This window comes from Natator depressus, chromosome 1 (assembly GCF_965152275.1).
Source record: "Natator depressus isolate rNatDep1 chromosome 1, rNatDep2.hap1, whole genome shotgun sequence".
Classification (NCBI taxonomy): domain Eukaryota; kingdom Metazoa; phylum Chordata; order Testudines; family Cheloniidae; genus Natator; species Natator depressus.
The window spans coordinates 6,295,428-6,366,924 of record NC_134234.1 but is presented as its reverse complement, the minus strand read 5'-3'; the positions used below and the strand labels follow the sequence as shown (position 1 = coordinate 6,366,924).

The following is a 71,497-nucleotide window of genomic DNA, read 5'->3' as shown; positions in this document are numbered from 1 at the left end:
AGGCCAATACCGTCTAATTGCGTCCACAGTACCCCAAATTCGACCCGGCAAGGCCGATCTCAGCACTAATCCCCTTGTCGGGGATGGAGTAAGGAAATCGATTTTAAGAGCCCTTTAAGTAGAAAAAAGGACTTCGTTGTGTGGACGGGTGCAGGGTTAAATCGATTTAATGCAACTAAATTCAACCTCAACTCCTAGTCAGACCAGGGCTTAGAGAGATTTTTAGCTCTCTATGCCTCAAAAGTACGATCTGGGGCACTAGGTGGAGAACCTGAATTCTTCCCAACACCCCTTTGTGATGAGGCCTGTCATTAGCACAGCTCCCTTTGACAAGGGAGTTCTGGGCCTCTCCTGCAGCTCAGCAGCAAGAGGGCAATCAGGATGTTCTTTCAGAGAGCAAAGGACCTGGAAAGCATTACCTGGCTGTACAGAGCCCTGCTGGGCTCTCCCTTGGTCTGATCCTGACCCCGCACCCGGTCCATGAGCACTGAGAGGTGCTCTAGCACTGGAGATAGACCTCACACCCTGCATCCAAATTTCCATCATCAGCAAGTTTGGGGACAGCTGAATCCGTGGGAGGGGGTTGTTTGTGTGCAAGAGAGAGTGAGCAGCAGGCATTTGGACCTGGGCTTCAGTCACGCTCCTTTCTATTTGGAATGTGCATGACCATGCTTAGGCAATGTGTATATATCTCATATCTGGGAAACTGGAGGAGATCCTCTGAGCTGTGCACCAGGTACCCAGTGACTCTGTGAGCCTATCACTGTTATGTCTGGCTGTCTGTGGGGTAACCTAGGTCCTTACCACTGGGGGCTCTGTAGTCCAATGCAGAGGGACACAGTGTCTCTGCCACTGATGGACTATGTGACCAGAAATGTCCACTAAGTAACCCTCAGTGCCTTCGTTTGTGGGTGCCCCTCTTCAGAGATAGGCAGCAATGCCAGCTCCTGCAATTTTATTGGGAGACTCTCACTATTTCCTGTCTGTTTTAAAGCCCCAATTTCTGGGATCAAGAGACAGTGCAGGAACCTCAGCTTTCTGTTTTCTGAAAAATTGAGTTTCAGAAAAGCTAGAAACTCTGAAATAGGTGCACCCCAAAGGCTCAGAAAACTTTGTGATTTTATCCTCACCCACAACTATTTCACATTTGGGGACATTATATACGTTCAAGTTAGTGGCCCACAGTATGCCAACATTTTTATGGCTGACTTAGAACAACACTTCCTTAGGTCTCGTCCCCTAACGCCCCTACTCTACTTGCTCTACATTGATGACATCTTCATCATCTGGACCCATGGAAAAGAAGCCCTTGAGGGATTCCACCATGATTTCAACAATTTCCATCCCATCATCAACCTCAGCCTGGACCAATCCACACAAGCGGTCCATTTCCTGGACACTACAGTGCTAATAAGTGATGGTCACATAAACATTACCCCATACTGGAAACCTACTGACCGCTATACTTACCTACATGCCTCCAGCTTCCATCCCGGACAAACCACATGATCCATTGTCTACAGCCAAGCTCTAAGATACAACTGCATTTGCTCTAATCCCTCAGACACAGATAAACAACTACAAGATCTCTATCGAACATCCTTAAAACTACAATACCCACCTGCTGAAGTGCAAAAGCAGATTGACAGAGCCAGAAGAGTACCCAGAAGTCACCTACTACAGGACAGGCGCAACAAAGAAAATAAAAGAACACCACTAGCTGTCACCTTCAGCCCCCAACTAAAACCTCTCCAGCGCATCATCAAAGATGAACAACCTATCCTGAAAAATGATCCCTCACTCTCACAGATCTTGGGAGTCAGACCAGTCCTCACTTACAGACAGCCCCCATCCTGAAGCAAATACTCTCCAGCAACCACACACCACACAACGAAAACACTAAGCCAGGAACCTATCCTTGCAACAAAGCCTGAGGCCAACTCTGTCCACATATTTATTCAAGTGACACCATCATAGGAGCTAATCACATTAGCCATTCCATCAGGGGCTCATTCACCTGCACATCTACCAATGTGATATATGCCATCATGTGCCAGCAATGCCCCTCTGCTATGTACATTGGCCAAACCAGACAGTCTCTACGCAAAAGAATAAATGGACACAAATCTGACATCAGGAATCATAACATTCAAAAACCGGTAGGAGAACACTTCAACCTCTCTGGCCACTCAGTAAAAGACTTAAGGGTGGCAATTCTGCGACAGAAAAGCTTCAAAAACAGACTCCAACGAGAAACTGCTGAGCTTGAATTGATATGCAAACTAGATACAATTAACTTGGGTTTGAATAGAGACTGGGAGTGGCTTGGTCATTACACATATTGAATCTATTTCCCCATGTTAAGTATCCTCACACCTTCTTGTCAACTGTTTAAATGGGCCATCTTGATTATCACCACAAAAGTATTTTTCTCCCGCTGATAATAGCTCATTTTAATTAATTAGCCTCTTACAGTTTGTATGGCAACTTCCATCTTCTCTGTATATCTTCTTACTATATGTTCCATTGTATGCATCCAATGAAGTGGGATGTAGTCCATGAAAGTTTATGCTCTAATAAATTTGTTAATCTCTAAGGTGCCACAAATACTCCTGTTCTTTTTATGTACTAAAGAGTGAGAGCTCAGAGAAGGAATATTTTCTATACTGATCCCAATGCCTGTTACCACACTGGATACAGGCTACAGACTGACAGAAGAGAACCTGAGGAGATCCAGGAAGCTATTAAATGAGGGACAGAGGAGCTACTGGACTTTTGTTTACTGACAAGCAACTGAATGAGGGCTGCAATCTTTTCAGGTTCTGAAGAAATCCAGATAACAAATGTAGTCCCACTCTAACCTGAGAAATCATCTCTGAAAGAAGATCAAAAGCTAAAGAATGGGTTGACATGTGTATACTAAAGTACAGATGTGTAAAAATTATGCCAAAACTTTTCATTGTAATACAAATATTACACATCAATCTTTCATGACATGCATGTGTATCAAAAACCAGCAGCAGAGTTGTTCTACAGGAAGGAGTAGTGGTAAAGTTACTGCTTAATGGCTTTTACTTTAGTAATTATTCCAGAAGTGCACCACATACTCTTAGCGATGGGTTTGTGCTATTAACTCTTCATTCAGTGAACAGTTGTATGATTCTGTCCCCTGGAAACTGCCAAGAAGCTGTGTCTAAAACTGACATTCAGGGCCATAAACACAACCCCTCTGAAATACCTGTGCAAGACTTCCAAAAAGTCATGCGAGCACAGAACCCCTGGTCTCCCTTTCAGCAGAGTAGAGCTGAGTTGCAGGGAAGGGGAATGTAATAGTGGTTGTATGTAATTTACGCCCATCACCTGTTACACGAGCCTGGCTGAAGTAACATGCAAACTCAAGTGGATAGTAGTGGAAACCTAGTGTTTGCACTATTCACCCATTTGTGATGTCAACCCCTCACCCGGACAACTGAATTAACTGCCTTGTAACTTGCCAGATATCTACAGACCCTTGCACGGTGACAAGATGCTGGTCCTGTGAGGATGAAGAGAAGTCTGTACAGTGATCAAACTCTCTGGATTCAGTCAACATTGGCCAGACAAAGCACTTCAGCTCCTCTTGGTGGGATTCTTGGGGGTCAGAGTGTATCGGGGGAGCATTTGGTAAGGGAAAGTTAATAGATCCCAGTTCTGATTGAATTTACCATATAAATCTGGCGGCACCTTAAAGACTAACAGATTTATTTGGGCATAAGCTTTCGTTGGTAAAAACCCCATTTCTTCAGATGCATCAGATTCATTTGCCTTTGAAGAAGTGGTTTTTTTTTAACCCATGAAAGCTTATGCCCAAAGAAATCTCTAAGTCTTTAAGGTACCACCGCACTCCTCATTGTTTTTGTGGATACAGACTAACATGGCTACCCCTCTGATACATGTAAATCTAGAGTGATGCAGTTCAAGTCAGTGTTACTGAATTAAGAGATAGTGGTAGAACAGATAAATACAATGCACTTTCCATGTTTTTATACACATAGAATCATAGAATCATAGAATATCAGGGTTGGAAGGGACCCCAGAAGGTCATCTAGTCCAACCCCCTGCTCGAAGCAGGACCAATTCCCAGTTAAGTCATCCCAGCCTGGGCTTTGTCAAGCCTGACCTTAAAAACCTCTAAGGAAGGAGATTCTACCACCTCCCTAGGTAACGCATTCCAGTGTTTCACCACCCTCTTAGTGAAAAAGTTTTTCCTAATATCCAATCTAAACCTCCCCCATTGCAACTTGAGACCATTACTCCTCGTTCTGTCATCTGCTACCATTGAGAACAGTCTAGAGCCATCCTCTTTGGAACCCCCTTTCAGGTAGTTGAAAGCAGCTATCAAATCCCCCCTCATTCTTCTCTTCTGCAGACTAAACAATCCCAGCTCCCTCAGCCTCTCTTCATAAGTCATGTGCTCTAGACCCCTAATCATTTTTGTTGCCCTTCGCTGGACTCTCTCCAATTTATCCACATCCTTCTTGTAGTGTGGGGCCCAAAACTGGACACAGTACTCCAGATGAGGCCTCACCAGTGTCGAATAGAGGGGAACGACCACATCCCTCGATCTGCTCGCTATGCCTCTACTTATACATCCCAAAATGCCATTGGCCTTCTTGGCAACAAGGGCACACTGTTGACTCATATCCAGCTTCTCGTCCACTGTCACCCCTAGGTCCTTTTCCGCAGAACTGCTGCCTAGCCATTCGGTCCCTAGTCTGTAGCGGTGCATTGGATTCTTCCATCCTAAGTGCAGGACCCTGCACTTATCCTTATTGAACCTCATCAGATTTCTTTTGGCCCAATCCTCCAATTTGTCTAGGTCCTTCTGTATCCTATCCCTCCCCTCCAGCGTATCTACCACTCCTCCCAGTTTAGTATCATCTGCAAATTTGCTGAGAGTGCAATCCACACCATCCTCCAGATCATTTATGAAGATATTGAACAAAACCGGCCCCAGGACCGACCCCTGGGGCACTCCACTTGACACCGGCTGCCAACTAGACATGGAGCCATTGATCACTACCCGTTGAGCCCGACAATCTAGCCAGCTTTCTACCCACCTTATAGTGCATTCATCTAGCCCATACTTCCTTAACTTGCTGACAAGAATACTGTGGGAGACCGTGTCAAAAGCTTTGCTAAAGTCAAGAAACAATACATCCACTGCTTTCCCTTCATCCACAGAACCAGTAATCTCATCATAAAAGGCGATTAGATTAGTCAGGCATGACCTTCCCTTGGTGAATCCATGCTGACTGTTCCTGATCACTTTCCTCTCATGTAAGTGCTTCAGGATTGATTCTTTGAGGACCTGCTCATGATACAATGGGCAACACTCAGAAGTGAAGAGCAAGAAAGGGTGTCTTTGGTAAAGTCACAATTGTAAAATCACAAAGTGTTCAAATGGGCTATGGAACTCCCAGCCACAAGATATCAATGGGGCCAAGAGCTTAGAAGAATTCAAAGACGGACTGGATATTTTTATGTGTAATGATAACATTCCATTACAGTAGTGAGGATAGTTTTCAAAACTCTTGGAAGGGCTCTAAACCTTCCAGATTTCCATCACAAAATGTGTCTGATTAATGGGTGTAAAGGGGAAGCTTTCCCTGGGAGCAAGTTATCTCATACCTGTCTATTGTAGGGCTTCTTCCACCTTTCTCTGAAGCATCTGGAACTGGCCATTGCATACTGGGCTAGATGGACTACAGGTCTGCTCCAATCTGGCAGTGTCTATCTTCCTATTTGTGGTGTAAATCCAAGATTATGTTTTTGCTGATATTCCTTGATATCCTGGGAGTCTCTAGACTTGCACTGAGAGCAGAAAGATGTCGTGTTAAATATCATATAGTCTCCTGTTCTTTTTTGTTTCAGGAAGTAAAGTTCAGCACTCCTCGGACCTGCCCAGTATATTATGTCAGCTGTCAATGACACCAAATTCAACTGTGCAGTGTTCCATCTCACAGGGATACCTGGGGAGGAAGATATCCATCTCTGGATATCTATCCCCTTCTGCTTAATGTATGTTATTTCCATAGTAGGAAATTCACTCATTCTGTTCATTATAAAAAAAGATCCAAGCCACCATGGCTTGAGCCCATGTACATTTTCCTTTCCATGTTGGCCGTCACAGACCTTGGCATATCAATAACCACCATGCCGACAACACTGGGTATATTCTTATTTAACTCTATGGAGATCAACCTCAATGCCTGTTTAGCCCAGCTGTTCTTCATCCACTCACTTCAATGCATTGAATCCTCCATGCTCTTGTTGATGGCCTTTGACCGCTTTGTTGCAATCCGTGACCCGCTGAGATATGTCTCCATCTTAACCCTGCCGAGAACAGCCAAGATGGGACTGGTGTTTGTGCTAAGAGGGGTGGCCATAATACCCCACTCCCCTTTCTCCTGAAACAGTTCCAATACTGTCAAGCCAATGTCCTCTCCCATTCCTACTGCCTGCACCAGGACGTCATGAAGATGGCTTGTTCGGATATCTCAATCAACAGCATCTATGGCTTGTTTACTACACTCTTAATGGTGAGGTTAGACTCGCTGCTCATATGCCTCTCTTATGTGATGATCCTCAAAACAGTGCTGAGCATCGCATCCACCGTGGAGTGCCTCAGGGCCCTTAACACCTGTGTCTCCCACCTCTGTGCTGTTCTGCTCTTCTACATGCCAATGCTCGGCTTGTCTGTGTTACACAGATTTGGAAAGGGCTCTCCTCCCTTGATTCAGATTCTCCTGGGCTACATCTACCTGCTGGTTCCACTCCTGATGAACCCAGTGTGAAAAGCAAACACCTCTGTGCGAGAATAATCAGTGTGTTCGTGAAGTGAAGGGTCAGTTCATCACCCAGCTCCAACACTGGTGACATGGTAGCCAAAAAACATGGGCCATCTATTCCATCCTGGACCCTTACCTCCGAGACGACATGAGCTACTGATCTGCACTGTGTAGCTAGACGTTCAGGTGGAGTCTAAGGCCTGGGGCAATGGGAGAGGGGCTGGGGAGAGATGACAGTGCACTGGGGGAAGGAGACCAAGGCAGGCAACAGCATTACAAAGTGACTGTGTTTGTGGAGAACCTGGTGACTGGTGAGATGCTGGCCCATAAAGAGCCATATCGGAGTCTGCTCCGATCTCGGAACTCCTGTTGATACATTCAATGAAGTGAAGGGGGTTGGATGATGTTTCACATTACACCTGGCCTGTCACTGTCCCATCTCTGGCTAAACATCCACGGGCCCTGAGAACAGCTGTTCTGCAGTCACACCCCTAGCCCTTCCTGAGCATTCTGGGTGCTGTGTGATCTATGAGAACTGCATCAGCTGTGGACAGGGATATTCAAGGGGCACAGACACCCACCCTTCCCCTATGCCCTCAGCCACATCCTTGTGACAGAGTCATGTCAGAGACATGGTTAATGCAGGAGCCCTAGGAGAAGCCATTCAGGGAGCCCTATTGATGTCTGTACACATCACATACCTGCTGAGCGCAATCCCCACCAAAGCAGAACAGATCTGCATGTGTGAGTGAGGGTCTGACACACAGAAGACCTGGCAAGAGACTCAAGGCAAAATTCTCTTCTCCTCTCCTTCGTTTGTACTGCCCCAGATGCTTGAGATGGTCCTCAACTCCCCCACAGAGGCACAGCTAGCTCCTTTTCCGGCCCAGCCCATTCAGTGTAGGGTGACTGTTTTTCAAAAGGCAAAAGTGGGACACATACAGGTTTCCCGTCCCCTCTGTAACCCCACTCCTGAAAGGTGGCCCATCCAGTTTTCCAGTTCTAGCTACGCCACTGGTCCCAAGAACTCCTTGGCTTCCCAAAAGAATGTAAGTTGGGCCAGTTCTGTTCCTCTATGTCCAGAGCAAAGTCTGTAGTGATAGCTGAGATAGATAAGTGTAGATGTGTGACAGCTCCCTGTTATTTTAAAACCATTTTCTCTAATGCTTTGTGCTCTTTTCTAATAAACCTACTTGTTTTAAGGAGGCTGGGGGTGACTGTATAGCTCTGGTCACTAGCACCCAAAGGGAAGAAACTGAGGTGTCCACTGGGACCTGCTTGGTGACAAGCACTTAGCGTAGATGGTGTGTTGTTTTCAGCTTGAAGAGTGGGACAATTAAGAACATAAGAATGGGCTTACTGGGTCAGACCAATGTTCCATCTAGCCCAGTATCTTGTCTTCCAACAGTGGCCAATGCCAGATCCCCCACAGGAAATAAACAGAAAGGCAATTATCAGGTCATCCATGTGCTGTCACCTATTCCCAGCATCTGTCAAACAGAGGCTAGGGACACCCTCCCCGTCCAGTCTGGCTAATAGTCATTGATGGACCTATCCTCTATGAATTTATCTAGTTCTTTTTTGAACCCTGTTATAGTCATGCCCTTTACAACATCCTCTGGCAAGGAGTTCCACAGGTTGACTCTGTGTTGTGTGAAGAAATACTTCCTTTTATTTGTTTTAGACCTTCTGCCTATTAATTTCACTTGGTGCCCCCTATTTCCTTTGTTATGCGAATGAGTAAATAACACTTCCTTATTTACTTTTTCCACACCTATCATGATTAAACTGTGACATTCCTCCCAACACAGTAAAGTACCAGATTTAGAGAGTAACGAGACCATATATCCTGGTTTTATTGTGACAATCCTGTTTCTTCTTGGCCAGCGTATATCTTTGTTGAGTGCCTATCAGCATTCAGAGTAGCAACTTGCTGAAGGTGCATCCAAGGTAGTGAGCCACTCAAGACAATTATTCATAAAGTCATAGAATTTAAGGCCACAAGAGAATATTAAATCATCTAGTCTGACTGCCTGCAGAATTTCACCTAGTTACCCTTGTGTTGGGGACACTGGGCACTACACTAGGTAACTCGGGAGGGTGGAAGACCACGAGTGTCGAGGAAGCCCTTCTGCTCTAGGCCCAGATAAACCAAGACCCCTTTGCTTCTTGAACCCTCTGTGATCCTGCATAACTCTGAGGAAGCTAGCATACAAACAGACAGGTTTGCAGACGGCTCGCCAGCCAAGGCCAGCTTCGGCCTGGGAAACAGATAGATAAGGCAGAAATGTTTAGCAAAAACTAGTAACAAATAGGACCAAATAAGGCAAGGCTCGGGCAATGCTACTGAGAAAAAACACAACTGGCTACTTTAGCTGATTGGCTACGGTATTGTACAGGGCAACAGGTAATTGGTTGCATAAGCTTGTGTAGTGAAGTAGGAAAAAGTATAAAATATATATTGGAATCTGCTGCACTGGGGCAGGATTTGAGACAGCTCAGTCTCCCTGCGCCCTATTTGGAGCTCCAAATAAATCTCTCTGCTTCTCCACCCCATTGTGGTCACTGGTGCGATGCACACCGGGCAACGAACCCAGCTGTTGCTTGCCTCGGGCACTGTGTGCCGGCACCACTTGTATTGAGCTCAATGACTTGTGTTTCACTGATGCATAACTTTCTTCATCTAAATTGTATCTTCTAGGAAGGTATCCAGTCTTGATTTTGAGTTATCAGGAGAATCTACCACTTCCCTTGGGAGTTTGTTCCACTGGTTAAGCACCCTCACCATTAAAAATGTGTGCCTCATTTCCAGATTTAATTTGTCTGACTTCAGGTTCCAGCCATTTGTTCCTGTTATACCTTTTTCTGCTAGATTAAAGAGCCAGTTAGTACTCAATGTTTTGTCCTATGCCTGTGCTTGTGCACTATTATCAAGTCAGTTCTCAATCTTCCCTACTTCTGCTCACTACACCCCTGTTTATACAGCCAAGTGTAAGATGGAAATGACAGAGGAGGAGAAAGACCTTTGTGTATTAGTCAGTCCCAGGATGACTGTGAGCCACTGATGTTATGCAGCTGTGAAAAAGGCAAATGAGATCCTAGAATGTGTCAGGCGAGATAGGGAAATATTAATATCCTTTTACCAGACATTGGTGAGACCTCCTCTGGTAAACTCTGTAAAATTCTGGTCACTCATATTCCAGAAAGAAGAATTCAGGCTGGAAAAGGGGCAAAGAAGGTCTCCTTTGGTGATCAGGGCAACGAAGGGCTGGTCTTATGAGGAGACCTAAAAAGTTTGTCTGGTTTAGCATTTCAGAAGGCAGGCTGAGCAGGAATCTGTTTGCTCTATAAATACATTGGGGGTACAAACCAGAGAGGCAGATGAGTTCCTGAAACTAAAGGACAGTGTTGGCACAAGAACAAATGGGGACAAACTGGCCAGGAGTAAACTGAGGCTGGAAAAGAAAAGATTTCTGACCATCAGAGGAGGGAAGTTCTGAAACAACCTCCCAACAGGACCAGTGGGGGGCAAACCACCCAGCTGATTTTAAGATGGAGTTTGGCAAGTTTATGCACCAGACAATATGCCAGGGTCTCCTGCCATAACAGGGGACTGGGCTCATTCACCCAGGAGGTCCCTCCCATTCTTATGTTTCTATGGGTCACATTTGCCCATTTTGCATCACACTGGGAGCTCATGTGGAGTTCCTTGTCCACTGTGACCCTGCTCCGTACCTGGGCCAATGGATTTGTCCGTTAATAGATTCAGGAGAATGCATGACTGTGTGTTTGAGAGTGGTAGCCGTGTTAGTCTGTATCAGCAGAAAGAACAAGGAGTACTTTTGGCACCTTAGAGACTAACACATTTATTTCAGCACAAGTTTTGGTGGGCTAAAGCCCACTTCATCAGATGCATGCAGTGAAAAATACAGTAGGAAGATATATAAATACAGAGAACATGAAAAAATAGGGGTTGCCATACCAACTCAACTAGACCAATCAATTAAGGTGGGCTGTTATCATCAGGAGAGAAAAAAAATTGTAGTGGTAATCAGGATAGACCATTTCAAACAGTTGACAAGAAGGTGTGAGTAACATTATGGGGGAAATTAGCATGGGGAAATAGTTTTCAGTTAGTGTAATGACTCAATCACTCCCAGTCTTTATTCAAGCCTAATTTAATGGTGTCCAATTTACAGTTCTGCTGTTCTGCTGTTTCTTGTTGGAGTCTGTTTTTGAATTTTTTTTGTTGAATAATTGCGACTTTTAGGTCTGTAAATTGAGTGTCCAGGGTGGTTGAAGTGTTCTCTGACTGGTTTTTGAATGTTATAATTCTTGACATCTGATTTGTGTCCCTTTATTCTTTTGCGTAGAGACTGTCCAGTTTGGCCCATGTACATGGCGGAGGGGCATTGCTGGCACATGGGGCTGAAGGTGATGGGTAGTAGAGTTTTGTTACTTTTTATGTTGGGCCTGTCATGTAGTAGGTGACTTCTGGGTACTCTTCTGGCTCTGTCAATCTGTTTCTTCACTTCAGCAGGTGGGGATTGTAGTTGTAAGAACGCTTGATGGAGATCTTGTAGGTGTTTTTCTCTGTCTGAGGGGTTGGAGCAAATGCGGTTGTATCTTAGAGCTTGGCTGTAGACAATGGAGCACACCTTAATCAATTGGTCTCGTTAAGAGTTGGTATGGTGACCCCCGTTTTTTCATGTTATCTATCTATCTATCTATCTATCTATCTATCTATCTATCTATCTATCTATCTATCTATCTATCTATCTTCCTACTGTATTTTCCACTGCATGCATCTGATGAAGTGGGCTTTAGGCTACGAAAGCTTATGCTCAAATAAATTTGTTAGTCTCTAATGTGCCACAAATACTCCTCATTGACTCTGTACTATTATCTGGAAAAGGAATTGTTCTTTGTTTCCAGTTCAGTGATGTCACAGTAGTTTAATTTCCTTAGTTTCAGGTAATCTCAGCATGCTGAGCTGTCAGCTGCCCTGTCCCCAGCCACTAACCCCAGAGAGGAAGGATGGTTCAGTGGTTAAAGTGCTAGCCTGGGACTCAGAAGAACTGGCTTCAGTTCCAGGCTCTTCCACAGACTTCTGCTGTGACCTTGGACAACTCACTTAGTCCCTTTGTGCCTCAGCAATATGTGTTTTAATATGGCTCCATGTAAATGTTTACATCTAGGAACAAGGGACACAGGCCATCCTTACCAGATGCGGGACTCTATCCTTGGAAGCAGTGACTCTGAAAAAGACTTCAGGCTCATTGTGGATAATCAGCTGAACATGATCTCCCAGTGCAAGGCTACAGCCCAGAAAGTTAGTGCAATTCGTGATGTACAATTAGGGGAATGTTGGGTAGGAGTAAAGAGCTTATTTTACCTCTGTATTTGGCACTGGTGTGACCACTGCTGGGATCCTGTGTCCTGTTCTTGTGTTGAAATTGTATGCTGATAAATTGATACATTAGAGAGGCACCAGTGAAGAGCCATGAGAATGATTAAAGGGTTAGAAAACCTGCCTTAGAGTGACAGACACTGCAGTCTTTGGTAACACTTGGAAATTGTACAGAGAAAACCTAAGGAGAATGTTAGACACACTGCCTCCACAGTAGTCAGTGTCTAACCCTCCAGCAGTAAACTAAAGGGGGAGGTGTGATACTTCACCTCATATTCATCACAGTTGTATGGTTATGCAATGTTTATGACACAATTCTGATGCATGTGGTACAAGTTGTGTCTTGTGAGGTGGTTATGATTTGTTGAATATGGTTATCTTATTTCTGTGCATGTATCATTGTTGTAACCCGAAGTTATGAATATTGACAATGTAGCTGTATTTCATATGTGCTTACTCTGGGTAACCCCCACAACTAGCCCTTCAGGTACAACAATGAAGAAGCTAGACAGTACTCCTCACTCATCAGCAAAGAAAATGGACCATGGAAGAGCTTCGCCTTCCTGTGAACATTTAAGCCAGCCTATAAGTAATGGCTGTTATGACTCAGCAGGGTATGCAAGGGCAGGGGACCACACCACATGACACTGGACTCCATTTTGTTACCAGTATTTTTCCACAAAGTGGGCTGGGGAGTTGGCTTGAAACAAAGGGTTCCCACCCTATGGAAAAACTATATAAGGTGGGGAGTGACACAATCTCTTGCCTTCACTTCCCACACAAGAGACCTCCTGGAAACACCTGAGGAACAAAGACTGAACTGGGGGAAGTGCTGGGTCCCATAATAAAGGGATTTCTAGCCTGCGTATGGAAACTTGGTGGACTGCTTGTATCATCAGTCAGGGTGAGAAATTGGTAATTCATATCCAATCTATCTAGAATGTTAGGTTTAGTTTGCATTTTAGTTTATTTGCTAGGTGATCTGTTTGCTATCACTTATAACAGAGGTTCTCAAACTATGGCCTGTGGATCACCAGTGGTCCATGAGCTCCATTCAGGTGGACGGTGGATAGTTCCCTCTAAGGTCCATGCCTGGGCGGCTGCACACAAGAAAATGAAGGGCCACCCGCCTAATTAGTGGAGCTGTGCAGACTTGGCTCCACTAATTAAGTGCCTGGACCCTGGAGAAGATGAACATGTAAGGTGAGGCGGTGGCCTTGGGGGGAATAGGGGGTAGGTGGGAGGGGGCAGTGGGATGAGAAGAGGGGTGGGGGGAATTTGAGATGTTCAAGGCTGCAACAGCCAGAGAAAGAGGCAAATTTCCCCAGCTCCAGAGCTGTGGATGTTGGGGAGAGTTGGCTTTTATTTGTAGAACAAAAACATGTTAATTATTTTTATATAGTACTTTTATACAAAGCGCTTTACAATACTTAGCTAACAGTACAAACAACATCTGGAAAGATCATTAAGTGGTCCAACGAGACCCTCAGTAATTTTCAAGGGGTCCATGAAAAAAACGTTTGAGAACCACTGACTTATATTCACTTAAAATCCATCTTTTTGTAGCTAATGAACTTGTTTTATGCTTTATCTTTACCATCAGGGATCTGTACAATGCAAACTCATTAATAGAGGTCACTTTCCCCTCAATGTGGGAGAGATATGCAACAGCCTTTGTTTACAGAGCTGACATTTTGGGTCCCCAAGAGAAATTGAAGGTGTCTCATCTGCCTTTCCGGAGTAACATAAATGAAGAAGATAGAAAAATAGAAGATTAGAGTTGGAGGAGACCTCAGGAGGTCATCTAGTCCAACCCCCTGCTCAAGGCAGGACCAACACCAACAAAATCATCCCCGACAGGACTTTGTCAAAATGGGCCTTAAAAACCTCTAAGGATGGAGATTACATCACCTTCCTGGGTAACCCATTCCAGTGCTTCACCACCCTCCTAGTGAAATAGTTTTTCTAATAGCCAACCTAGACCTTCCCCACTGCAACTTGAGACCATTGCTCCTTGTTCTGTCATCTGCCACCACTGAGGACAGCTGAGCTCCATCCTCTTTGGAACCCCCCTTCAGGTAGTTGAAGGCTGTTATCAAATCCCCCCTCACGCTTCTCTTTTGCAGACTAAACAACCCCAGTTCCCTCAGCCTCTCCTCATAAGTCATGTGCCCCAGCCCCCTAATCATTTTCTTTGCCCTGTGCTAGACTCTCTCCAATTTGTCCATGTCCTTTCTGTAGTGTGGGGCCCAAAACTGGATGCAATATTCCAGATGTGGCCTCACCAGTGATGAATAGAGGGGAATAATCACTTCCCTTGATCTGCTGGCAATGCTCCTACTAATGCAGCCCAATATACCGTTAACCTTCTTGGCAAGAAGGGAACACTGCTGACTCATATCAAGCGTCTCGTCCATTGTAAGACCCAGGTCATTTCTGCAGAACTGTCGCTTAGCCAGTTGGTCCCTAGTGTGTAGCAGTGCATGGGATTCTTCTGTCCTAAGTGCAGGACTCTGCACTTGTCCTTGTTGAACCTCATCAGATTTCTTTTGGCCCAATCCTCCAATTTGTCTAGGTCACTCTGGACCCTATCCTTACCCTCCAGCACATCTACCTCTCCCCACATCTTCGTATCATCTGCAAACTTGCTGAGGGTGCAATCTATCCCAGTGTTGGATAGATAGGCAAAGAGTGTTTGTTTACAGAGCTGACATTTTGGATCCCCAAGAGAAATTGGAGGCTTTTCATCTTCCTCTCCCTTGCAACATAAATGAAGGTTGCACCAACTGAGTTTATGGCTTCACTCTGTATATGGGAAGGTAGAAACCTCCCACTAAGGTATTGTGCACATCAGATCCTCTAACCAGCCTTCCCATCTCTGTACAGCCCCCTCCACCTTGTAAAACATCCCTTCACCAAATCCTGTGGACAGTGGCTACTGTGACAGGCCCAGGTAGCACATCTCTGATGAACCTGTGCTAACAGGGAGCTGGAGAGGGTCCTAGAGCAGGTGTGGAGGCCCAGAGATTATGGGTGGGGGTCTAGCTTCCAGTGGATCACTGAGATCTGTGCATAACTTTGGGGATCCCTGGATCCTGAGTCCCCCTTTTCATTTCTCAGGGAGAAGGGAAGGGACCTCCCCTCCTGGAATAATCTCAGAGAAATTTCCTTGTACGGAGCCTTGTGGAATCTCCCTTCCCTGGCTGCACCCTGGGTTTGTAATGCAGAAAAGAGGCTGCCGAGAAAAATCTGGTTGTATATTATTATTAATTATTATTATTACTATTGTTATTAATAATTACTATTCCTATTCTATTTTATTTTATTTCAGCAAGATCACAGCTGTGACATAGTGACCGTTAGCACTCGGCGGCCCTCGAGGTAGCCATGTGACTAATCAGAACCATAGGAACAGTGATAACAAGCCCGGATTCCAGGACTAGAGCCTGCAGCAGGGTTTGCACTGCCATCTACTTGGGTAGGATGACCACACGTCCCCTGTTAATTGGCCTCCTAAAATTTGCATTGGAAATGATGGGGTTAAAACTGGTGCAAACGAAGCCAAGCAGCTGAGGTTCCCTGATGGCCAAGTGACCCCCAAGGAAATGTGCAAACATGCTTCATAAAGACACTTGCCTCCCTGTCTCAACAGATACTGCCTGCTGCCCCTGCAACCTCTCCAGTGACTCCTTGTCCTTTAGGGTGAAGACCTCTGGTGTCAGCAGCTCCCCGTCTAGCAGGAACTGGGTATGTTGGCAGGTTTCACTGTCTTTAAAATGTGAAGTGAAGGGGAAAGGCTGGAAGCTGTTTCCAGTTGCAGATGTTCTGTGCAGCGGCAGAGGACTCAGCTGGGATCTCGGGGTCACTCAGTGATGGGGCTGGAGGGCAGGCAGCACTAGGTAGCTTGGAAAACTCCTCTACATCTGCCCAGGGTCAATGGTTGATTATTCAAGCTACACAGAAATCTGAGATTCAAAGCAAGGTCAGAGTGCTAAAACCCCGATGCCCCAAGTCAGGATTTCTCAAGGGCTCCCATTTCTAGAGATGCAGTGTGCTCTGGGCCCGATCCTGCCAGAGGCTGAGCGATAGAAGACCCCACAGAGTATCAGTGACTAGGTCCCAAATTGCCTCAGGTTTATTTGCTACTGGAAATTTAATAATCAAATAAATTTTCACAGGTTTTGTTCTCTGACTTGATTGTGAAGGCAGGAATTCATAGCTATGTTGCTCTGTGGTAATAGGTATGATAGGGCATATTTCTGTTTCCTGACTGGCTGTAGGCTCCAGAATTTCTTCCGTGTAGACCCCTCAGAGTTACAGGGCTACCTGCATCTCTGCCTCCTCTCTGGTCTCCGAGTTTCAGATGTCAGGTCCTGTACCCTTCCCTCTCATGGGGTGGAATCCCAGGATCCTCCCATCCTCCCACCCTTTGCTACAGCACACTGTGTGTCAACTGTTGGTACAGCAGGTCTGAGAGGGTTTGGCACGCATGCTCCTTGTCTCTGGGAGTCTGTGAGCATGGTGAGATGAGTGACCAGTCAGACTTCTTGAACCAAAATACTGTTTAATCTGAACAGCAGGAAAAAAGACTAACATGAGAGAATAAGAGCGTTTTCAGCCAACGTCTGTGCACATCTCTGACCCCAAGCCCTCCCACTCTGATGGGGACCCAGGCAGGCCTAAGGCTGACAGACTTCCCCAGAGGTGTCTGTGTCTGTCAATCAAAAGAACTTCTCAGCAATAGTTGCTCCACCTCTGGACAGACTCCCAGCCCTGACAAAACAAGTTGCATAACGTGGCTGGAACCCAGAAATAGGTTCTTCCCAGCTTGTAGCTCCGGTATTTTCTCTCAATCTCCCTGAAGTGCTGACTGAGCGGTGGCTTTTCTTGAGCTGTTGCTTCTTTTCCTGCTTGTTTTCAAGCAGCCTACGATTAAACTAAGAAGAACCAGACTGGGTTAAACCAATATAGCCATAGCATAAACATCCCAATAGTTAACCAATATAGCTATACAGGAAACATCCCAAGAACAGGGTTTAACATACACATTAATTATGGCAGCTCTGCTCCATGTCTGACCCAATGCCGCTCCCAGGTGCTACGTATTTTACGAATACAGGACATAGGCAGGCAGAGAGAGAGAGAGAGAGGGAGAGAGCAATAGACTACTTTCCTGTGTGAAATGAAGTTCCATTTCCATGAATGCTCATGCATTTGACTTTGAAATCCATTTCCTGCAAACCCTCATGGTACCTGAATAACAGGTGCTGGGGTTACTATGTACTAGAGAGTGAGAGCTCAGGGAATGAATATTTTATATACTGACACCAATGCTTGTTACTACTCCGGATATAGACTACCGTCCTACAGAACAGAACCTGAGGAGAACTGGACACCTTTTGCGTGCTAGACTTTTGTTTGCTGACAAATGATTGAATGAGGGCTGAGACACTGAGATCTTTTTAGGTTCTGAAGAAATCCAGATGACAGATGCTACCCACTCTAACCTGAGAAATCTCTGAAAGAAGATCAGAGGAGAAAGAATGGGTTGACATGTGTATACTAGAGAATAGATTTGTAAAAGCTATGCCAAAACTCTTCATTGTAATTTATATATTACAGACCAAACTTTCATGACATGCATGTATATCAAAAGCTAGCAGCAGAGTTGTTGGAATATCTACAGGAAGGAGCAGTGGTAACTTTACTGCTTAATGACTTTTGCTTTAGAAATTATTTCAGAAATACTCTACATACTGTTTGCAATAGGTTTGTGCTATTTTCTAACAGTTACATTAAGGGTCATGTACACAATAACTCTGCAATATTTGTGCAAGACTTTCCAAATAGTCCTGAGAGACCAGAACCGCTGGTCAATGTTTCATCAAAGAGTAGAGCTGAGGTGCAGGAAAGGGGAGTGTTACAGTGGTTGTAAGTCATTTATGCCCATCACCTCTTACATGAGCATGGCTGAAGTAACTTGCACACTTAACTGTATATTAGTGCAACACCGGTGTTTGCAGTATTCACCCATTTGAATACCCATTTGTGATGGCAACCCCTCCCCTTCCCAGCTGAAGTAACTCTGTTTTAGCTTGTAACTTGTGAGATATCTACAGACCAATGCATGGTGAGAGGATGCAGGTTCTGTGAGGATGAAGAGAAGCCTGTGGGATGGTTGAACTCTCTGGATTCAGTCAACACTGGCCATTCAAAGCACTTCAGCTTCTTTTGGAAGGGTTTTTTTTGGGTCAGAGTGTATAACTGGGAGCATTTGGTAAGGGAAATTTAATAGAGCTCAGTTCTGACTGACGTTACACATGTAAATCTGGAGCGATACTTTTGATGTCAGTGTCACTGAATTAAGAACCTGGCCCTAAAAAATTATCCCATGTACTGCAAAGAGGCAGCGGCATAATTTAAACTCTCAGGAGTGGAGAAAATTATATATATTTAAAATGAGGCATTGTATATGTTTATAAATAGCTTCAGTGCAGGACAGATAAATATAATGACAGCTTTCACCATGCTCTCGCCATATGTTTACACACATGTCAAGATAAAATGGGCCACACTTCAGAAGTGGAGAGCCAGAAAGGGTGTCTCTGTGAAGGTCACAACTTTAAAATCAAACCGCGCTCAAGTAGGCTGGGAATTTAAAGCCACAAGGTGTCAATGGGGACAAGAGCTTAGCAGGATTCAAAGCGGGACTGGATGCATATATGGGTTACCAGAATATTTAATTACAGTAGTGAAGATTTTTTTAAAAAAGTCTTGGAAGGGCTCATAATCTTCCTGATTTACAGCACAAAATATGTCTAACTATTGGGTCTCGGGGCAGGGGTGGGGAATTTTCCCTGGGAGCAGGTTATCACATAGCTGCCTATTGGGTAGCTTCTTCCACCTTCCTCTGCAGGATCTGGTACTGGCCACTGGATAGTGGGCTATATGGATTACAGGTCTGATCCAGTCTGGCAGTGCCTGTCTTTCTCTCGGTGCTGTAAATCCAAGACGATATTTTTACTGATCTGCCTTGTGCTCCTGGGAGTCTCTAGACTTGCACTGAGAGCAGAAAGATGTCTTGTTAAATATCATGTAGTCTCCTGTTCTTTTTTCTTCTCAGGAAGTAAAGTTAAAAATTTCTTGGACCTGCCCAGTATAGTATGTCAGCTGTCAATGACACCAAATTCACACCTGCTGTGTTCCTTCTCACTGGGATACGTGGGCAGGAAGACGTCCATCTCTGGATCTCTATCCCCTTATGCTTAATGTATGTTATTTCCATAGTAGGAAATTCAGTCATCCTGTTCGTTATAAAAACAGATCCAAGCCTCCATGAGCCCACGTACGTTTTCCTTTCCATGTTGGCCGTCACAGACCTTGGCATATCGATATCCACCTTGCCGACAATACTGGGCATATACTTGTTTAACTCTAGGGAGATCAGCTTCGAAGCCTGTTTTGCCCAGCTGTTCTTCATCCACTTGCTTCAATTAATTGAATCCTCCATGCTCTTGCTGATGGCCTTTGACCGCTTCGTCGCAATCTGTGACCCACTGAAACATGCCTCCATCTTAACCCTGCAGACAATAGATAATATGGGACTGGTGTTTGTGCTAAGAAGTGTGGCTGTAATATTCCCACTCCCATTTCTACTGAAAAGGTTCCGATACTGTCGAGACAATGTCCTCTCCCATTCCTACTGCCTGCATCAAGAGGTCATGAAGGCGGCTTGTTCAGATATCACAGTGAACAACATCTATGGCTTGTTTGTTACACTCTTAACAGTGGGGTTGGACTCGCTGCTCATCTTCCTCTCTTATGTGATGATTCTCAAAACAGTGCTGAGCATCGCGTCCAATGCAGAGTGCCTCAGGGCCCTGAACACCTGCGTGTCCCACCTCTGCGCTGTCGTGATGTTCTATTCAGCAGAGATCGGCCTTGCTGTGATACACAGATTTGGAAAGGGCTCATCTCCCTTGCTTAAAACGGTCCTGGGCTACATCTCCCTGCTCGTCCCAGCCCTGATTAATCCAATTGTGTACAGCGTGAAAAGTAGACACTTGCGTGCGGGGATAATCAGGGCATTCATCAAGTGAAGGGTCAGTTCATGAACCAGCTGCAGCAATGCTGATAAGGGAGACGATAAACACGGACCACCTATTCCAACCTGGAGCCTTACATCCAAGATGACTTGAGCTACTGATCTCCACTCTGTAGAGAGAGGTTCAGACAGAGTCTAATACCTGGAGCTATGGGAGAGGGGTTGGTGCGGGAGGACAGCACACTAGGGGAAGGAGACCAAGGCAGGCAGCAGCATTTAAAAAGTGACTGTGTTAGTGGACAGCCAGGGGACTGGTGGGATGTTCGCCCATAAAGAGCCGTATCGATGGCTGCTCCGACAGCAGAATTCCTCTTGATACAGTCAATAAAGAGAAGGGATGTGGATGCTGTTTCCCATTACACCTGGCCTGTCACTGACCCATCTCTGGTTAAACATCCATGGGCCATGAAAAAAGGTGCAGAGCTGTTCTTCTGTCACAGTCCTTGTCCTTCCTGAGTGCGCTGGGAGCTGCGTGATCATAGAATCATAGAATATCAGGGTTGGAAGGGACCTCAGGAGGTCATCTAGTCCAACCCCCTGCTCAAAGCAGGACCAATCCCCAACTAAATCGTCCCAGCCAGAGCTTTGTCAAGCCTGACCTTAAAAACTTCTAAGGAAGGAGATTCCACCACCTCCCAAGGTAACGCATTCCAGTGCTTCACCACCCTCCTAGTGAAAACGTTTTTCCTAATATCCAACCTAAACCTCCCCCACTTCAACTTGAGACCATTACTCCTTGTTCTGTCATCTGCTACCACTGAGAACAGTCTAGCGCCATCCTCTTTGGAACCCTCTTTCAGGCAGTTGAAAGCAGCTATCAAATCCCCCCTCATTCTTCTCTTCCACAGACTAAACAATCCCAGTTCCCTCAGCCTCTCCTCATAAGTTATGTTTTCCAGTCCCCTAATCATTTTTGTTGCCCTCCGCTGGACTCTTTCCATTTTTTCCACATACTTCTTGTGCCCTAAACTGGACACAGTACTCCAGATGAGGCCTCACCAATGTCGAATTGAGGGGAACGATCACATCCCTCACTCTGCTGGCAATGCCCCTACTTATACATCCCAAAATGCCATTGTCCTTGATCCATGGCCGCTGCACCAGCTGTGTTCAGGGGCTATTCAAGGGGCACGGTCACTCACCCTTCCCTTCTGTCCTCAGGCAAGTGCTTATGACTGAGTCATGTCAGAGACATGATTAACACAGGAACCTCAGGAGAAGCCATTCAGAGAGCCCACCCCCTCCACGCCCGTTGACGGCTCTGCATTCCACACACCTACAGAGCGCACCCCCATCTAACCGTAATGCCCCAGATGTGGAGCACAGCTGTGTCTGTGAGAGAGGGTCTGACACACAAGCCCTGGCAAGAGACTCTGGCGCATATTCCCACCCTGTCCCCTCCGTTGGTGCTGCCCCAGCAATGCAAAGGGGTGGAAACAGGCCTCAGCTCCCCAACAGAGGCACAACTCGCTCCTATCCCAGCCCAGCCCATTCAGTGTAGGATGGCCCCCTTTTCTAAAGGTAAAAGCGGGACACAGGCAGGAGCCCCATCCACTCTGTGACCCCGCCCTTCCCCCTCTTCTTCCCCCCAAACCCCATCCACTAGACAGGCCGGAAGCCAGAGCCAAGCCGTGGTAAGAGCTGCCCAGGGAGAAAGGGCCACTATGGGGAACCCCGGACCCTCCAGCTGCCAGTGGGGGAAAGAGGAGCAGGAGCAGGACCTTGTAGTGAGGGGGGCTAAGGACCTCCTCATCCCCCTCCCCACTGAGAAGAGGCTGGTGCCACCCATGAGTTTCAGGTAGGCATAGAGCAGTACCGCAGGGAATTCAGACTTGGCCGGAGTGATCTGTGCTCCTGGAAGCCGTTACCAACGGGCGGAAATCAGCTCAGCCCCCAGGCTGCTCTAAACTCCACTGAGGCAGAGGGAGAACAAGCCAGAGACTCAAACCCCTGTAACTGGCTCCTGGCCATCCCTGCTCTCTGCAGCACAGAGGGAGCTCTGTTGGCACAGCAGATAATCCAGCGGGGCCTGTCAATACTGAAAGGTGAGATTCCCGCGCAGTGTCTTGATTCCAGACAATGGGGCTTTAAGAAAGACAGGAAATAGTGCAAGACTCTTTATAGTGCAAGTGAAATTCCAAGAGCTGGTGCAGCTGGCAGGATCTCATGCGGATCACCCACAAACGCAGGCACTGAGGGTTAGTTAGTGGTCACACAGACCATCAGTTGCAGAGACACTGTTTCCCTCTGCACTTGGCTGCAGAGCCTCCTGTTGTAAGGAACAGGGTTATGCCACAGACAGCCGGACATAACAGTGATGGGCTCGCAGAGTGATTGGGTTCCTGAGGCACAGCTCAGAGGGTCTCCTCCCCTAGTCAGGCATGAGACATGCACACACCGGGTAAGCAAGGTCATTCACATTCTTAATAGACCTAGGAGTGACCCAAGCCAAGCTCCACAATCCTGCTGCTAGCTCTCTATTGGACCCACACAACGCCTCCCCCAATCTAGGTACTCCCAAACTTGATGATCTTGGAAATTTGGATGCAGGGTGTGAGGTCTACCTCTAGCCCTAGAGCGGCTCTCATTGATCATGGAGCAGGTGGGAGTCAGGATCAGACTAAGGGGCAGCCCAGAAGGGCTCTGTTCAGCCAGGCAACACTCTCCAGATCCTTCACTCTCTGAAAGCACGTCCTGATTCCCCCTCTTACTGCTGAGCTTCATGAGGAGCACAGAACTCCCTCATCAAAGGGGCTGTGCTAATGACAGGCCTCATCACCTAGGGGTGTTGGGAAGGGTTCAGGTTCTCCACTCAATGCCCCAAATCGTCCGTATGAGGCACACAGAGCTGAAATCTCTCTAAGGCACTTAGCTCTGGCCCCAATTATTGTAGCTTCCAAGCGCCTCACAATCTCTAACATATTTATCAGTACAACACCCTGTGCGATAGGACAGTGCTACTAACACCACTGGGCAGATCCAAAGGCTAGAAGGCACAACTGGGATCTCCTAGTCTGACCGCCCGCATAGCACAGGCCAGAGACCTCCCCCACAATAAATCCTAGGGCAGAGCTGTTACAACAACTTCCTGCCTTGATTTAACAATTGTCAGTGATGGAGAATCTGCCACGGCCCTTGGTAAATTGTTCCAGTGGTTAAATACCCACCCCCCATCCCTGCACAAGGCTGTCACCCATCACTGGAACCCTGAGGAGAGCCTCCTCAGGAAGCTGTCACCTGTTGGTGTAACCTTGCAGGGGGCCTCATGAGGAGGCTGTCGCCTGTCGCTGGAGCCGTCTTGGGGCCCTGCTGGTTGCCAGCTCTAGTCCCTTGGCCCCTGGGGTTGAAGCGAAGAATGTCATGGAGATCTCTGAAAGTCATGGATTCCGTGACTTCTAGCACCTCCCTGACATAAATGTCTTAATAATGGCCGATGGCTCTGCAATCACATCAGCCAACTGTCTCAGCACCCTCGGATGCATTAGATCCAGCCCCATGGACTTCTGCATGTCCAGCTTTTCTAAATAGTCCTTAACCTGTTCTTTCACCAGTGAGGGCTGCTCACCTCCTCCACATACTCTGCTGCCCAGTGCAGCAGTCTGGGAGCTGACCTTGTCTGTGAAGATGAAGGCAAAAAAAGCATTAAGTACTTTAGCTTTTTCCACATCATTTGTCACTAGCTTGCCTCCCCCATTCAGTAAGGGTCCCACACTTTCCCTGATCTTCTTTTTGTTGCTAACATACCTGTAGAGCCCTTCTTACTATCCTTCACATCCCTTGCTAGCTGCAACTCCAATTGTGCTTTGGCCTTCCTGATTACACCCCTGCATGCGCGAGCAATATTTTTATACTCCTCCCTATTCATCTGTCCAAATTTCCACTTCTTGTAAGCTTCCTTTTTGTGTTTAAGCTCACCAAAGATTGTGCTGTTAAGCCAAGCTGGTCGCCTGCCATCTTTGCTATTCTTTCTGCACATCAGGACGGTTTATTTCTACGCCCTCATTAACGCTTCTTTAAAATACAACCCACTTCCCCACTTACCTCAGGGCTTAGGTCTCCATCCCCATGTGAACCTAATTTAAAGCTGTCCTCACTATGTTAGCCAGCCTTCCCTCTCTCTGGTAGGTGGATCCCATCTCTTCCTGGCAATGCTTCTTCCTGGAACAACATCCCATGGTTGAAGGATCCAAAGCCCTCTCTCTGACACCACATGGGTAACCACACATTTATTTCCACAGTTCAATAGTCCCTACCTGCCCTTTTCCTTGAATAGGGAGGATGGATGAAAACACTGCTTTGCACCGCAAACTCCTTTATCCTTCTTCCTAGAGCCATATAGTCTGCAGTGACCTGCTCAAGGTCATTCTTGACAGTATCATTGGTGCCCATGTGGAGAAGTAGGAAGGGGTAACAATCTGAGGGCTTGATCAGTCTTGGCAGACACTCCATCACATCCTGAATTCTACGTTGTTAAGGAAAAGTTAGCACATGTGACTCCATTTTGGTTTGGGGCCCACCATTGTTTAAATGCCAGCACATCATACACCAGGAGGAGTGATCCTTAGATACTGAATCCCTGTGAAAATCCTCCTCCTTGTCTCCAGCCTGCCTTGACTCCCAGTATCTGGTTTTTGTCAGTCTCTAACTCCCTGTCTCTTGGCCTTGACGTGAGGCCTCCCATCCTGATAATAAAGGTTACTGATGCATGGCTTTAGGACCATGCTGTGTAATTAACATACTGGTATAGCACGAGGAATGCACCAAGCAGGGATAGGTGGTAGATAAGACAAGGGTTTGTTTATTGGCTAAGGTTTCCAATGCACGAGGGCAACATGCTTTGCTAAAAGGTATATAACCTTTGTATAATTTGCAGTCGGGGTCCCCTCCTGGCTAGCAGGGGGGCACCACGCTCGAGCGTAATAAACTTAGTGTCTTTTGGGAACTCTGCAGTTGTGGACTTTGTTTATGTGCCTCAGCCTAGATTCGAACTGTGCGTGACCTATCAGGTATAATTCGCAGCATTGGTGTGCGTGTCCTACCAGGTGTAATTCGTAGCATTTGTGTGCGTGTCCTATCAGGTATAATTCGCAGCATTTGTGTGCGTGTCCTATCAGGTATAATTCGCAGCATTGGTGTGCGTGTCCTATCAGGTGTAATTCGTAGCATTTGTGTGCATGTCCTATCAGGTATAATTCACAGCATTTGTGTGCGTGTCCTATCAGGTATAATTCGCAGCATTTGTGTGCGTGTCCTATCAGGTATAATTCACAGCATTTGTGTGCGTGTCCTATCAGGTATAATTCGCAGCATTGGTGTGCGTGTCCTATCAGGTGTAATTCGTAGCATTTGTGTGCATGTCCTATCAGGTATAATTCACAGCATTTGTGTGCGTGTCCTACCAGGTGTAATTCGTAGCATTTGTGTGCGTGTCCTATCAGGTATAATTCACAGCATTTGTGTGCGTGTCCTACCAGGTGTAATTCGTAGCATTTGTGTGTGTGTCCTACCAGGTATAATTCGCAGGAGTTGTGTGCGTGTCCTCTCAGGTGTAATTCGTAACAACGTCCAGGAAAGCATCACACTACTCTTGTTTCCTGGTCTGGATGGCAGATGGGTGACTACGTCCTCCCTAGAAGGGAGTCCCCGACCACCACCACCTGTCTCCTCCTCTTGGGAGTGGTGGTCATGGAACCCCCATCCGTAGGACAATATAACCCATGCCTTCTGGTTGATGGGGTCTCCTTTTGTTCTCTTCCTTCCAATGACTCTTCCAAACCACTCTCCAATGTAGTACCTGTGCAAAGATCCTGAAAACAGTGTCTTGCCTCTATCTGCAATGGGGGTACATGGGTTCTCCTCTTTCTTCTGGATGTCACATGCTACCAATTTTCTTCCCCATTCTGCACTGCCCTCTCTGATTCTTCTGCATGCTGTGCAGTAACAAAAGCTCACTTCTAGCCATCAAGTAAAACTGGGATATATGATCTCTTTACCCTATAAACCAGGTCCTTTCCTGTCTTGGGGGGGAATCTCACAATTGTCCCTCTCTTTGAGCTGGGAACAAAACCCCCAACTCTGCTAAATGCTTAAAAAAAGGCAGCTGTCACATGTCTATACTAATCTATTTCAAGTATCACTACAAGCTAAGTTCGACAGGCTTTGCTCTGAAGATAGAGAAACAGAACTGGACCAACTTACATTATTTTGGGAGGCCAAGGACCTCTTGGGACCCAGCCTAGTTTCCCTGTGTCTCTGAGACCATCTTCCCATCTGTTTGCCCCTTTCTTGTGGAAGCAGCCTTTGCTGAAACCTGTGTGAGCCTGGGCCCACTCACTGTAGTGCTCAGCTATTTCTGTGTTACAGGATCAAGGTGTGAAGCTGACCTTTGCCCTCAGACTACTTTCTCCCAGACAGATCGTCAAGATGAGGCCCCCATGGCCATTGTATTTATTCTTTTGCCACCTCTGTGAGGCAGGGCAGGGCGATTATACACCCGTGCAGAGGCTCAGAGACAGCCAATGGCTTGCCCATGGTTTCACACAGCAATGGAATCACACCCAGACCTCTTGGGTCACAGAACAGTGCCCAGTCCACAGGACCAGCCTTCCAGTCATCTGAGCAGTGACAGGCCTGGCTGGATTCACTGCAGTGCCAGCATAGCTCCCCCTCACCGTGTGCTGTGTTGCAGTAGTTTCATTCTCTGGTCTGTTCTCCCCCTGCCACAGAAGAGTTTGGAGCATCTTTGGGGCTGAGCTGACCTCTGCCTGGTGGTAACGGCTTCCAAGAGCACAGGGAGCAGCCACCAATACAGATCATTATGGGCCAGAATCCCACTGGTCTCCTGGCTCTCCATGAACACAGTCAATCTGTAAATGCTGCTGCCTGCCTTGGTCTCCTTCCCCCAATGCACTGCCCTCACCCACCAGCCCCTTTCTCATTGCTCCAGGCTTTAGAACCCTTCTGAACCTATCTCTACAGAATGGAAATCAGTAGCTCATGTCTTCTCAGATGTAAGCATCTGGGATGGAATAGGTGGCCTGTGGTTTCATCTCCCGTGTCAGCAGTTCTAGAGCCGGGTGACGTAGTTACCCTTCACTTGATGAACACCCTGATTATCCTCACGTGAAGGTGTTAGCGTTTCACGCTGTACATGATTGGGGCGGGATGAGCAGGCAGACATAGCCCAGGAGAATCTGAAGTAAGGGAGGAGAGCTATTCCCGAATCTGCCTATCACTGACAAGCCAATCTCTGGTGCGTAGAAGAGCAGGACAGTGCAGAGGTGGTAGACACAGGTGTTCAGGGCTCTGACACACTCCACGTGAGACGCAATGCTCAGCACTGTTTTGAGGATCATCACGTAAGAGAGGAGGATCAGCAGCGAGTCCAACCCCACCATGGAGACTATTCTGAACAAGGCATAGATTCTGTTGATTGTGATGTCTGAACAAGCCATCTTCATGACCTCTTGCTGCAGGCAGTAGGAATCATAGAATCATAGAATATCAGGGTTGGAAGGGACCTCAGGAGTTAGTGGTTCTGTTGTGTGGTATGTGGTATGTGGTTGCTGGTGAGTATTTGCTTCAGATTGGGGGGCTGTCTGTAGGCAAGGACTGGCCTGTCTCCCAAGATTTGTGAGAGTGTTGGGTCATCCTTCAGGATAGGCTGTAGATCCTTAATAATGCGTTGGAGGGGTTTTAGTTGGCGGCTGAAGGTGACGGCTAGTGGCGTTCTGTTATTTTCTTTGTTAGGCCTGTCCTGTAGCAGGTGACTTCTGGGAACTCTTCTGGCTCTATCAATCTGTTTCTTCACTTCCGCAGGTGGGTATTGTAGTTGTAAGAATGCTTGATAGAGATCTTGTAGGTGTCTGTCTCTGTAACAGAACCACTAATCCAGGAACCTATTCTTGCAACAAAGCCCGTTGCCAACTGTGCCCACATATCTATTCAGGGGACACCATCACAGGGCCTAATAACATCAGCCACACTATCAGAGGCTCGTTCACCTGCACATCCACCAATGTGATATATGCCATCATGTGCCAGCAATGCCCCTCTGCCATGTACATTGGTCAAACTGGACAGTCTCTACGTAAAAGAGTAAATGGACACAAATCAGATGTCAAGAACTATAACATTCATAAACCAGTCGGAGAACACTTCAATCTCTCTGGTCACGCGATTACAGACATGAAAGTCTCTATTTTACAATAAAAAAACTTCAAATCCAGACTCCAGCGAGAAACTGCTGAATTGGAATTCATTTGCAAATTGGATACAATTAACTTAGGCTTGAATAGAGACTGGGAGTGGCTTAGTCATTATGCAAGGTAGCCTATTTCCCCTTGTTTTTTCCTACCCCTCCCCCCCTCAGACGTTCTTGTTAAACCCTGGATTTGTGCTGGAAATGGCCCACCTTGATTATCATACACAATGTCAGGAGAGTGGTCACTTTGGATAAGCTATTACCAGCAGGAGAGTGAGTTTGTGTGTGTGTAAGGGGAGGGGGGAGTGAGAAAACCTGGATTTGTGTTGGAAATGGCCCAACTTGATTATCATACACATTGTAAGGAGAGTGATCACTTTAGATAAGCTATTACCAGCAGGAGAGTGGGGTGGGAGGATGTATTTTTTCATGCTTTGTGTGTATATAATAAGATCTTCTACACTTTCCACAGTACGCATCCGATGAAGTGAGCTGTAGCTCACGAAAGCTTATGCTCAAATAAATTGGTTAGTCTCTAAGGTGCCACAAGTCCTCCTTTTCTTTTTGCGAATACAGACTAACACGGCTGTTACTCTGAAACCTGTTGTTTGCTGACAAGTGACTGAATGAGGGCTGAGACACTGCGATCTTTTCAGGTTGTGAAGAAATCCGGAAGAGAGATGCTATATTTAGGTCCCACTAAAACCTGAGAAATCATCTCTGAGAAAAGATGAGAGGGGAAAGAATGGGTTGACATGTGTGTACTGAAGTACAGAGGTGTAAATGTTATGGCAAAACTTTTCATTGTAATACAAGTATTAGAAACCAAACTTCCGTGACATGCCTGTATATCGAAAGCCAGCAGCAGAGTTGTTGGAATCTCTCTACAGGAAGGAGCAGTGGTGACTTTACTGCTTAATGGCTTTTGCTTTAGAAAGTATTTCAGAAGTGCTCCACATACTGTTTCCAGTGGGTTTGTGCTAGTATCCTTTTGTTCACTGAACAGTTGTATGATTCCGTCAGCTGGTAACTCATCAGTAGCTGTTTGTAACACTTACATTCTGGGACAAGAACAAAATCCCTCTGCAATACCTGTGCAAGACTTTCCAAAAAGTCATGAGACAACAGAACCACTGGTCTGTGTTTCAGCAGAGTAGAGCTGAGGTGCAGGAAAGCGGAGTGTAATAGTGATTTATGAAATTTACGCACATCACCTGTTACATGAGCATGGCTGAAGTAACCGGCACACTCAACTGGATATTAGCACAAACCTAGTGTTTTCATTAGTCATCGACATATGATGCCAACCCCACACCTGCCCAACTGAAGTAACTATCTGTGTTAGCTTGTAACTTGCCAAATATCTACAGACCGTTGCACGGGGAAAGGATGTAGGTCCTGTGAGGAGGAAGAGAAGGCCTTAGGATGATTGAACTCTCTGGATTCAGTCAACATAGGCCAGGGAAAGCACTTCAGCTCCTCTTGGAGGGATTCTTGGGGTAAGAGTGTATCATCAGGAGCATTTGGTAAGGGAAAGTTAACAGAGCCCTGTTCTGATTGAATTTATACAGGGAAATCTGGGGTGATTGTAATTGTAAATATGAAGTGATGCCATTCAAGGCAATGTTATTGAATAAAGAACTTGTGCCTAAGAATGGATCTCATGTACTGCAAAGAGGCTGTGGCTTAATTTGGACTCTCAGGAGTGGAGAAAATAAAAAAAGTATATACAATGAGGCAGTGAAACACGTTTATAAATAGCTTCAGTGCAGGACAGATAAATACAATGACAGTTTTTTCCCATGCACTTGCAATATGTTTACACACATCTCATGATATAATGGGCCACACTCAAAAGTGGAGGGCCAGAAAGAGTGTCTGTGGGAAAGCCACAATTGTAGAAGTACAAAGCGCTCAAGTAGGGCTCAGAACTCCCAGCTACAATATATCAATGGCGCCAAGAGTTTTGCAGGATTCAAAGAGGGACTGGATGTTTACATGGTTACTCAGAAAATCCAATTAGAGTAGTGAGAATAGTTTCAAAAACTCTTGGATGGGCTCTAAACCTTCCTGATTTGCACTGCAAAATTTGTCTAATTAGTGGGTGCAGGTTATTTCAAAGCTGCCTATTTAGGGCGTCTTCCACTTCCTCTGAAGTATCTGGAACTGGCCACTGGATACTACGCTAGATGGACTGTGGGTCTGATCCACTCTGGCAATGCCTTTCTTTCTATTTGATTTGTAAATCCAAAACTATGTTTTTTCTGATCTTCCTTGAGCTTCTTGGAGTCTCTAAACTTGCACTAAGAGCAGAAAGATGTCTCATTAAATATCATCTAGTCTTGTGTACTTTTTTCTTTTAGGAAGGAAAGTTCAGAACTCTTCGGACCTACCCAGTACATTATGTCAGCTGTCAATGACACCAAATTCAACTCTGCCGTGTTCCTTCTCTCTGGGATACCTGGTCAAGAAGATGTCCATCTCTGGATCTCTATCCCCTTCTGCTTAATGTATGTTATTTCCATAGTAGGAAATTCAGTCATTCTGTTCATTATAAAAACAGATCCAAGCCTCCACGAGCCCATGTACATTTTCCTTTCCATGTTGGCCATCACAGACCTTGCCTTAGCGATATCCACCATGCCGACAACACTGGGTATATACTTGTTTAACTCTAGAGAGATCAGCCTCGATGCCTGTTTTGCCCAGCTGTTCTTCATCCACTTGTTTGAATGCATTGAATCCTCTGTGCTCCTGTTGATGGCCTTTGACCGCTTCATCGCGATCCGTGACCCGCTGAGATATGTCTCCATCTTAACCCTGCCACGAATAGGCAAGATGGGACTGGTGTGTGTGCTAAGAGGGATGGCTGTAATGCTCCCACTCCCTATTTTCCTTCAACAGTTCCAATATTGTCGACCCAATGTCCTCTCCCATTGCTACTGCATAAACCAGGACGTCATGAAGATGGCTTGTTCGGATATCAGAGTGAACAGCATCTATGGCTTGTCTGTTGCACTCTTGACAGAGGGGCTGGACTCGCTGCTCATCTTTCTCTCTTATGTGATGATCCTCACAACAGTGCTGAGCATCACATCCCACGCGGAATGTCTTAGGGCCCTGAACACTTGCATCTCACACCTCTGTGCCGTCCTACTCTTCTACACGCCAATGATTGGCCTGTCTGTGATACACAGATTTGGGGAGGGCTCTTCTCCCTTGCTTCAGGTTCTCCTGGGCTACATTTCCCTCCTTGTCCCACCCCTGATGAACCCAATTGTGTACAGTGTGAAAAGCAAACACCTTCGTGCGAGGATAATCAGGGTGTTTGTCAAGTGAAGTGTCAGTTCATCATCCGGCTCCAGCGTTGGTGACATGGGAGATGAAAAACAAGGGCCACCTACTCCATCTTGGACCGTTAATTCTAAAATGAAATGAGCTACTGATCTCCACTATGTAGAGACAGGTTCAGACAGGGTCTAAGGCCTGGAGCAATTGGAGAGTGGCTGGTGAGGGAGGACAGTGCACTGGGGGAAGGAGACCAAGACAGGAAGCAGCATTTAAAAAGTGACTTTGTTCGTGGAGATCCTGGAGAATGGTGGGATGTTGGCCCACAAAGAGCCGTATCGATGGCTGCTCCGACCTCAGAATTCCTCTTGATACAGACAGTAAAGAGAAGAGATGTGGAGGTTGTTTCCCATTACACTTGGCCTGTCACTCTCCCGTCTCTGGTTAAACATTCACAGGTCACGAAAAACAGTGCAGAGCTCTTCTGGTGTTTCAGTCCTGGCCCTTCCTGAGCACACTGGGTGCTGTGTGATCCCTGGCCGCTGTACCAGCTGTGAACAGGGGTTATTCCATGGGCACGGACACCCACCATTCTCCTATGCCCTCAACCAGGTGTTTCTGACTGGGTCATGTCAGAGACATGATTAACACTGGAGCCCCAGGAGAAGCCATTCATGCAAACCCCCTACCCCTATTCATGGCTCTGCACACAGCACACCTCTGAGCCCACTTCCCACAGGCAGGACAGAGCTGCATGTGTGAGTGAGGGCCTGACACACAGGAGTCCTGGCAAGAGACATAGGCCCTCCCCTCCATTTGTGTTGTCCCAGCAATGAAAAGGAGTGGAAACGGTCCTCATCTCCCCAATAGAGACAGAGCTGTCTCCTATCCCAGCCCAGCCCATTCACTGTAGGGTGACCACCTTTTCAAAATCAAAAGAGGGACAGAGGCAGGAGTCCCACCCCCTCTGTGATGCTGCCGCTGCCCCTCTTCTTCCCCATGAGGCCCCACCCTCTGCTCCTCCTCTTCTCCCAAACCTCCACCCCCTCTCCAGGCCAGATGCTAAAGCCAGGCCATGGTAAAAAGTGCCCACTGAGCTTGAGCCACTGTGAGGAGCCCCGTGTCCTCCACCTGCCTGGGACAGAGGGTTGGGGGGCTCAAAAGAAGTCCCCGGCCTGTGTCCCTGCCCCCCAGGATGCACCCCAGGGTAGGTGGAGAGCCTGGGGCTCCCCACAGCAGCCTGGGGTCCTGGTGTAGCAGAGCCTCAGGGGAAGTGGAGGAGTAGGGGAAGGGTCTAGTGGGAAGAAATGGGACAGAGGGCGGGGCTTTGGGGAAAAAGAACAGGCATTGTGGCAAGACTGCACCAATACTCACCCTAAAAAGGAGTTTGGTCGGGGGCTCCTGAGGAAAGGAGAAGGATGGGGCCGGCGGGGAGGAGACCTTGTGTTTTAGAGAAGACTCAATTAATACGAACCATCAAAGGGGGCTCTTGTTTTAAGTACTCCAGGCCGAGAGTAAGTCATCGCAAGGACCTTAGAGGGAAGGGCAGGGTACCTTCAGGGCTACCTCAGGCCACAAGGGGGCACTCTGGGGTGACCCCTGTCCGCAGGGACTTGGCCAGAGTGAGCTGTGCACTCGAAAGCCATTACCACTGGGCGGAGTTTAGCTCAGCCCCCCGGATGTTCTCAACTCCACTGAGGCACGGGGAGAACAGGCCAGCAAATAAACCCCCTATAACTGGCTCCTTGCCATGCCTGCTCTCTACAGAGAAATGGGGAGCTGTGCTGGTGCAGCAGAGAATCCAGCCGGGCCTGTCACCGCTCAGATGGCTGGAAGGCTAGCCCTGTGGTCTGGGCACTGCTCTGTGACTCAAGACATCTGGGTTTGATTCCTTTGCCACGTGTGACTGTGGGCAAGCCCTTGGCTCTCTCTGAGCCTCTGCACAGGTGGACAATAGCCCTGCCCTGCCTCACAGTGATGGTGGGAAGATAAATACATTCAAGGTGCTCAGATACTCTGAGACCCTAAGATCAGGGCTATGTCAGAGTTCCACAGAGTAACGCCTCTGACATCTGTCTATAAAAAGGCCTCTTACCACAGCCTCCCGTGACAGCTGGCTTCTGGAAAACCCCATGACTCCAGCACGTTGCTGTCTGCGGCAGATGTGGGAGTGCTCAGGGGTGACAGTGAAGGGTAAGAATTGGATTCCTGAGAGGAGTGTTGGACCGTTATGGGGATGACGAGCGGCTCAGCACAGTCACTGGACCCGTGTTTGCAAGCCATTGAGGCAGAATGGGTCTGACTGTCAAACAAGGGAGCAACAGATACAGGGGCCTTATCTTAGACGTCAGGCTGGGAGAAGTCTGTGGGCAAAGGTCAGCTTCATACCTTGGCGCTTTAACTCAGACACAGACTATGGTGACTGGGCCCAGGCTCACACAGGTTTTAGCAAAGGTTGCTTCCAAAAGAGAAGGGCAAACAGATGGGAAGATGCTCTCAGAGACACAGGGAATCTAGGCTGGGTCCCAAGAGATCCTTAGCTACGCAAAAGAATGAATGTTGGGCCAATTCTGTTTCTCTATCTTCACAGTAAAGCCTGTCTAACTTAGCTTGTAGTGATACGTGAGATAGAGAAGTATAGATGTGTGACAGTTGCCTGTTATTTTAAAACAATGCATTGCCAATAAACCTACTAATTTTTGGGAGGCTGGTGGTGACTGTACAGCCCTGGTCACAAGCACCCAAAGGGAAGAGAGTGAGGTGTCCAGTTGGACCTGTTTGGTGATAAGCATTTAGAGTAGATGTGGTGTTGTTCCCAGGTCAAAGAGTGGGACAACTGTGAGATTCCCCCCAAGACAGGAAAGAACCTGGTTTAGAGGGAGAAGACACCATATATCCTGGATTTACTGTGACAATCCCCATTCTTCTTGGCAGCATATATAATTGTTTGGTGCCTATCAGCATTCAGAGTAGTGACTTCTTCATGTTCATAGAATCATAGAATATCAGGGTTGCAAGGGACCTCAAGAGGTCATCTAGTCCAACCCCCTGCTCAGAGCAGGACCAATCCCCAATTAAATCATCCCAGCCAGGGCTTTGTCAAGCCTGATCTGAAAAACTTCTAAGGAAGGAGATTCTACCACCTCCCTAGGGAACGCATTCCAGTGTTTCACCACCCTCCTAGTGAAAAAGTTTTTCCTAATATCCAAACTAAATCTCCCCCACTGCAACTTGAGACCATTACTCCTTGTTCTGTCATCTGCTACCACTGAGAACAGTCTAGAGCCATCCTCTTTGGAACCCCCATTCAGGTAGTTGAAAGCAGCTATCAAATCCCCCCTCATTCTTCTCTTCCATAGGCTAAACATCCCCAGTTCCCTCAGCCTCTCCTCAGAAGTCATGTGTTCCAGTCCCCTAATCATTTTTGTTGCCCTCCTCTGGACTCTTTCCAATTTGTCCACATCCTTCTTGTAGTGTGGGGCCCAAAACTGGACACAGTACTCCAGATGAGGCCTCACAAATGTTGAATAGAGGGGAACGATCACGTCCGTCAATCTGCTGGCAGTCCCCCTACTTATACATCCCCAAATGCCATTGGTCTTCTTGGCAATAAGGGCACACTGTTGACTCATATCCAGCTTCTCGTCCACTGTAACCCCTAGGTCCTTTTCTGCAGAACTGCTGCCAAGCCATTTGGTCCCTAGTCTGTAGCGGTGTATGGGATTCTTCCGTCCTAAGTGCAGGACTCTGCACTTGTCCTTGTTGAACCTCATCAGATTTCTTTTGGCCCAATCCTCCAATTTGTCTAGGTCCCTCTGTATCCTATCCCTACCCTCCAGCGTATCTACCTCTCCTCCCAGTTTAGTGTCATCTGCAAATTAGCTGAGGGTGCAATCCACACCATCCTCCAGATCATTAATGAAGATATTGAACAAAACCGGCCCCAGGACCAACCCTTGGGCACTCCACTTGATACCGGCTGCCAACTAGACATGGAGCCATTGATCACTACCCGTTGAGCCCAACAATCTAGCCAACTTTCTATCCACCTTATAGTCCATTCATCCACCCCATACTTCTTTAACTTGCTGGCAAGAATATTGTGGGAGACAGTGTGAAAAGCTTTGCTAAAGTCAAGGAACAACACGTCCACTGCTTTGCCTTCATCCACAGAACCAGTTATCTTGTCATAGAAGGCAATTAGATTAATCAGGCATGACTTGCCCTTGGTGAATCCATGCTGACTGTTCCTGATCACTTTCCTCTCCTCTAAGATGAGAGGATTTGCATCCAAGATAATGATTGTCTCAAAATAATGATTCATAGAGTCTTAGAATTTAAGGTGATGGAGCCATTGGGGGTCTAGTTCAGCTGTCTCCCCGCCCACACACACACGGTCACTAGCCCCAGAGAGGAAGTATGGTTCGGTGCAACCACTGCTCGGATCCTCTGTCCAGTTCTGGTGTCTACAGTTCAAGAAGGATGTTGATAAATTGGAGAGGGGTTCAAAGAAGAGCCCAGAGAATGACTAAATTATTAGAAAATCTGCCTTATAGTGATAGACTCAAGGAGCTCCACCTATGTATCTTAAAAAAGAGAAGGTGAAGGAGTGATTTGATCACAACCTGTAAGTAACCTCCATGAGGAACAACGTTTAACAATGGGCCCTTCAATCTAGTAGAGAAAGTTACAACACGCTCCAATGGCTGGAAGCTGAAGCTAGACAAATTCAGACTGAAACTAGGGTGTCATGTTTTAACAATGATGTTAATTGACCATTGGAACAATTTACCAAGGGCCATGGTAGATTCTCCATCACAAACAATTGTTAAATGGAAGCAGGATGTACTTCTAACAGCTCTGCCCTAGGATTTATTGTGGGGGAGGTCTCTGGCCTGTGCTAGGCAGCGGGTCAGACTAGGTGATCACAATGGTGCCTTCTAGCCTTCGGATATGCCCAGTGGTGTTAGTAGCACTGCCCTACCACACAGGGTGCTGTACTGTTAAATATGTTAGAGATTGCGAGGCGCTGGGATGATGCAATAATTGGGGCCACAGCTAAGTGCCTTAGAGAAATTTCAACTCTGTATTTCTCATAAGGACAATTTGGGGCACTGATTGGAGAACATAAGAATGGCCATACTGGGTCAGACCAAAGGTCCATGTAGCCCAATACCTGTCTTCTAACAGTGGCCAATGCCAGCTGCCCCAGAGGGAGTGAACCTAACAGGTAATGATCTAGTGATCTCTCTCCTGCCATCCATCTCCACCCTCTGACAAACAGAGGCTAGGGACACCATTCCTTACCCATCCTGGCTAATAGCCATTAATAGACTTAACCTCCATGAATTTATCCAGTTCTCTTTTAAACCCTGTTATAGTCCTAGCCTTCATAATCTCCTCGGGCAAGGAGTTCCACAGGTTGACTGCACTGAGTAAAGAAGAACTTCCTTTTATTTGTTTTAAACCTGCTACCCATTAATTTCATTTGGTGGCCCCTAGTTCCTATATTATGGGAAAAAGTAAATAACTTTTCCTTATTCACTTTCTCCACACCACTCATGATTTTGTATACCTCTATCATATTCCCCCTTAGTCTTTCTTTTCCAAGCTGAAAAGTCCTAGCTTCTTTAATCTCTCCTCCTATGCGACCCGTTCCAAACCCCTAATCATTTTAGTTGCCCTTTTCTAAACCTTTTTCAATGCCAATATATCTTTTTTGAGATGAGGGGACCACATCTGTATGCATTATTCAGGATGGGGGCGTACCATGGATTTATATAAGGGCAATAAGATATTCTCCATCTTATTCTCTATCCCTTTTTTAATGATTCCTAACATCCCGTTTGCTTTTTTGACTGCCACGGCACACTGTGTGGACGTCTTCAGAGAACTATCCATGATGACTCCAAGATCTTTCTCCTGATTAGTTGTAGCTAAATTATCCCCCATCATATTGTATGTATAGTTGGGGTTATTTTTTCCAATGTGCATTACTTTACATTTATCCACATTAAATTTCATTTGCCATTTTGTTGCCCAATCACTTAGTTTTGTGAGATCTTTTTGAAGTTCTTCACAGTCTGCTTTGGTCTTAACTATCTTGAGCATTTTAGTACCGTCTGCAACCTGAACCTGAACTCTTCCCAACACCCCTGGTGATGAGGCCTGTCATTAGCACAGCACCCATTGACGAGGGAGTTCTGGGTCCCTCCTGCAGCTTGGCAGTAAGAGTGGGCATCAGGATGTGCTTTCAGAGAGTGAAGGATCTGGAGAGCATTGCCTGGATGAACAGAGCCCTGCTGCAATGCCCCTCTGTCAGATCTTGACCCACAACTTCTCCATGAGTAATGAAATCTGCTCTAGCACTGGAGATAGAACTCAAATCCTGCATCCCAATTTCCATCATCACCAAGTTTCGGTTAGCTGGATCTGGGTTGAGGGTTGTTTGGGTCCAATAGAGAGCAGCAAGCACTTGGAGCTGGGCTTGGGTCACACCCCTTTCTATTAATAGTGTGCGTGGCCTTGATTACTGGGCATGTACATGTCTCCTGCCTGAACAATGCGAGAGGACATGTGAGCTGTACCACAGGATCCAGTGACTCTTCGAGCCCATCACTGTTATGTTTGGCTGTCTGTAGCATAACTCTGTTCCTCGCAATAGGGGACTCTGTAGCCCTCTGCAGAGGGAAAAATCACCTATGTCAGATTGTGACGAGAAATATCCACTAACGAAACCTCAGTGCCTTCCTTTTGTGGGTGCTCTGCTTGAGATACAGCTATCAGTGCCAGCAACTGAGATTTTATTGGGAGTCTCACACTATTTCCTGTCTTTCTTAGAGCCCCAACTTCTGGAAGCTGGACACCATGCAGGAATCTCAGCTTTCAGTTTTCCTAAGAATTAAAAAAAAAAATAGTTGAAGAAAAGATAGAAACCCTGAATCAATTGCACCCCAAAAGGCTGAGAAACCACAGACACATGAAAACAAACCCCACATTAGCGTATTTTTAAATCCCATTATTTTAAATCCGATCTCATCATTTTTGAGGGTGTGACTCGTACTTGTTGAATGGGGCTTGGCGATACTGTGTACCTAATTCAAAAGATCTGAAGAGCAATCAGCAAAAGACCAAAAACTAACAGGATTTTTTATAAAGTACATCAGAAGCAGGAAGCCTGCCAAACAATCAGTGGGGTCACTGGACAATTGAGGTGGTAAAGGAGCAGGCAAGGAAGATGAGGCTGTGGCAGGGAGGCTAAATGAATTCTTTTCATTGATCCTCATGGCAGAGAATGTGAGGGAGATTTCCACACCTGAACCATTCTTTTTAGGTGATACATCTGAGCCTCAGACGTATGGAGAAGACGCACATCTAAGGTGAGGTGGTGGCCTTGGGGGTAATAGGCGGTAAGTGGGAGAGGGCAGTGGGGTGAGAAGAAGAGGTAGGGGGAATTTGGGATGTTTAGGGCTGTGGCGGCCAGAGAAAGAAGTTACTTTCCCCAGGTCTAGAGCTGCGGCTGCCAGGGAGAGATAGCCCTCCTTCCAGCCTCAGCTCAGGGGTTGCTGCGGTGGAGGAGCAAGGGCACATCCATTGCATTAGAAAGGTAAGACTACTGATATTGAAATATGAGTTGTGTGCTTTTATTCATAGAACAAAAAAGTATTAATTATTTTTATACAGTGCTTTTATCCATGTAATGGTCTCAAGTTGCAGTGGGAGAGGTTTACGTTGGATATTAGGAAAAACTTTTTCACTAGGAGGGTGGTGAAGCACTGGAATGGGTTCCCTAGGAGGTGGTGGAATATCTATCATTAGCAGTTTTTAATTCAAGCTTGACAAAGCTCTGGCTGGGAAGTTTTAGTTGGGGATTGGTCCTGCTTTGAACAGGGGGTTGGACTAGATGACCTCTTGAGGTCCCTTCCAACCCTGATATTCTATGATTCTCTGATTCTACTTAGCTAACAGTACAAAAAAAACATTTGGGAAGATCATTAAGTGGTCCACCAAGACCCTCAGTAATTTTCAAGTGGTCCACACAAAAAAAGTTTGAGAACCACTGACTTATATTCACTTAAAATCCATCTTTTTTTAGCTAATAAACTTGTTTTATGCTTTATCTTTACCAGCATGTTTTGAGTAAGGTGTCTGGGGAAAATCTCAGCTCTGTGTACAAAGGCTGTTGTATATCTTTCCCACATCAAGGATAAAGTGACCTATATTAATGAGCTTATGCTGTACAGTCACCTGTGCAGTGCAAGATGGTATAATTCCACGTTTATACTCCAGCAAGGGTGCAAGGTTGGGGAGCTCGGAAATTGGCTGTTGTCTCCTGCCTGTCTTTGAGTGGCGAAGGTAAAGCACTCAGGAAGCTCAGGTGGGTGTGTGGCACCACCTGCTGTCGTGTTGGGTGATAGCAGAGTTTGGAGAGGCTCACTGTGTCCCCAACAAAGCAGTATATGACTGGCCAGCATAGCTGGAGAGTGTGGGGCACAACGGTTCCCACAGCTCTCAGACTACACCCCGGGAGTGACAACTTGTCACAGTAGCATGTGTTATTCAGCTTCCTGGTTCATCAGTAATCGACATGGAGTCCAGGGAGATTACTAATGACCCCATGAAGCTCAGGACCTCATCTTGCCTCCTCAGCCATCCTGGAACCTGCATGGTGCATAATAATAAGCATAAACTTCCCTGTGCAAACCCCACAATTGGTGTTTGGCATCGGGGCGCTCAGACTGTCCTGCCCTATTACATCTGCCACCTGTGGTTCTCAATATTCTGTTAGGTTTCAGAGTAACAGCCGTGTTAGTCTGTATTCGCAAAAAGAAAAGGAGGACTTGTGGCACCTTAGAGACTAACCAAATTATTTGAGCATAAGCTTTCGTGAGCTACAGCTCACTTCATCAGATGCATAAAGTGGAAAATACAGTGAGGATGTTTTTATACACACAGACCATGAAAAAAAGTGAGGATGTTTTCATACGTCTGTGTGTATAAAAACATCCTCACTGTATTTTCCACTGAATGCATCCGATGAAGTTAGCTGTAGCTCACGAAAGCTTGTGCTCAAATAAATTGGTTAGTCTCTAAGGTGCCACAAGTACTCCTTTTCTTTTTGCGAATATTCTGTTAGATTTTTTTGACTGCCGCTGCACATTGAGAGGATGTTTTTAGAGGAATATCCACAATAACTCCAAGATCTCTTTCTTGAGTGGTAACATCTAATTTGGAACCATCATTTTACAGATATAGTGGGGATTCTCTTTTCCAGTGTACATTACTTTGCATTTATCCACACTGAATTTCATCTGCCTATTTGTTGCACAGCCTCTGAGTTTTGTGAGATCCCTTTGTGACTCTTCACAGTCTACTTTGGACTTAATTATACTGAATAATTTTGTCTCCTCTGCAAATTTTGTCACCTCATTGCTTACCCATTTTTACAGATCATTTATGAATACGTGGAACAGCACTGTTCCCACTATAGATCTCTCTTGGACACAGCTAGTTACCTCTCTCCATTCTGAAAACTCACCATTTATTCCTATACTTTCTTTCCTATCTTTTAACCAGTTATTGATCCAGGAGAGGACCTTTCTTCTTACCCTATGACTGCTTACTTTTCTTAAGAGCCTTTAGTGAGGGACCTTGTCAGAGGCTTTCTGAAAGTTGAAAAGTACACTGTATCTTCTGGATCGCCCTTGTCGACATTTTTGTTGATCCCTTCAAAGAATTCTTATAGATTAGTAAGGTATGATTTCCCTTTACAAAAGCCATGTTGACTCTTCTCCAACAAGTCATGTTCATGTATACCTCTGTTAATTCTCTTCTTTATTTTAGTTTCAAACAAGTTGTGAGGTACTGATATTAGGATTAGTGGCCTGCAGTTCCAGGATCACCTCTGGAGCCTTTTTAAAAAAAATCAGTATCACATTAGCTATTTGCATCATCTGATAGGGAGGCCCATTTAAAGGATAGATTTCATACCACATTTAGTAGTTCTGCAATTGGATATTTGAGATTCTTCAGAACTCTTGACTGAATATCATCTGGTCCTGGTGACTTTTACTGTTTAATTTATCAGTTTGTATGAAAACCTCTATGGCCAGTTATGACCGGGGTGCAGTCTGGGAGCCGGTGGAACTGCTGAGCCCCCAACAGTCCAGCTGGGCTGGCCTCTCTCCCGCTGCTCTGGGGGTGACACAGCCAGCCTCTCCAGGTCCTGTTATCACCCAACACAACAGCAAGTCGTGCCACCCGACCAACAGAGCTACCTGAACCACTAAGCTCCCCCACCTTGCGCCCTTGCTGCAGAATAAACCCAGAATTATACTTTCACTGCACAGGAATCTGTACAATGCAAACTTGTTAATAGAGTTCATTTTCTCCTCAATGACAGGTTTCAGAGTAGCAGCCGTGTTAGTCTGTATCCGCAAAAAGAAAAGGAGGACTTGTGGCACCTTAGAGACTAACAAATTTATTTGAGCATACGCTTTTGTGAGCTACAGCTCACTGCATCGGACGCATTCAGTGCACGAAAGCGTATGCTCAAATAAATTTGTTAGTCTCTAAGGTGCCACAAGTCCTCCTTTTCTTTCTCCTCAAGGAATCATAGAATATTTTAGAGTTGGAGGAGACCTCAGGAGGTCATCTAGTCCAATCCCCTGCTCAAAGCAGGAACAACCCCCAACTAAATCATCCCAGCCAGGGCTTTGTCAAGATGGGCCTTAAAACCCTCTAAGGATGGAGATTGCACCACCTCCCTAGGTAACCCATTCAAGTGCTTCACCACCCTCCTAGTGAAATAGTTTTTCTAATAGCCAACCTAGACCTCCCCCACTGCAACTTGAGACCATTGCTCCTTGTTCTGTCAATGAGAACAGCTGATCTCCATCTTCTTTGGAAACCCCCTTCAGGTAGTTGAAGGCTGCTCTCAAATTCCCCCCGCCCCGCCACTCTTCTTTTCTGCAAACTAAATAAACCCAGTTCCCTCAGCCTCTCCTCATAAGTCATGTGCCCCAGCCCCCTAATCATTTTCTTTTCCCTGCACTAGACACTCTACAATTTGTCCACATCCTTTCTCTAGTGGGGGGCCCAAAACTGGATGCAGTACTCCAGATGTGGCCTCACCAGTGATGAATAGTGGGGTATAATCAATTTCCTTGATCTGCTGGCAATGCTCCTCCGAATGGAGCCCAATATGCTGTTAATCTTCCTGGCAAGAAGGGCACACTGCTCACTCATATCCAGCTTCTTGTTCATTGCAAGACCCAGGTCCTTTTCTGCAGAACTGTCACTTAGCCAGTCAGTCCCCAATCTGTAGGAGTGCATGGGATTCTTCTGTCCTAAGTGCAGGACTCTGCACTTGTCCCAGCTGAACCTCATTGGATTTCTTTTGGCCCAATCCTCCAATTTGTTTAGGTCACTCTGGACCCTATCCCTACCCTCCAGCACATCTACCTCTCCCCACATCTTAGTATCATCTGCAAACTTGCTGAGGGTGTAATCTATCCCAGTGTTGGATAGATAGGCAAAGAGTGTTTGTTTACAGAGCTGACACTTTGGATCCACAAGAGAAATTGAAGACTTCTCATATTCCTCTCCCTTGCAACATGAATTAAAGTTGCACTGACTGAGTTTATGGCTTCACTCTGTATATGGAAAGGTAGAAACCTCCCACTAAGGTATTGTGCACATCAGATCCTCTAACCAGCCTTCCCATCTCTGTACAGCCCCCTCCATCTTGTAAAATATCCCTTCACCAGATCCCGTGGGCAGTGGCTACTGTGACAGGCCGAGGTAGCACATCTCTGATGAACCTGTGCTAGCAGGGAGCTGGAGAGGGTCCTAGAGCAGGTGTGGAGCCCAGAGATTATGGGAGTGGGGCCTAGCTACCAGTGGATCACTGAGATCTGTGCATAACTTTGGGGATCCCTGGATCCTGAGTCCCCCTTTTCATTTCTCAGGGAGAAGGGAAGGGAACCCCCCTCCTGGAATGGTCTAAGATAAAATTCCTTGTGGAATCTCCCTTCCCTGGGTGCACGCTGGGTTTGTAATGCAGAAAAGAGGCTGCTGAGAAAAATCTGGTCCTATATTATTATTATTATTATTATTATTATTATTATTATTATTATTATTATTCTATTTTATTTTATTTCAGCAAGATCACAGCTGTGACATAGTGACCGTTAGCACTCGGTTGCCCTCAAGGTAGCCATGTGAATAATCAGAACCACAGGAACACTGATGACAAGCCCAGATTCCTGGATTAGACCCTGCAGCAGGGCTTGTGCAGCAGAACAGTTAGGCAGCATGACCACACATCCCTTGTTAATTGCCCTCCTGAAGTTTGCATTGGCCATGGCGAGGTTAAATCTAGTGCACATTAAGCCAAGCAGCTGAGGTTCCCTGATGGCCAAGTGGCCCCCAAGGGAAGGTGTGAGCATGCTTCATAAAGACACCTGCCTCCCTGTTTGAACAGATACTGTCAGCTGCCTGTGCAAGCTCTCGGACGGCTCCTTTTCATTTACCGTGAAGACTTGTGGTGTCAGCGGCTCCCCTTCTAGCAGGAACTGGGTACGTTGGCAGGTTTCACTATCTTTAAAATGCAAAGTGAAGGGGGAAGGCTGGAAACTGTTTCCATTGGCAGATGTTCTGTGCAGCGGCAAAGGACTCAGCTGGGCTCTCTGAGTGACTCAGTGATGGGGTTGGAGGGCAGGCAGCTCTAGGTACCTTGGGAAACTCCTCTACATCTGCCCAGAGTCCATGGTGGGTTATTCAAGCTACACAGAAATCTGAGATTCAAAGTGAGTTCGGAGTGTTAAAACCCCTATGCCCCAAGTCAGGATTTCTCAAGGGGTCCCTTTTCTAGAGGTGCCGTGTGCTCTAGGCCTGATCCTACCAGGGGTAAGCTCTAGGAGACCCCCCAGAATATCCCAAATCGCCTCAGTTTTATATGCTTTTGGAAATTTAATCAGCAAATAAATTGTCTAAGTTTTTATTCTCTGGCTTGATTGTGAATGCAGGAATTCAGAGCTATGTTAATTCGATGAAGTGAGCTGTAGCTCACGAAAGCTTATGCTCAAATAAATTGGTTAGTCTCTAAGGTGCCACAAGTACTCCTTTTCTTTCTGTGGTAACAGGCACCATAGGGCATATTTCTGTTTCCTGACTGGCTGAGGGCTCCAGAATTTCTTTCCTGTAGATACCCCTTAGAGTTACAGGACTATCTGCATCTCTGCCCCATCTCTGGTCTCCGAGTTCCAGATGTCAGGCCTTGTACCCTGCCCTCTTATGGGCTGTAATCCCAGGATCCTCCCACCCTCGGACTGACCCTGGGCTACAGCACACTGTGGGTAGAGCAGGTCTGAGAGGGTTTGACACCTGTGGTTCTTTTGTCTGGGAGTCTGTGAGCAGTGATGAGACGAGTGACCAGTCAGCCTCCTTGAACCAAAATACTGTTTAACCTGAACAGCAGGAAAAAAGACTAACATGGGAGAAGAAGGGAGTTTTCAGCCAACAGTCTGTGCACATCTCTGACCCCAAGCCCTCCAACTCTGACAGGGACCCAGACAGGCTGAAGGCCGACAGACTTCCCCAGCGGTGTCTGTGTCTGTCAGTCTGAAGAGCTTCTCAGCAACAGCTGCCCCACCTCTGGGACAGACTCCCAGCCCTGGCAAAACAGGCTGTGTAACGTGGCTGGAGCCTGGAAATAGGCTGTTCCCAGCTTGTAGGTCCGGTGTTGTCTCTCAAAATCCCTGAAGTGCTTGTTGAGAGATGGCTTTTCTTGAGCTGTTGCTTCCCTTCCTGCTTGTTTTCCAGCAGCCTGTGATTAAATTAAGAAGAACAAGACTGTGTTAAACCAATATAGCCATGGCATAATCATCCCAAGAGTTAACCCAATATAGCTATACAGGAAACATCCCAAGAATTAAGTTTAACATACAGATTAATTATGGCAGCTCAGCTCCACATCTGACCCAATGCTGTTCCTGGGTGCTACGTATTTTATGAATACATGATAGAGACGGTCAGAGAGAGAGAGAGAGAGAGAGAGAGAGAGAGCGCAATAGGCTACTTTAATGTGTGAGATGCAGTTCCATGAATTCTCATGCATTTGACTTTGAAATCCAATTCCTGCAAACCCTCATGGTGCTGGAATAACAGGTGTTGGGGTTACTATGTACTAGAGAGTGAGAGATCAGGGAATGAATATTTTGTATACTGACCCCAATGCTTGGTACTCCAGATATAGACTACAAACCTACAGAACAGAACCTGAGGTGAACCGGTCAGCTTTAAACGCAGAGACAGAGGAGCTACTAGACTTTTGTTTGCTGACAAATGATTGACTGAGGGCTGAAATGCTGCGATCTTTTCAGGTTTTGAAGAAATCCACATGACAGACGCTACATTTTAAGCAACACTCTAACCTGAGAAATCATTTCTGAAAGAAGATCAGAGGGGAAAGAATGGGTTTACATGTGTGTATGTACAAATATTAGAAACTAAACTTTCATGACACTGTCTCTAACACTTACATTCAGGGTCAAGAACTCAATCCCTCTGCAATATCTGTGCAGGATTTTCCGAAAAGTCATGAGGGAACTGAACCGCTGTTCTGTATTTCAGCAGAATAGAGTTGAGGTTCAGGAAAGGGGAGTGTAATAATGGTTCTATGTAATATACCCTCATAACCGCTTACACGAGCATGGCTGAAGTAACTTGCACACTCAACCGGATATTAGTGCACATCTAGTGTTTTCACTATTCACCCATATGTGATGCTAATCCTACACTCGCCCAACTGAAGAAACTGTCTGTGTTAGCTTTTAACTTGCCAAATATCTACGGACCGTTGCATGGGGAGAGGATAAAGGTCTTCTGAGGATGAAGAGAAAGCTTTAGGATCATTGAACTCTCTGGATTAAGTCAACGTAGGCCAGGCAAAAACTTCAGCTCCTCTTGGAGGGATTTTGGGGGGTCAGAGCATATCACCGGGATCATTTGGTAAGGAAAAGATAACAGAAACCAGTCCTGATTGAATTTATACAGGTAAATCTGGAGTGATGCCATTAAAGACAACGTTATTAAATTAAGAACTTGTGCCTAAGAATGTATATCTCACGTACTGCAAAGAGGCAGTGGCTTAATTTGCACGCTCAGGAATGGAGAAAATAAAAAAAGGATATATTATGAGGCAATGAAACACGTTTATAAATAGCTTCAGTGCAAGACAGATAAATACAATGACAGTTTAACCCATGCACTTGTTTACACACATGTCATGATACAATGGGCCACACTCAGAAGTGGAGGGCCAGAAAGATTGTCTGTGGTAAAGTCGCAATTGTAAAATCACACAGCGCTCAAATAGGCTGTGGAACTCCCAGTTAGAAGATATCAATGGGGCCAAGAGTTTAGCACAATTCTAACAGGGACTGGATGTTTATATGGCTAACCAGAAAAAAAATAGAGCAGTAAGGATTGTTTCAAAACCTCTTGGATGGGCTCTAAACCTTCCTGATTGGCACTGCAAAATTTTTCTGGTTAGTGGGTGCAGATTATTTCAAAGCTGCCTGTTCCAGGGCATCTTACACTTCCTCCAAAGCATCTGGAACTGGCAACTGGATACTTGTTAAAATGGACAATGGGTCTGATCCACTCTGGCAATGCCTATCTTCCTATTTGTTGAGTAAATTGAAGACTATGTTTTTGCTGATCTTCCTTGACCTCCTGGGAATCTCTAGACTTGCACTAAGAGCAGAAAGATGTCTCACTAAATATCATCTAGTCTCCTGTCCTTTTTCCTTTTAGAAAGGAAAGTTCAGAACTCCTCGGACCTGCCCAGTACATTATGTCAGCTGTCAATGACACCAAATTCAACTCTGCAGCGTTCCTTCTCAGCGGGATACCTGGGCAGGAAGACGTTCATCTGTGGATCTCCATCCCCTTCTGCTTAATGTATGTTATTTCCATAGTAGGAAATTCAGTCATTTTGTTCATTATAAAAGCAGATCCAAGCCTCCATGAGCCCATGTACATTTTCCTTTCCACATTAGCCATCACAGACCTTGCCTTATCGATATCCACCATGCCGACAACACTCGGTGTATACTTGTTTAACACTAGAGAGATCAGCCTCAACGCCTGTTTTGCCCAGCTGTTCTTCATCCACTCGTTTGAATGCATTGAATCCTCCGTGCTCCTGTTGATGGCCTTTGACCGCTTCATCGCGATCTGTGACCCGCTGAGATATGCTTCTATCTTAACCCTGCCAAGAATAGGCAAGATGGGACTGGTGTGTGTGCTAAGAGGGGTGGCTGTAATGCTCCCACTCCCTTTTCTCCTTCAACAGTTCCGATATTGTCGATCCAATGTCCTCTCCCATTGCTACTGCATAAACCAGGACGTCATGAAGATTGCTTGTTCGGATATCAGAGTGAACAGCATCTATGGCTTGTCTGTTACACTCTTGACAGAGGGGCTGGACTCGCTGCTCATCTTTCTCTCTTATGTGATGATTCTCAAAACAGTGCTGAGCATCGCGTCCCATGCAGAGTGCCTCAGGGCCCTGAACACCTGTGTCTCCCACCTCTGCGCTGTCCTGCTCTTCTACACACCAATGATCGGCCTGTCTGTGGTACACAGAAGAGGGGAGGGCTCTTTTCCTTTTCTTAAGATTATCCTGGGCTACATCTCCCTGCTTGTCCCACCCCTGATTAACCCAATTGTGTACAGTGTGAAAACCAAACACCTTCGTGCAAGGATAATCAGGGTGTTCGTCAAGTGAAGTGTCAGTTCATCATCCGGCTCCAGTGCTGTTGACATGGGAGACCAAAAACACGGGCCACCTATTCCATCCTGGACCCTTAAATCTAAAATGAAATGAGCTACTGATCTCCACTATGCAGAGACAGGTTCAGACAGGGTCTAAGGCCTGGAGCAATTGGAGAGCGGCTGGTGAGGGAGGACAGTGCACTGGGGGAAGGAGACCAAGGCAGGCAGCAGCATTTAAAAAGTGACTTTGTTCGTGGAGAGCCTGGGGAATGGTAGGATGTTGGCCCATAAAGAGCCGTGTCGATGGCTGCTCCGGCCTCAGAGTTCCTCTCGATACAGTCAATAAAAAGAAGGGATGTGAGTGTTATTTCCTATTACACCTGGCCTGTCACTGTCCCGTCTGTGGTTAAAAATTCACGGGCCATGAAAAACAGTGCAGAGGTATTCTGCTGTCGCAGTCCTGGCCCTTCCTGAGAGCTCTGGTTGCTGTGTGATCTAGGGGGGCTGCAGCAGCTGTGGACAGGGGCTATTCCAGGTGCACAGATACCCACTCTACCCCTACGCCCTCAGCCAGGTGTGTCTGAATGAGTCATGTCAAAGACATGATTAATGCAGGAGCCCCAGGAGAAGCCATTCTGGCAACCCCCCTACTCCCATTCATGGCTCTGCACACAGCACACCTCTGAGCCCACTCCCCACCGAGGCAGAGCAGAGCTGCATGTGTGAGTGAGGCTGACACACAGGAGTCCTGGGGTTAACATGCTAGCCAGGGACTCGGAAGAACTGACTTCAGTTCCAGGCTCTTCCACAGACTTCTTCTGTGACTGAGGGCCACTCACTTGGTGCTTCAGCAATATGTGTTTTGATACAGCTCAAAGTGTACATCGAGGAGTAAGGGATGCAGGCCACCCTTACTGGATGGAAGACCCATTCCTGGGAAGCAGTGACTCTGAAAAAGACTTGAGGATCATAATTGGCTGAACAAGTGCTCCCATTGTGGCGCTACAGAGAAAAATGCTAGTGCAATCCAGATTGTACAACCAGGGGAATCTCAAGTAGGGGCAGAGAGGTCATTTTACCTCTATATTTGGCACTGGTGTGACCACTGCTCATATCCTCTGTCCAGGTTTGGTGTCTACAGTTCAAGAAGGATGTTGATAAATTGGAAAGGGGTTCAGAGAAGAGCCCAGAGAATGACTAAATTATTAGAAAATCTGCCTTATAATGACAGACTCAAGGAGTTCAACCTATGTATCTTAAAAAAGAGAAGGTGAAGGGGTGACTTGATCACAGCCTGTAAGTAACCTCCATGAGGAACAACGTTAAACAATCTAGTAGAGAAAGTTAAAACAAACTCCAATGGCTGGAAGCTGAAGATAGACAAATTCAGTCTGGAACTAAGGTGTCATGTTTTAACAATGATGTTAATTGACCACTGGAACAATTTACCAAGGGCCGTGGTAGATTCTCCATCCCTAGCAATTGTTAAATGGAGGCAGGATGTTCTTCTAATGGCTCTGCCCTAGGATTTATTGTGGGGAAGGTCTCTGGCCTGTGCTATACAGGCTGTCAGACTAGGAGATCACAGTGTGCCTTCTAGCCTTTGGATCTGCCCCATGGTGTTAGTAGCACTGCCCTACCACACTGGGTGTTGTACTGATAGATATGTTAGAGATTATGAGGCGCTCAGATGATACAATAATTGGGGCCACAGCTAAGTGCCTTAGAGAGATGTCAACTCTGTATTCCTCATAAGGAGGATTTGGAGCACTGGTTGGAGAACTTGAACTCTTCCCAACACTCCTGGTGATGAGGCCTATCATTAGCACAGCACCCTTTGACAAGGGAGTTCTGGGTCCCTTCTGCAGCTCGGCAGTAAGAGGAGGCATCAGGTCGTGCTCTCAGAGACTGAAGGATCTGGAGAGCATTGCCTGGCCGAACAGAGTGGTTCTGCGGTGCCACCCTGTCAGATCTTGACCCTCAACCTCTCCATGAGCATGAGAGTGTGCAAGGTGGGGGAGCTTCGAAATTGGCTGTTGTCTCCTGCCTGTCTTTGAGTGGCGAAGTTAAAGCACTCAGGAAGCTCAGATGGGTGTGTGGCACCACCTGCTGTCGTGTTGGGTGATAACAAGGTTAGCAGAGGCTCACTGTGTCACTAATATTCTGTTAGATTTTTTTGACTGCCGCTGCACATTGAGAGGATGTTTTCAGAGGAATATCCACAATGACTCCAAGATCTCTTTCTTGAGTGGTAACATCTAATTTGGAACCATCATTTTACAGATATAGCGGGGATTCTCTTTTACAGTGTACATTACTTTGCATTTATCCACACTGAATTTCATCTGCCTATTTGTTGCACAGCCACTGAGTTTTGTGAGATCCCTTTGTGACTCTTCGCAGTCTGCTTTGGACTTAATTATACTGAATAATTTTGTCTCCTCTGCAAATTTTGTCACCTCATTGCTTACCCATTTTTACAGATCATTTATGAATACGTGGAACAGCACTGTTCCCACTATAGATCTCTCTCGGACACAACTAGTTACCTCTCTCCATTCTGAAAACTCACCATTTATTCCTACCCTTTCTTTCCTATCTTTTAACCAGTTATTGATCCAGGAGAGGACCTTTCTTCTTACCCTATGACTGCTTACTTTTCTTAAGAGCCTTTAGTGAAGGACCTTGTCAAAGGCTTTCTGAAAGTTCAAAAGTACACTATATCCTCTGGATCGCCCTTGTCGACATTTTTGTTGACCCCTTCAAAGAATTCTTATAGATTAGTAAGGTATGATTTCCCTTTACAAAAGCCATGTTGACTCTTCCCCAACAAGTCATGTTCATGTATACCTCTGTTAATTCTCTTCTTTACTTTAGTTTCAAACAATTTGTGAGGTACTGATATTAGGATTAGTGGCCTGCAGTTCCAGGATCACCTCTGGAGCCTTTTTAAAAAAAAATCAGTATCACATTAGCTGTTTGTGTCATCTGATAGGGAGGCCCATTTAAAGGATAGATTTCATACCACATTTAGTAGTTCTGCAATTGGATATTTGAGATTCTTCAGAACTCTTGACTGAATATCATTGGGTCCTGGTGACTTTTACTGTTTAATTTATCAGTTTGTATGAAAACCTCTGTGGCTGGTTATGACCGGGGTGTAGTCTGAGAGCCGGTGGAACTGCTGAGCCCCCAACAATTCAGCTGGGCTGGCCTCACTCATGCTGCTCTGGGGGTGACACAGCCAGCATCTCCAGGTCCTGTTATCACCCAACACAACAGCAGGTGGCGCCACCCACATAACTGAGATACCTGAGTGGTTTACCTAAGCCACTCACACACAAATAGGAGACAACAGACAATTTACCAGCTTCCCTGCCTTGCACTCTTTCTGCAGAATAAACCCAGAATTATACTGTCATGCAATGCACAGGTATCTGTACAATGAAAACTCATTAATAGAGGTCACTTTCCCCTCAATGTATCATAGAAGATTAGATTTGGAGGAGACCTCAGGAGGTTATCTAGTCCAATCCCCTGCTCAAAGCAGGAACAACCCCAACTAAATCATCCCATCCAGGGCTTTGTCAAGCTGGGCCTTAAAAACCTCTAAGGATGGAGACTCCACCACTTCCCTAGGTTACCCATTCCAGTGCTTCACCACCCTCCGAGTGAAATAGTGTTTCCTAATATCCAACCAAGACCTCCCACATTGCAGCTTGAAATCATTGCTCCTTATTCTGTCATGTGCCACCACTGAGGACAGCCTAGCTCCATCCTATTTAGAACTCCCCTTCAAGTAGTTGAAGGCTGCTCTCAAATCCCCCCCTCACTCTTCTCTTCTTCAAACTAAATAAGCCCAGTTCCCTCAGCCTCTTCTCACTGTCTCCAATTTTTCCACATCCTTTCTGTAGTGGGGGGACCAAAACTGGATGCAGTATTCCAGATGTGGCCTCACCAGTGATGAATAGAAGGGTAAAATCACTTTCCTCGATCTGCTGGCAATGCTCCTCCTAATGGCGCCCAAAATGTTGTTAGCCTTCTTGGCAAGAAGGGCACACTGCTGACTCATATCCACCTTCTTGTCTACTGTAAGACCCAGGTCCTTTTCTGCAGAACTGTCACTTAGCCAGTTGGTCCCCAGACTGTAGCAGTGCAAGGGATTCTTCCGTACTAAGGGCAGAACTCTGCACTTGTCCTTGTTGAAGCTCATCAGATTTTTTTGGCCCAATCCTCCAATTTGTCTAGGTCACTCTGGATCCTATCCCTACCCTCCAGTGTATCTACCTCTCCCCACAGCTTAATATCATCCGCAAACTTGCTGAGGGTGCAATCTATCCCAGTGTGGGATAGATAGGCAAGAGTATTTGTTTACAGAGCTGACATTTTGGATCCCCAAGATAAATTGAAGACTTCTCATATTCCTCTCCCTTGCAACATAAATGAAGGTTGCACTGACTGAATTTATAGCTTCCCTCTGTATATGGAAAATTAGAAAAATCCAGCCAGTCTCTGGCTAAGGTATTGTGCACATCAGCTCCTCTAACCAGCCTTCCCATCTCTGTATGGCCTAGTCCACCTTGTAAAACATCCCTTCACCAGATCCTGTGGACAGTGGCTACTGTGACAGGCCCTGGTAGCACATCTCTGATGAACCTGTGCTATCAGAGAGCTGGAGAGGGTCCTAGAGCACGTGTGGAGGCCCACACATTGTGGGTGGGTGGGCTTAGCTACCAGTGGATCACTGTGAGACTGTGCATAACTTTGGAGATCCCTGGATCATGGGTCCCCCTTTTCATACCTCGGAGAGAAGAGAAGGGAACACCCCTCCTGGAATGATCTAAGAGAAATTTCCTTGTACGGAGCCTTGTGGAATCTCCCTTCCCTGGGTGCACGCTGGGTTTGTAATGCAGAAAAGAAGCTGCCGAGAAAAATCTGGTCCTATATTATTGTTATTATTATTCTATTTTATTTTATTTCAGCAAGATCACAGCTCTGACATCATGACCGTTAGCACTCCGTTGCCCTCAAGGTAGCCATGTGACTAATCAGAACCAAAGGAACATTGATGACAAGCCCAGATTCCTAGAATAGACCCTGCAGCAGGGTTTGCGCTGCCGTCCACTTGGGTAGGATCAACACGCATCCCCTGTTAATTGGCGTCCTGAAGTTTCCATTGGCCATGAGGGGGTTAAAGCTGGTGCACACTAAGCCAAGCAGCTGAGGTTCCCTGATGGCCAAGTGACCCCCAAGGGAAGGTGTGAGCATGCTTCATAAAGACACCTGCCTCCCTGTTTGAACAGATACTGTCAGCTGCCTGTGCAAGCTCTCGGACGGCTCCTTTTCATTTACCGTGAAGACTTGTGGTGTCAGCGGCTCCCCTTCTAGCAGGAACTGGGTACGTTGGCAGGTTTCACTATCTTTAAAATGCAAAGTGAAGGGGGAAGGCTGGAAACTGTTTCCATTGGCAGATGTTCTGTGCAGCGGCAAAGGACTCAGCTGGGCTCTCTGAGTGACTCAGTGATGGGGTTGGAGGGCAGGCAGCTCTAGGTACCTTGGGAAACTCCTCTACATCTGCCCAGAGTCCATGGTGGGTTATTCAAGCTACACAGAAATCTGAGATTCAAAGTGAGTTCGGAGTGTTAAAACCCCTATGCCCCAAGTCAGGATTTCTCAAGGGGTCCCTTTTCTAGAGGTGCCGTGTGCTCTAGGCCTGATCCTACCAGGGGTAAGCTCTAGGAGACCCCCCAGAATATCCCAAATCGCCTCAGTTTTATATGCTTTTGGAAATTTAATCAGCAAATAAATTGTCTAAGTTTTTATTCTCTGGCTTGATTGTGAACGCAGGAATTCAGAGCTATGTTAATTCGATGAAGTGAGCTGTAGCTCACGAAAGCTTATGCTCAAATAAATTGGTTAGTCTCTAAGGTGCCACAAGTACTCCTTTTCTTTCTGTGGTAACAGGCACCATAGGGCATATTTCTGTTTCCTGACTGGCTGAGGGCTCCAGAATTTCTTTCCTGTAGATACCCCTTAGAGTTACAGGACTATCTGCATCTCTGCCCCATCTCTGGTCTCCGAGTTCCAGATGTCAGGCCTTGTACCCTGCCCTCTTATGGGCTGTAATCCCAGGATCCTCCCACCCTCGGACTGACCCTGGGCTACAGCACACTGTGGGTAGAGCAGGTCTGAGAGGGTTTGACACCTGTGGTTCTTTTGTCTGGGAGTCTGTGAGCAGTGATGAGACGAGTGACCAGTCAGCCTCCTTGAACCAAAATACTGTTTAACCTGAACAGCAGGAAAAAAGACTAACATGGGAGAAGAAGGGAGTTTTCAGCCAACAGTCTGTGCACATCTCTGACCCCAAGCCCTCCAACTCTGACAGGGACCCAGACAGGCTGAAGGCCGACAGACTTCCCCAGCGGTGTCTGTGTCTGTCAGTCTGAAGAGCTTCTCAGCAACAGCTGCCCCACCTCTGGGACAGACTCCCAGCCCTGGCAAAACAGGCTGTGTAACGTGGCTGGAGCCTGGAAATAGGCTGTTCCCAGCTTGTAGGTCCGGTGTTGTCTCTCAAAATCCCTGAAGTGCTTGTTGAGAGATGGCTTTTCTTGAGCTGTTGCTTCCCTTCCTGCTTGTTTTCCAGCAGCCTGTGATTAAATTAAGAAGAACAAGACTGTGTTAAACCAATATAGCCATGGCATAATCATCCCAAGAGTTAACCCAATATAGCTATACAGGAAACATCCCAAGAATTAAGTTTAACATACAGATTAATTATGGCAGCTCAGCTCCACATCTGACCCAATGCTGTTCCCGGGTGCTACGTATTTTATGAACACAGGACAGAGACTGTCAAAGAGAGAGAAACAACAAGGAGTCTGGTGGCACCTTAAAGACTAACAGACTCCTTCCCGACTCCTTAGTTTTTTTTGTGGATACAGACTAACACGGCTACCCCCGATATCAGAGAGAGAGAGAGAGAACAATAGACTACTGTCATAAATATAAAGGGAAGAGTAAACCCCTTTAAAATCCCTCCTGGCCAGAGGAAAAATCCTCTCACCTGTAAACGGTTAAGAAGCTAAAGGTAACCTCGCTGGCACCTGACCAAAATGACCAATGAGGAGACAAGATACTTTCAAAAGCTGGGAGGAGGGAGAAAAACAAAGGGTCTGGGTCTGTCTGTGTGATGTTTTTGCCGGAGACAGAACAGGAATGGAGTCTTAGAACTTAGTAAGTAACCTAGCTAGGTATGTGTTAGATTATGATTTCTTTAAATGGCTGAGAAAATAGCTGTGCTGAATAGGATGAATATTCCTGTCTGTGTGTCTTTTTTGTAACTTAAGGTTTTGACTAGAGGGATTCTCTATGTTTTGAATTTAATTACCCTGTAAGGTATTTACCATCCTGATTTTACAGAGGTGATTTTTTTTTCCTTCTATTAAAAGTCTTCTTGTAAGGAAACTGAATGCTTTTTCATTGTTCTAAGATCCAAGGATTTGGGTCTGTCGTCACCTATGCAAATTGGTGAGGATTTTTACCAAACCTTCCCCAGGAAGTAGGGTGCAAGGGTTGGGAGGATTTTGGGGGAAAAGATGTGTCCAAACTACGTTTTCTCAGGAACCCAGATAAAGTTTGGTGGTGGCAGTGGAAGTCCAGGGGCAAAGGGTAAAATAATTTGTACCTTGGGGAAGTTTTAACCTAAGCTGGTAAAAGTAAGCTTAGGAGGTTTTCATGCAGGTCCCCACATCTGTACCCTAGAGTTCAGAGTGGGGAAGGAACCTTGACAACTAATTTAATGTGTGAAATGCAGTCCATTTCTATGAATACTCATGCATTTGACTTTGAAATCCACTTCCTGCAAACCCTCATGGTGGCTGAATAACAGGTGCTGGGGATACTATGTACTAGAGAGTGAGAGCTCAGGGAATGAATATTTTCTATACTGACCCCAATGATTTTTACCACTCCCAATATAGACTACAGACCTACAGAACAGAACCTGAGGTGTAAAGGTCAGCTTTAAACCCAGGGAGAGAGGAGCTTCTTGACTTTTTTTGTTGACAAATGATTGACTGAGGACTGAGATGCTGTGATCTTTTCAGGTTCTGAAGAAATCCAGATGACAGACGCTACATTTTAAGACCCACTCTAAAATGAGAAATATCTGAAAGAAGATCAGAGGAGAAAGAATGGGTTGACATGTGTGTACTAAAGAAGAGATATGAAAATATTATGCCAAAACTCTTCTTTGTAATTTAAATATTAGAAACCAAACTTTCATGCCGTGCCTGTATATCAAAAGTTAGCAGCAGAGTTGTTGGTATATCTACAGGAAAGAGCAGTGGTGACTTTATGACTTAATGACTTCTGCATTAGAACGTATTTCAAAAATACTCTACATACTTTTTGCAATAGGTTTGTGCTATTTTATGACAGTTATATTAAGGGTCATGCACATAATAATGCTGCAATACTTGTTCAAGACTTTCAAGAAAGTTCTGAGAGACCAGAACCTCTGGTCAATGTTTCAGCAAAGAGTAGAGCTGAGGTGCAGGAAAGGGGAGTGTTATTGTGGTTGTAAGTCATTTACGCCGATCACCTCTGACATGAGCATGGCTGAAGTAATTTGCACACTTAACTGGATAATAGTGCAACACCAGTGTTTGCAGTATTCACCCATTGTGATAGCAATCCCTACCCTGCCCAGCTGAAGTAACTCCATTTTAGCTTGTAACTTGCCAGATATCTACAGACTGTTGCATGGGAAGAGGACGAAGGTCCTGTGAGGATGAAGAGAAGCCTGTAGGATGGTTGAACTCTCTGGATTCAGACAACATTAGCCATTCAAAGCACTTCAACTTCCCTTGGAAGGGTTTTGGGGGGTCAGAGTGTATCACTGGGATCATTTGGTAAGGGAAAATTAACAGAGCCCGGTTCTGATTGAATTTGTACAGGTAAATCTGATTCTGTGGATGAAGGGAAAGCAGTGGATGTATTGTTTCTTGACTTTAGCAAAGTTTTGACATGGTCTCCCACAGTATTCTTTTCAGCAAGTTAAAGAAGTATGGGCTGGATGAATGCACTATAAGGTGGGTAGAAAGTTGGCTAGATTGTCGGGCTCAACGGGCAGTGATCAATGGATCCATGTCTAGTTGGCAGCCGGTGTCAAGTGGAGTGCCCCAGGGGTCGGTCCTGGGGCCGGTTTTGTTCAATATCTTCATAAATGATCTGGAAGATGGTGTGGATTGCACTCTCAGCAAATTTGCGGATGATACTAAACTGGGAGGAGTGGTAGATACGCTGGAGGGCAGGGATAGGATACAGAGGGACCTAGACAAATTTGAGGATTGGGCCAAAAGAAACCTGATGAGGTTCAATAAGGATAAGTGCAGGGTCCTGCACTTAGGACGGAAGAACCCAATGCACAGCTACAGACTAGGGACCGAATGGCTAGGCAGCAGTTCTGCGGAAAAGGACCTAGGGGTTACAGTGGACGAGAAGCTGGATATGAGTCAGCAGTGTGCCCTTGTTGCCAAGAAGGCCAATGGCATTTTGGGATGTATAAGTAGGGGCATAGCGAGCAGATCGAGGGACGTGATCGTTCCCCTCTATTCGACATTGGTGAGGCCTCATGTCCAGTTTTGGGCCCCACACTACAAGAAGGATGTGGATAAATTGGAGAGAGTCCAGCGAAGGGCAACAAAAGTGATTAGGGGTCTGGAACACATGACTTATGCGGAGAGGCTGAGGGAACTGGGATTGTTTAGTCTGCAGAAGAGAAGAATGAGGGGGGATTTGATAGCTGCTTTCAACTACCTGAGAGGTGGTTTCAGAGAGGATGGTTCTAGACTATTCTCAGTTGTAGAAGAGGACAGGACAAGGAGTAATGGTCTCAAGTTGCAGTGGGGGAGGTTTAGGTTGGATATTAGGAAAAACTTTTTCACTAGGAGGGTGGTGAAACACTGGAATGCGTTGCCTAGGGAGGTGGTAGAATCTCCTTCCTTGGACGTTTTTAAGGTCAGGCTTGACAAAGCCTTGGCTGGGATGATTTGATTGGGGATTGGTCCTGCTTTGAGCAGGGGGTTGGACCAGATGACCTCCTGAGGTCCCTTCCAACCCTGATATTCTATGATTTGTAACCCACTGAGATATGCTTCCATCTTAACCCTTCCAAGAATAGTCAAGATGGGACTGGTGTGTGTGCTAAGAGGGGTGGCTGTAATACTCCCACTCCCTTTTCTCCTTCAACGGTTCCAATATTGTCGATCCAATGTCCTCTCCCATTGCTACTGCATAAACCAGGATGTCATGAAGATGGCTTGTTCAGATATCAGAGTAAACAGCATCTATGGCTTGTCTCTTTCATTCTTGACGGTGGGGCTGGACTCGCTGCTCATTTTTCTCTCTTATGTGATGATCCTCGCAGCAGTGCTGAGCATCACGTCCCAGGTAGAGTGTCTTAGGTCCCTGAATACCTGCATCTCCCACCTCTGCGCCATCCTGCTCTTCTATACTCCAATGACCGGCCTGTCTTTGATACACAGATTGGGCGAGGGCTCTTCTCCCTTGTTTCTGATTCTCCTGGGCTATATCTACCTGCTCCTCCCACCCCTGATGAACCCAATTGTGTACAGTATGAAAAGCAAACACCTTTGTGTGAGGATAATCAGGGTGTTCATCAAGTGAAGGGTCAGTTCAACATTTGGCTCCAGCGCTGATGACATGGGAGACGAAAAATATGGGCCACCTATTCCATCCTGGACCCTTAAATCCAAGACGACATGAGCTACTTATCCAAAATAAATATTAAGTGAGCACTGTACACTTTGTATTCTGTGTCATAATTCAAATCAATATGTTTGAAAATGTAGAAAAAATGCAAAATATTTAAATAAATGATAGTCTATTATTGTTTAACAGTGCAATTAATTGGGAAATTAATCACAATTATTTTAAATTGAATGATTAAATCACGATTAATTTTTTTAATCACTTGGCATCCCTTTCAACAACCTGAAGCAGCTGACCCCAAAGGCTCGTACACCAAAGGCAAATGAAAATGGACCCCATATTAATGTGTCTCATTAGTTTTAAACCAATCTCATGGTTTGGGGGGGAGTGACTTATACTTGTTGAATGGGGCTTCGCAATACTGCATAATGAGTTCAAAAGATCTGAAAAGCAACTAGCAAATGAAACAAAAATTAGCAACAATTTCTTTTCAAAGTACGTGAGAAGCAGAAGACTGTCAAAAATCAATGGGGCAAATGGACGATTAAGGTGGTAAAGGAGCGATCAAGGAAGATGAGGCTGTTGCAGAGAGGCTAAATGAAACCTTTTCATTGGTCTTCACTGAAGAGGATGTGAGGGAGATTCCCACAACTGAGCCATTCTTTTTAGGTGAGACATCTGAGGAACTGTTCCACATTGAGGTGTCAATAGAGGAGGTTGTCTTGCTGCACCCATATTCATCATAGTGATATGATTATGACATAATTATGAAGCATCTGGTATAATATATGTCTTGTGAGGTGTCATTTGACAAGTTATGATTTGCTGAATATGGTTATCCTATATGTATGCATGTACCATTTTTGTATGTGTAGTTATGTATATTAGGACCAGACACCATGACAGTGAACTCCATTTTGGTACCTGTATTTTTCCACAAACTGGGCTGGGAACTTGGCTTGAAACAAAGGGTTCCTCCTATATGGGAAAACTATACAAATAGTTGTTATAGTCATGGCTATGACTCCATGAATAGTTGACTTGAGTGGATCGTAATCTTGGGTGCAACTTAAGTTGCTCCCCTGAATGCTGACAGGCACTCAACAAGGATAGAGGCTGGCCAAGAAGAATTGGGATTTTTATAGATATTTATGTATAATTTTTTCTATGAAAAAACCTATATAAGGCAGAGAGTGACATCCTCTCTTGGCCTCACTCCCCACACACGAGAACTTCTGGAAACACAGGAGGAACAAAGAGTGAACCCAGGGAAGTCTTGGACCCCGGCTAAAGGAATTTCTAGCCTGTGTATGAAAACTTTGTGGTCTGCTTGTATCATCAATCAGGCTGACAAACTGTCAATTCATATCCTATCTATCTAGTTTATTAGGCTCAGTTCGCAGCTCTGTTTATTTGCTAGGTAATCTGCTTTGATCTGTTTGCTATCATTTAAAATATCTTTCTGTAGTTAATAAACTTGGTCTATGTTTTATCATAACCAGTTTGTTTTAAATGATGTGTTTGGGAAAATTTCAGCTCTGTAAACAAAGTCTGTTGCATCTCTCTCCCACACTGAGGGGAAAGCAACCTATATTAATGAGTTTGATTTTACAGATCCCTGTGCAGTGCAAGATGGTGTAATTCTGGCTTTATACTCCAGGAAGGGTGCAAGTCTGGTGAGCTGCGAAATTGGCTCTTGTCTCCTGTTTGTCCTTGAGAGGCTTAAGTAAAGCACTCAGGTAGATCAGTTGGGTGTGCAGCACCACCTGATGTCATGTTGGTTGATAACAAGGCCTGGAGATGCTGGCAGTGTCACCAGAAGAGCAGTGTGAGAGAGGCCAGCCCAGCTGAATGGTTTGGGGATCAGCGGTTCCAATGGCTCCCAGACAGCAACCCAGGGTTGGCAACCAATCGCAGTGGCTCAGCAAGGAGTGTGAAATGCATAGCTTGCTTTTCTAAATGAGATTTTCACTTCATACAGTGGTGGAGATTTTAATGGGAGATATATGTGAGATCTGACAAAGAGGTTATCACTTTTATTATCTGTTTGCTTATTTCAGAAAAGGGAAGTAGGGACAGAGAAGCAGGAAAATGAGTGAGAGTGAAACTGTTGTGAAAGTGGAGCTGTGCTGATTGCAGACAGAGGAAAAAGAAAAGGAAAAGAAAAGACTTTTGGAGTTAAAAGAATTACAGATAAAAGATATGGAAGCTCAGAAGCAAGCTGAAGCAGCTGCCCACTAGAGAATTTTGGAACTCAGAGAGCAAGAAATTGAATAAAAGAAACTAGTCATGGAACTGCCAAGCAAAGAAATGGAGGAGAAGGAAAGAAAGAGAAAGCATCTGGGCCAGCAACAGCAGGAGCAGTTTGGGTATGTGGGAATGGGCTCAGGGCAGGGGGTTATAGTGCAGGGTGGCTCTTACCCCGGGGCGGGGAAAACCCTGTCTCCCACTGTCATGTACCTGCAGCACCCAGAAGGAGGGCCAGGGGGTTCCGTATGCTGCCCATGCCCATAGACTCCACCCCCGCAGCTCCTATTGGCTGCAGTTCCCATATGCACAGGAGCTGCAGGGACACATGCAGGTGGGTAGATAGCCTGCCAGCCCTACCAACCCCCGTGCCCCACCACCAACATGGCGCTGTTTCCCCACCCCCCAGCACCAGCGGGGTTCCCGGGCCATGTGGCACAGACTGCCCACCCACCCCCAGCACCAGCATGGTCCCAGGCCATCCCCCTTCACCACATGAAGTGCATCCGGACCACAACCCCTAGGGCGCCCACAGCCCTCTGCCCACGTTTTACTTAGGGTGCATAGTCAAAGCCATGGACGGGTCACGGGCCATGAGTTTTTGTTTACTGCGCGAGATCTGTCCATGACTTTTACTAAAATTATCTGTGACTAAAATATAGCCTTACTGATGGCTCATAAACAAAGACAATGGACCATGGAAGAACTTAGCTTTCCTGTGAATGTTTCAGCCAGCCTATCAGTAATGGATGCTATGCCTCAACAGGGCATCCAAGGACATGGGACCAGACCATTTGATATTGAACTCCATTTTGGTACCTGTATTTTCCATACAATGGGCTGGGAACTTGTCTTGAAACAAAGGGTCCTCGCCCTATGGAAAAAATATATAAGGTTGGGAATGACATAATTTCTTGGACTCACTCCACACACAAGAAACCTCCTTCAAACACCTGAGGAGGAAAACCTGACCTTCCTTATTTGCACTGCAAAATTTGTCTAATTAGTGGGTGTGAGTTATTTCAAACCTACCTTTTGCAGGGTGTCTTCCACTTCCTCTGAAGCATCTGGAACTGGCCACTGGATATTAGGCTAAATGGGCAATGGGTCTGATCCACGCTGGCAATGCCTGTCTTCCTATTTGTTGTGTAATTCCAAGACTATGTATTTGCTGATCTTCCTTGTACTCCTGGGAGTCTCTAGACTTGCACTAAGAGCAGAAAGATGTCTCATTAAATCTCATCTAGTCTCCTGTCCTTTTTCCTTTTAGGAAGGAAAGTTCAGAACTCCTCGGACCTGCCCAGTACATTATGTCAGCTGTCAATGACACCAAAATCAACACTGAAGTGTTCCTTCTCACCAGCATACCAGGGCGGGAAGACTTGCATCTCTGGATCTCTATCCCCTTCTGCTTAATGTATGTTATTTCCGTAGTAGGAAATTCAGTCATTCTGTTCATTATAAAAACAGATCCAAGCCTCCATGAGCCCATGTATATTTTCCTTTCCATGTTGGCCGTCACAGACCTTGCCTTATCGATTTCCACCATGCCGACGACACTGGGTATAGTTTTGTTTAACTCTAGAGAGATCAGCCTCAATGCCTGTTTTGCCCAGCTGAGGAAGAAAGACTGACCTGGTGGAAATGATGGTCCCAGGCCAAAGGCGTTTCTTGCCTGCACATGGAGACTTGGTGGACTGCTTGTATCACCAGTCAGGGTGAGAAATTGGTAATTTATATCCAAACGATCTAGTATGTTAGGCTTAGTTAGCATTTTTATTTATTTGACAGGTAATCTGCTTTGATCTGTTTGCTATCACTTATAATCACTTAAAATCCATCCTTTTGTAGTTAATATTTTTTTATGCTTTATCTTTACCAGCATGATTTGAGCAATGTGTCTGGCAAAAATCTCAGTTCTGTGTCCAAATGCTGTTGCATATCATTCCCACATCAATGGGAAAGTGATCTTTATTAATGAGCTTACACTGTACAGGCACTTGTGCAGTGCAAGAGGGTATAATTTTGGGTTTAGGCTCCAGCAAGGTTGAAAGGCGGGGGAGCTTGGAAATTGGCTGTTGTCTCCTGCCTGACTTTGAGTGGCTTAGGTAAAGCACTCAGGCAGCTCATTTGGGTGTGTGGCCCCACCTGCAGTCCTGCTGGGTGATAACAGAGATTGCAGAAGCTGGCCGTGTTACCAAGAAAGCAGTGTTAGATTGGCCTGCCAAGTTGGAGGATTAAGGTGCCCAGTGGTTCCCATTGCTCTCAGACTACACCCCCGGGGTGACAATCTGTCACAGCAGTCTGTGTTACTCATCTTCCTGGGTTCATCAGTAATCTCCATGGACTCCAGGGAGATCACCGATGAACCCAGGAAGATGAGTAACACATACTGCCTCCCCATTCACACTTTAAAATGCATGGTGCATAATAATAAGCAAAAAATTCCCTGGGCAAACCCCACAACCGGCGGCCAGCAGCCACAGCTGCACCAGGGCAGACTTAGCCTGTCCAGGCCAATTATATCTGGAAACCATGGTTCCCAACATTCTATGAGCTTTTTTTGACTTCTGCTACACACTGAGTGAATTTTTACAGAGAACTATCCACAATGACTCCATGATCTCTTTCTTGAGTGGTAACAGCTAATTTGGGAAGATCATTTCACAGGTATAATTGGGATTATGTTTTCCAATGCTCATTACTTTGCATTTATCTGCGCTGAATTTCATCTGCCATTTTGTTGTCCAATCACTGAGTTTTGTGGTATCCCTTTGTAACTCTTCGCAGTTTGTTCTAAAACCTCTGTGATGGGTTGTCAGTCCTGGGGTGCAGTTTAGGAACTGGTGGAACTGCTGAGGCCCTTAACACTTCAACTGGGCTGGCCTCTCTCACACGGCTCTGCTGGTGACAGAGTCAGACTCCAGGCCCTGTTATCACCCAACACGACAGCAGGTGGCACCACAATCCCAGCTGAGCTACCAGAATGCTTTACCTAAGCCACTGAAGGACAAATAGGAGACAATAGCTGTTAGAGAGCTTATTCCTTCACTCTCCCACTCCCCTGGTCCTTCTCGCATGAACAGAGAGCAACAATACCCGAAGTCCGAAGGTGCAAACAATTCGATGTTTATTGGGGTGAACTTCCAGCAAGCTTAAATACAAGTTCCTTTTTCCTTATTTTCGAATCCCAACTTACTTCCTGTTTGCCCCTAATTTATATAGTAATATTCTTAGCTATACCTTAACCAATCATTCTACTGAAATTTAACTAACCAATCCTAACATATTGTAACATGATTAGCTAACCAATTATATCCCACCACCTTAATTAGATTGCACCCAGCAAAATTAATTATACAGCAGACAGAAACAATCACAGAACCAGACAGAGATTATACAGACAAACAATAGCAAAGTGGGAACTCTAATGACAAAACAATACAGAAGTGAGGATTTCACATCCCAGCTATTGATAAGTGAGTTCTTGCCAGACAGGATGCTATCAAACTAAGTTTCCTTTTACATTTTCTAGGCACTTCCCTTTCTCTGGAGGTGATAGGAATTATCAGGTCAGGATTGTATTCAGGACAGGATTGTATTCAGGACAGCCCAATAGCACCTTCTTTCAATGTGACTAGTTTGGAATGTGAGGAGGTGACCGGTCGCTTCCCAGCTTATGGCTGCTTCTGCTGCTTAGCCAAAGGCCTTAGCCTAAGAACAGGGCCTCAAACAGTCACAGTAAGAGAGGGCCCTTACACCAGCAGACAGTGATTTTGATTCTTTCTTTTATACCTCTAGAACTAGCCAAGTGATAAGAATACCCCTAAATTCTTAAAGTACAGGCTTTTGCAGACAGGCCTGAATATCTATATCCTAACAATAGCCAATTTCCCAGCTCCTCAGCCTTACACCCTTTCTGGAGAATAAGCCCACAGTTATACCATCTTGCACTGCACAGGGATCTGTACCGTGCAAACTCATTATATATCCCCTCAATGTGGGATATATACGGAACAGCCTTTGTTTACAAAGTTGACATTTTGGATCCCCAAGAGAAACTGGAGGTTTCTCATCTCCCTTTCACTTGTAACATGAACAAAGCTTTCACTGACTGAGTCTATGGCTGCACTCTGGGTATGGAACGGTCTAAACCTCCCAACCAGTCCATGGCTGGGTTCTTACGCCCATTAGTTACACTGACCAGCCTTCCCATCTCTGTACAGACCCCTCCACCCTGTACAATGCTCCTTAGGCATATCCTGTGGGCAGTGGCTACTGTGACAGGCCCTGGTAGAACATCTCTAATGAATCTGCGCTACCATAGACCTGGAGAGCTTCCTAGAGCAGTTGTGGAGGCACACAGATCATGGGTAGGCCTAGCTGGAAGTGGATCACTGAGATCTGTGCATAACTTTGGATCCTGGTCCTTCGTTTCATTCCTCAGGGAGAAGGGAAGGGACCTTTCCTGTTTGAACGATCTGAGGGATATTTCCATGTAGGGAGCCTTGTGGAATTTCCTTTCCCTGGCCTGCACCCTGGGTTTGTAATGTAGGAAAGGGGGCTGTGGAGGACGAATCTGTTGCTACATTATTATTATTATTATTATTAGATTTTATTTTATTATTTTATTATAATTTATTTTATTTCATGTCAGCAGGATCATATCTGTGATAGTATCATTGTTAACACGGAGCCACCCCCAAGCTATCCATGTGACAAATCAGAAACATACCAACTGTGATGAAAAGCCTGTATTCCAGGAATAGATTCTCTCAGAGGGCTGGCACTGCAGTCCAGTTGGGTAGGATCAACACGCATCCCCTGTGATTTGGCCTCCTGCAGTTTCCCATTTGCCGTGACGGGGGTTAAAGCTGGTGCACACTAAGCCAAGCAGCTGAGGTTCCCTGATGGCCAAGTGGACCCCAAGGGAATGTGCAGGCATGCTTCATAAAGGCAGCTGCCTCTCTCTTTGAACAGATACTGCCCGCTGCCCATGCAATCTCTTCTATGACTCCTTGTCCTTTAGGGTGAAGACCTCTGGTGTCAGCGGCCCCCCTTCTAGCAGGAATTGGGTATGTTGGAAGGTTTCAGTATCTTTAAAATGCGAAGTGAAGGGGAAAGGCTGCAAGCTGTTTCCATTTGTGGATGTTCTGTGCAGTAGCAGAGGACTCAGCTGGGCTGTGGGGGTGACTCAGTGACAGGGCTGAAGAGGAAAGGCAGTGCTAGGTAGCTTGGGAACCCCACCGCTACATCTGTCCATGGACCTCGGTGGGTTGTTCAAGCTACACAGAAATCTGAGATTCAAAATGAGCTCGGAGTGTTAAAACCCCAAAACCCTGAGTCAGGACTTCTCAAGGGGTCCCATTTCTAGAGGTGCTGTATGCTCTGGGCCCGATCCTGCCAGGGGCTGAGCGCGAGGAGACCACACAGAATATCAGTGACTACTTCCCCAGTTGCCTCAGGTTTATTTGCTGCTGGAAATTTAATCAGCAAATGCATTTTCAAAGGGTTTATTCTCCAGGTTAATTGTGAACACAGGAATTCAGAGCTGATTGCTCTGTGGTGAAAGGTCTGAGGAGGAATATTTCTATTTCCTGACTGGCTGAGGGCGCTAGAATCTCTCTCATGTAGATAACCCTCAGAGTTACCGGGCTACTGGCATCTCTTCCCGCTCTCTGATCTCTGAGTGCCACATGTCGGGCCTCATACCCTGCCTTCTCATGGGATGGCATTCCACGATACTCCCACCCTCAGACTGGACCTGTGGCACAGCACACTGAGGGTTGACTGGGCTGGCCCTGCAGGTCCGAGTGGGTTCAGCACCTGTGGTTCTTCCCTCTGGGAGGCCGTGAGTAGTGGTGAGATGAGTGACCAGCCAGCCTTCTTCAACCAAAGTGCTGTTTAATGTGAACTGTAGGAATAAAGCATAACATGGGAAAATAAGAGGGTTTTCAAAAAACAGCCTGTACGCGTCTGACTCCAAATCCTACCACTCTAATGGGGAACCAGGCAGGCTGAGGGCCTTCAAACTTCCCCAGTGGTCTCTGTGCCTGTCATTCTGAAAAATTTCTCACCAACACCTGCCCCACCTCTCTACAGACTTCCAGCACTGACAAAGCTGGGTAATGTGGCTGGAGCCCGGCAATAGGCTCTTCCCAGCCTGTAGGTCCAGTGTTGTCTCTCAACCTCCCTGAAGTGCTTGCTGAGAAATGGCTTTTCTTCAGCTGTTGCTTCCCTTCCTTCGTGTTTTGCAGCAGCCTGCTATTACATTAAGAAGAGCCAATCTGGTTTCACCCAATATAGCCGTAGCATAAACACCCCAGTAGTTAACCCAAGATAGCTATAAGTAAACATCCCCAGAACTGGGTTTAACCTACGCATTAATTATGGCATCTCAGCTCCACGTCTGTGCCAATACCATTTACAGGTGCTATGGATTTTAGGAATACAGGACAGAGACACTCAGAGAGAGAGAGAAGGAGAGAGAGAGAGAACGAGAGCAATAGACTACTTTCCTGTGTGAAATGAAGTTCCGTTTCCATGAATACTCACACATTTGACTTGGAAATCCACTTTCTACAAACCCTCATCGTGCCTGAATAACAGCTCCTGGGGTTACTATGTACCAGGGAGTGAGAGCTCAGGGAATAAAAAAATTTTATACTCATCCCAATGCCTGTTACCACTCCGGATACAGGCTGCAGACTGAGAGGACAGAACTGTGGGAAACCAGTCAGCTATTAACTTGGGGACAGAGGAGCTACAATACTCCACATACTGTTTGCAATGGGTTTGTGCTCTTAACCCTCTGTTCAGTGAGCAGTTGTACGATTCCTTCACCTGGTAACTGACCAGTAGCTGTTTCTAACACTTATGTTCAAGGTCAAGAACACAATCCCTCTGCAATATCTGTACAAGACTTTCCAAAAAGTCATGAGACAACAGAACCGCTGGTCTGTGTTTCAGCAGAGTAGAGCTGAGGTGCAGGAAAGGGGAGCGTAATAGTGGTTATATGGAATTTATGCATATGACCTCTTACACGACCATGGCTGAAGTAACTTGCAAACTCAGCTGGATATTAGTGCAAAGCTACAGTTTTCACCATTCACCCATATGTGACACTAACCCCACATCCGCCCAACTGAAGTAAATGTCTGTGTTAGCTTGTAACTTGCCAAATATCTACAGACGGTTGCATGGGGAGAGGATGCAGGTCCCGTGAGGATGAAGAGAAAGCTGTAGGATTATTGAACTCTCTGGATTCAGTCAACATATGCCAGGCAAAGCACTTCAGCTCCTCTTGTATTGATTTGGGGGGGGTCAGAGCATATCACCTGGAGAAATTTGTAAGGGAAAGTTAACAGAGCCTAGTTATGACTGAATTTATACAGGTGCATCTGGAGTGATGCCTTTCAAGTCAATGTTATTGAATTAAGAACTTGTGCCTAAGAATGGATCTCATGTACTGCAAAGTGGCTGTGGCTTAATTTGGACTCTCAGGAGTGGAGAAAATAAAAAAGGATATATCATGAGGCAATGAAATATGTTTATAAATAGCTTCAGTGCAGGACAGATAAATACAATGACAGTTTAACCCATGCACTTGCCATGTGTTTACACACATGTCATGATACAATGGGCCACACTCAGAAGTGGAGGGCCAGAAAGAGTGTCTGTGGGAAAGCCACAATTGTAAAATCACACAGCGTTCAAGTAGGCTGTGGAACTCCCAGCCACCAGACATCAATGGGGCCAAGACTTGGACAGGATTCAAAGAGGGACTGGATGTTTATATAGAGTAATTAGAGTAATGAGGATTGTTTCAAAAATTCTTGGATGGGCTCTAAACTTTCCTTATTTACACTGCACTATTTGTCTAATTAGTGGGTGCGAGTTATTTCAAACCTGCCTTTTGCAGGGTGTCTTCCACTTCCTCTGAAGCATCTGGAACTGGCCACTGGATATTTGGCTAAATGGGCAATGGGTCTCATCCACTCTGGCAATGCCTCTTCCTATCTGTTGTATAATTCCAAGACTATGTTTTTGCTGATCTTCCTTGTACTCCTGGGAGTCTCTAGACTTCACTGAGAGCAGAAAGATGTCTCATTAAATCTCATCTAGTCTCCTGTCCTTTTTCCTTTTAGGAAGGAAAGTTCAGAACTCCTCAGACCTGCCCAGTACATTATGTCAGCTGTCAATGACACCAAAATCAACACTGAAGTGTTCCTTCTCACAAGCATACCAGGGCAGGAAGACTTGCATCTCTGGATCTCTATCCCCTTCTGCTTAATGTATGTTATTTCCATGGTAGGAAATTCGGTCATTCTGTTCATTATAAAAACAGATCCAAGCCTCCACGAGCCCATGTACATTTTCCTTTCCATGTTGGCCATCACAGACCTTGCCTTAGCGATTTCCACGATGCCGACGACACTGGGTATAGTCTTGTTTAACTCTAGAGAGATCAGCCTCAATGCCTGTTTTGCCCAGTTGTTCTTCATCCACTTGCTTGAATGCATTGATTCCTCTGTGCTCTTGTTGATGGCCTTTGACCGCTTCATCGCGATCCGTGACCCGCTGAGATACGCTTCTATCTTAACCCTGCCAAGAATAGGCAAGATGGGACAGGTGTGTGTGCTAAGAGGGGTGGCTGTAATACTCCCACTGCCTATTCTCCTTCAACGGTTGCAATATTGTCGATCCAATGTCCTCTCCCATTGCTATTGCATAAACCAGGACGTCATGAAGATGGCTTGTTCGGATATCAGAGTGAACAGCATCTATGGCTTGTCTGTTGCACTCTTGACGGTGGGTCTGGACTCGCTGCTCATCTTTCTCTCTTATGTGATGATTCTCAAAACAGTGCTGAGCATCACATCCCACGCGGAATGTCTTAGGGCCCTGAACACCTGCGTCTCCCACCTCTGCGCCGTCCTGCTCTTCTACACGCCAATGATCGGCCTGTCTGTGGTACACAGATTCGGCGAGGGCTCTTCTCCCCTGCTTCAGATTCTCCTGGGCTATATCTACCTGCTCGTCCCACCCCTGATGAACCCAATTGTGTACAGTGTGAAAAGCAAACACCTTCGTGCAAGGATAATCAGGGTGTTCGTCAAGTGAAGTGTCAGTTCATCATCCGGCTCCAGTGCTGTTGACATGGGAGATGAAAAATACAGGCCACCTATTCCATCCTGGACCCTTAAATCTAGAATGACCTGAACTACTGACCTCCACTATGCAGAGACAGGTTCAGACAGGGTCTAAGGCCTGAAGCAATTGGAGAGCGGTTGGTGAGGGAGGACAGTGCACAGGGTGAAGGAGACCCAGGCAGGCAGCAGCATTTGAAAAGTGACTTTGTTCCTGGAGAGTCAGGGGAATGCTGGGATGTTGCCCCATAAAGAGCCGTGTCGATGGCTGCTCCGACCTCAGAATTCTTATTGATACAGTCAATAAAGAGAAAGGATGTGGATGTTGTTTCCTATTACACCTGGCCTTTCCCTGTCCCGTCTGTATTTAAACATTCACAGGCCATGAAAAACAATGCAGAGCAGTTCTGCTGTCACAGTCCTGGCCCTTCCCGAAAGATCTGCATGCTGTGTGATCTAGGGGGGCTGCACCAGCTGTGGACAGGGGCTGTTCCAGGGGCACCCTTCCCCCACGACCTCAGCCAGGTGCTTGTGACTGAGTCATGTCGAAGACATGATTAAAGCAGGACCCGCCAGAGAAGCCATTCAGGCAAAGCCCCTAAGACCATTAATGGCTCTGCACACAGCACACCTCTGAGCGCACTCCCCACGGAGGCAGGGCAGAGCTGGCTGTGTGAGTGAGGGCCTGACCCACAGGAGTCCTGGCAAGAGACTCAGGCCCGGGTTTCCTCCTCCTCCTCCCCCCATTTG

General features: G+C 46.1%; 5 protein-coding genes and 1 pseudogene across 5 annotated transcripts; all 6 read left to right on the top strand.

Moving 5' to 3' along the window:
- Window positions 1-5,953: 5,953 nt before the first annotated feature.
- LOC141988308 (olfactory receptor 51G2-like) lies at window positions 5,954-6,883 on the top strand (annotated as a pseudogene).
- A 12,520-nt stretch (window positions 6,884-19,403) lies between these two features.
- On the top strand, window positions 19,404-20,339 carry LOC141988295 (olfactory receptor 51G2-like). The gene has a single exon (XM_074954130.1). It carries the CDS (start codon window positions 19,404-19,406, stop codon window positions 20,337-20,339), a length of 936 nt encoding a protein of 311 aa, XP_074810231.1.
- Window positions 20,340-30,950: 10,611 nt separating this feature from the next.
- LOC141988260 (olfactory receptor 51G2-like) lies at window positions 30,951-31,886 on the top strand. The gene has a single exon (XM_074954105.1). The coding sequence runs from the start codon at window positions 30,951-30,953 to the stop codon at window positions 31,884-31,886; it is 936 nt and encodes a 311-aa protein (XP_074810206.1).
- Window positions 31,887-47,694: 15,808 nt separating this feature from the next.
- Window positions 47,695-48,630, top strand: LOC141988272 (olfactory receptor 51G2-like). The gene has a single exon (XM_074954111.1). The coding sequence runs from the start codon at window positions 47,695-47,697 to the stop codon at window positions 48,628-48,630; it is 936 nt and encodes a 311-aa protein (XP_074810212.1).
- A 10,118-nt stretch (window positions 48,631-58,748) lies between these two features.
- Window positions 58,749-59,306, top strand: LOC141981043 (olfactory receptor 51G1-like). Its single transcript, XM_074942856.1, has one exon. The coding sequence runs from the start codon at window positions 58,749-58,751 to the stop codon at window positions 59,304-59,306; it is 558 nt and encodes a 185-aa protein (XP_074798957.1).
- A 10,479-nt stretch (window positions 59,307-69,785) lies between these two features.
- Window positions 69,786-70,721, top strand: LOC141988254 (olfactory receptor 51G2-like). The gene has a single exon (XM_074954093.1). The coding sequence runs from the start codon at window positions 69,786-69,788 to the stop codon at window positions 70,719-70,721; it is 936 nt and encodes a 311-aa protein (XP_074810194.1).
- Window positions 70,722-71,497: the final 776 nt, after the last annotated feature.

Coding starts and splice junctions, on each gene's coding strand:
- LOC141988295 (XM_074954130.1), top strand. CDS start 19,404: ATGTCAGCTGTCAATGACACCAAATTCACACCTGCTGTGTTCCTTCTC.
- LOC141988260 (XM_074954105.1), top strand. CDS start 30,951: ATGTCAGCTGTCAATGACACCAAATTCAACTCTGCCGTGTTCCTTCTC.
- LOC141988272 (XM_074954111.1), top strand. CDS start 47,695: ATGTCAGCTGTCAATGACACCAAATTCAACTCTGCAGCGTTCCTTCTC.
- LOC141981043 (XM_074942856.1), top strand. CDS start 58,749: ATGATTTGTAACCCACTGAGATATGCTTCCATCTTAACCCTTCCAAGA.
- LOC141988254 (XM_074954093.1), top strand. CDS start 69,786: ATGTCAGCTGTCAATGACACCAAAATCAACACTGAAGTGTTCCTTCTC.